The following is a 72,089-nucleotide window of genomic DNA, read 5'->3' on the forward strand; positions in this document are numbered from 1 at the left end:
GATGAAGTTTGGATACTTCAAAGTTTCGAGGAAGATTGATGAGCAAGGCTACAAGTTTGAATTACAAGATGATTTGCTCCTACACTATAAGTTGCATCCTCCAGACTGTATTCAAACTCGAGGACGAGTTTCTTTTAAGAGGGGGAGAATGATGTAGGAAGGTAAATTAGGTTATTTTAGGTAATTTGGGATTATAGAATATTTATTGTTTTAAGAATTTCTATTTTAGTTTAAGTCAATTATGGTATGTGTCCTAGTCTTTTATTTCTATAATAATTGTGATTTAGTTTCCCTTTTTAGGTTAACTTAGAGAAGTTGGTTTCTTCTATTATAAATAGAGAAACCTTGTCATTGTTTTAAAAAAGTTCAGATTTAATTATTCAATAAAACTCCCCTTTTATAATTACATTTGGGATTATCTATCAAAATCTATCTTGTAGAGTCGTTTGGATTAGAGCGTCATCTAATCTCGCTTTATGCGTTATTAAAAATCTCATTGAGTCGTCTTGATTAGAACGATATCTAATCACGCTTCAATTAAAGGGTAACTTAATCGCGTTGGTTTAGTCCAATACTAGAACGATATCTAGTGTTTTTATCCAATCAATCCTACTTCCGCTATGCCTCGCCCCTTCACCATATAAATTAAATTATTTAATGTGAAATTAAAGAATGTAGGGTGGTCCCCTCCCCCTGCTATTTTTGGTTTATTATGTAATAATGCTTATGGGATTGTACACTCCCGTTTAGTGTTGCATTAGCTCTTCGTGAGCCCTTCTTTAATAATAAAAAAAAAATGTTGGGTGGGTGTATAATAAAAGAAGCGGGAGTTATGTAATAAAAAAAAATTACTTATTTGTAGATTTGACTTGAGGATAAAGGGGCATGTGAGTGATGTCAGGGTTGAGCTTAAAAAAGGCCCATACGAGTGGTCTTCATGGCTCAAATACCTTACGTAGCCCACTTATAAAATTGGGCCTTCAAAAGAGTTTTAAGTCAACAACTGTTGAACTTGTTCATTTTCATCCTACCTTGTGACATGTTTTGGTTTTTTTTTTTTTTGGTTAATCTCTCTGATTCTTTTTAGTTTTTTATTTATTTATTTTTAAATAGAATTTTATGCTAATTAGTATATTATGAATATTCCTATTCAAATATGTACATGGGTAAAGTGGAATGCTTAACACTCGGTAACAATGAAAATAGTAATATTAGTAATCATTTGACAAGTTTCAATTTATAATCTAATATGTAGCTTGGTGCTTAGGTTCGGATGTTCAGATGAATTTAAAATACATAGTTAAAAGATAAGAAAAATATGAACTAGAATGCACTATTCTTGTCTTTAGTGTATCGAAGTTTATATCTTCTTTTTCTTTTTTAATCTTTCAACTGCATCTTGATAATTTTAAAATATGAACGTCAGCAATTAAGCATGACTCATCATATGCTATATTAATTTAAATATACATTTTGCATTAAAAAATAAACAATAATAAATTCTAGTTTGTAATCAACCCTTCTAATAAAAGACTTGTTTAATATAGTAGTAAGGATCCTGCAACACCATCATTATGAATTTTAATTTGACTTTTAAGAATGGACAAAGATCCTCTTTTAATAATTTTTTCCCCTAATATTTTCAAGTGAAATAAGTGGTTAAGATTGAATTTTAAAATTTGATATTGACAATCAAGCCAAATTTTTTTTCACTTTATTTAGAAATAAATTTATAAATATTGAAGGACTAAGAGAGATTAAAAGAGATTGAAAAAAAAAGGAGAGAATTCTAATCCTTGAAGAACAAACCCAAATTCTCTATCCTATCAAATGAAATTCTAATGCAAAATAAAGAAAAATGATGGGTAAAAATCAGTGCTCTAAAAGTGAGCGGAGAATTGATTCTTCTTCCTTTACTTTATAAAGAGATGGTGCTAATAATAATAGGAAAAAAAACTAACACACCCCCAACGTTTAGACAAAAGGACAAAAACCCCCTAACGTTTCAAAAAAGACATTTACACTCTCATTCACTAACGGAAACAGTTACTTTTAACGGAAATAGTAATTTTAATATATAATTACCGTTATTCCTTTCTAGCACATAAAAAATAAATGTTAATTGTCCAATTTATTCATATATTGTTAATAAAATTATAAATATACCCTCATTACCCAATTCCTCTATCTAAATTTTTATCAAATTCTCTCTTCAAGCCAAATAAATTTAATCCATTACCCAAGAATATAAATAAATAAAATTAGTTATTAATGCCATAAGAATAACAATTAAAATTTAAAGTAGATAATTAACAATTAAAATGTCAATAATTTAAACTTGTATAATCAACAAAATAAAAAAAGGCTGGTTACAACAATAATTACAAAACATATTATTTTAATTGTATTAAATAACATATCCAATAGACATAAAAATTGATAATGAATTAAATTTATTTGGCTTGAAAAGAGGATTTGATAAAAATTTAAATAGAGGAATTGGGCAATGAGGGTATTGTTAGAGTGCAATTTATGCACTAGTTTTGCATTGTTTACTTCCCTTAATATCGATGTTTTGCATTTAATAATAGTGATTTACTTTTGTAGGTGCAATTCTATTGATTGGTGATAAAATTGAGCTACAAGATGATGTTTAGGGATGATTGTTCCCTTGGAGAAATTATGAGCGGCAGAAGAACTTTGTTGATAAGGCGTAGGCGCGTGCTGTCAATTGCGGACCTGCAGTTTTTAGTTTAACGTGTTTTATATTTTGGCTATTTTTGTAATTACGAATTTAATATTTTAGATATTAGTATTTTATTTTAAATAGAACTCTAAAAGAGAAGAGAGAGAGAGTATTTAAGGGAGGAATCTATTGTGAAAAAGGGGGATTTTTGGATTGGAGAAAAAGAAAGAAACCCTAGATCTTAATTTTTCTCTTCTCTCTATGAAGAACTAAACCTATTTTTCTAGTTGAAGGATAATGAAGCTTTGATTCATCACTACTGTGAGATCTTTCTTGTGCTTTAATTGTTTTATTGCTTTTTGGGTATTTGTTTATTCTCTGAATTATTTTTATGATTATGTTTGTTAATTAGGTAATTGGCCACTATTTAATTATCAACTTAATCTATTGTCAATTAAAGGATTCATCGTATAAAGAATTTAATGTTTGTGACAAATAACATAGCAGAGAGTTGTGTTGTGAGAATAAACAATCTAATTTAAATGAATCATCATATGTGTTGATTATGATTTGGGTCTCTCTGGTTTTTCAGGCTGTCAATTGATTAAATCCTATGATCGTATCTAGAGTTGTCTATTGATTAGGGAAATAACCAACGGTCGTACCTTGGTTATCCACTAGTTAAGGAGAGATTGGTTATTAGAGGGTCTCAGTAGCTATAACCGGTCTATTCATGAGTAATAATAATCTATATTTGAATCAATGATCAGTAGTCGAATCAAGCTGAGTTAATTCCTTCAACCAGAGCTTTCTCCAATTTGAATTACAACTTTAATTTGCATTCTTGTTATTTTTAATTTGATTTTTATTATTGTCAACAATTCCCCCATTTTACATTTTACGTTTCAAAAGGATTTAAATAATTACCGATCTCTGTGGACACGACCCTACTCAATCACTATACACAATTTATTTAGAGTAGGAATTTATTTTTGTTGTTATTTTAATTGTATTAAATAACATATCCAATAGACATAAAAATTGATAATAGATTAAATTTATTTGGCTTGAAAAGAGAATTTGATAAAAATTTAAATAGAGGAATTGGGCAATGAGGGTATATTTGTAATTTTATTAACAATATATGGACAAATTACATAATTAACAATTAATTTTTTATGTGTTAGAAGGGTATAATGGTAATTATATATTAAAATTATTATTTCTATTAAAAGTAACTGTTTCCGTTAGTGAATGAGAGTGTAAATATTTTTTTCGAAACATTAAGGGTTTTGTCTAAACGTTGAGGGTGTGTTTGTCATTTTCCCATAATAATATACTTAAACAAAGTTGTAGTAGGTGAAATACTAACTAGGCAACCCAAGATGGGGGGGGGGTGAATTGGAATTTTAAAAATTATCCTAGGCAAGCCACACAACAATTTAATCTAATGCCTTGATAAATTCGAAAACAATAAATTTAATAAAAGCACAATAATAAATGAGTAAGGGAAGAGAAAGCAAACTCAAGGATTTTTAAGTGGTTCAGCAATCCCCGCCTACGTCCACGCCTCCAAGCACACCGGGCTTGAGGATTTCACTATCCAAGCCTTTCCAAGCCTTCAAACGTTTACAATTGACTTCAAGGTGTCAATAAACCTTTACAACAAGAGATTATCTCTCCAATCTCTTCACTCCAAGTGTTTCTCACACTTGTACTCTCACAATTTGATGAGAAATAAAAAATACAACAATCAAACTCTCTTTAAGAGTGGATATACAAATTGAAGAACAAAGATGATTTAATGAATGATGATTCACGAAATTGAAGCTCAATATATGTTGTGTGCACTTGTTTTTGCTTGCTTAGATTTCCAAAAATGAATTGGTTTTGAGTTTATATAGTTTGAGCTCAAAAACTAGCCGTTATGCACATTTTGGTCGTAACCGGATTGCCGGTTATGGACATCCAGAATTTCGCTTAATGTTACCGTTACAGCCACAATTTTGAATTTTTGAACATCCGGATTGCCGCTTTGTCAAATCCGGATTTCCGCTTATGCTCAGTAGCTTACTGCCCAACAATCGAATTTCCGTTTGTCAGGATCCGGTTAGCCGCTTTCAATTCGGATAGATTCTGCCTAAAATCCGGACTTTCGTTTGTCAGAATCCGGATAGCCGCTTGCTACAGTAACTACTATAGTGAAATTTTCCTAAATTTACAGTGAAACTTTATAAAACTTTATAAAATTGTTAGAAGGGTATAATGGTAATTATATATTAAAATTTACAATTTGACCCCAAAATTTTATAAAATTTACAGTTTGACCCTAAAACTTTATAAAACTATAGTGTGACCCAAAACGTTATGAAATTTTTTAAAAAGGTCCAATTTCAGAATTTTAGAATAATGCTTTGTCAATCCCACAACTTTATGAAATTATGACTTCACCCAAACTATGTGAAATTATAGAATTACCCAAAATATTTAAATAGTTTCAAATAGGTCCAAATCTGAAATTTCAAGCAATATTTGTTTATTTCAAAGTTTTCAAAATTCTTTCAATTAAACCATAAACTTTGAAAAACAACCAATTTCATAAAATCATTTTTCCATTAAATATGAAACATTTATAATGTGAAAATAATGATTTATTTAAAAAGAATAAAAACAATTAATTTCATAAAATCATTTTTCCATTAAATATAAAATATTTATAATGTGAAAATAATGATTTAAAAGAATATTAAATAATTTGGGCTTAAAAGATTTATCATTCTTAATCTTGTTTGTTATCATCAAAATCAACATTATGAAAACATATATGTTAACGGTAGAGAATAAACATAGCATGCTAAAGCCTAATAATAACTAATAATGGGAAGGGATGCAGCCTGCCGTAGCATGAAATTGAAATCAGTCTAATCAGGCTAATCAATATCTTGTGTGGTAGTCTTTACACCTTCATTCCATCTTTTATTTGCTTACTTTTCCTATGAAGAAAAAAAAAAAAGGAAAAAAGGCAGATTTTTAGCTACCAATCAAATTCAACACCCCCGGTACCTTTCGAGAGAAGTGGACATCTTTAACAATTTGGTGGCTTTTTTTTTAATATTTGAATACACTTAAAGTAATCTGAATTATAAATAAAGTTCAATGTCTGAATTTAAATAATATATTTTTTAAAATTGTTAAAAATAAGTATTAAAATATTTTTAATTTAAAAAATCCGAAAACTATTATTTTTACATTTGTGCCCTTATAAATGTGAAACAAATAATCACACATATTAAAGAATACAAATAAAATAATATATTATGAACACAAAAAAATCAACTCAATTGATTACAATTCTTTAATATTCTTAATTAGTACATGTTAATTGATTTTATTGTAATTTACGATGTTTTTATATTGTTCATAAAAATATATGAAGATAATAATGCTAATTTGAAGAAAAAAAAAGATAAAATAATAATAGTCTATCATTACATCAACACAAGTTATTGAGATAGATAATAATGTTAATTATTAAATTTTATTCAAGTAAGGAAGAAAATCGATTAATTAAATTGGGATATTTCGGAGAATATCTTTTAATGATTATCATTAAGACTTTTTAGATCAAGCAAAAAGCTAAAAAAATTAATTTAATAACTTAATGATTTAATGACTGAAAATTTTTGTTAAGTTGAAAAAACAAACGGACTTAATGATTTAATTGATTGAATTTACGTTAATTAAGCCATTAAGTAAAAAAAAACAAACAGGCCCCTCTTTAGCTTTGCTTTGCGAGTGGTGTTGTTTACAGCACTCAAAATCTTGATAAAACCCCTCTTTTAAATTTACAATTGTAACCTCAATGGAAAATTATAAATGACATTAAAAGACAAAGACAGGAACTCATCTGTGCTCAATTCTTCATAATCTTCTATCACAAATACATGTACATTAATATTTGGCTAAGATTTAATTAGGTTTATATTCTTATCTAATAACTATCAATTATATTTCTAAAACATTAGCAAAAAGTTCAATTCAATACTGAATTTAAATCCTATTATTACGTGTGGCCTTTGCAGTACTTTATAAGTTTTGGTTGGTCTCTTCAAGAACTATTACATAGTTTATGATTTTATCTCTTGTTTGGTTGTTGATGTTTTTTTAATTTTGATAATACATGTAACTTGCAAGTAGTTTGAGGTTTTTTTTTTTTTTTTTTTCATTTGCACAATGATCTAAAAGAATAAAAAAATGAAAAAGGTCAAGAGGAAAGTTAGGTATCCCAATATTCATGTCCTAAAGTAAGTCTCAACTAATATAATGTTCATCCATTGAATGATAGTTAAATAAATTTAGAAGTTATGAATTATATTATTTAATAAATGAGTGACACATGATATTTGGATTTAAGTTGAGATTCAAATATTGGGATATCTAATATTATTGAAAACTTAATACAGTAACACTGGCCAAGTTTGAATATTCATCACACCCAAGTAACAGACAAATTGAATACATACCTCAAGAAGATCCAACAATAATACATGTCATGCTCTTATTTTATCATAAGTGGCTAGTATAATTAATGAAAGTAGCAGTGTACCATACTTTCTGATTTCTCAATCTTGATTCTTCTTCCATACAGCCGGCTTGTCAGAAGGATAAGGGAAATTTTTCAGATTGAAGCAACGACTAACCTCTGCATAACGTAGTATAGGCATATCCTTCAGCAAAACATTCCAATCAAGAATTAAGTTTGGCATGAACTTTAAACATAGACCCTCAAGGACCCATGTGGTGCCATTGCTATCCTGATCAGATTCAGAACTGCTTTCGAAGTTGCTGATGTCTCCATCCTCAAGACAGAGATATTGCAGGCTTGAGAGGTGCTTAAGATTAATCCATTTTGGCAGAATTTCGTGGCGGTATCGCCTGAGGTAAAGCTCCTGAAGGCTCGGAGGAGGCAAAAGCCTATCCAACATCTGTGATACATGTTTTTCTTTGCAATCCTCTGCATCAATAGCTAAAATTTTGAGTTTCTCGAGCTGTGATAAGACATTCCATTCATCTTCCGAGATTTCACTCTCATTATTTATGGACATTCGTAGAACTCTTAGCTGCTTCAGTCCCAGCAGGGCGTTAAGTCGACAGCCTTGTGTGTTAGACTGACTCGCCACCCGAAATCCAGACAGCTCCTGGAGATAAATTAGCTTCTCGAGTCCACGAGGTAGATACTGGAGAGGACAAGATCCGAGGTCCAAGATGATCAACTTCTTCAAACTAGTAATTGATGGATGTAGTTTGGTGCACCTCCTCAGAACAAGTATTTGGAGATTACGAAGCTTTTGAATTGAAGATGGGAGCTCAATATTGCCTGCAACTCCGCTTAAGTTGAGACATGCAAGGCGTTTAAGTGAAGAGATCTTATCCAATAGATCCTCAACATTAATTTGATCAAGCTTACAGTATGAGAAATCCAGCACCCTCAGTGACATGAGCGATTTCACATTCCAAAGGGAAACTGGAGTGCTTGATTGCAGTATCAATGCCCTGAGCCTTGAACTTTTTTTCAGGGATTTTGGATCCATGTCACTGTTGAAACCGAACCATCGCGAGTCTTGTGTCAATTTCTGCCTGCCTTCTTCATCAAAGCTGCAAAAAGCCTCATCTTTTGCAATCTGAATGGTCATATCCCTGACCAGATCGTGCATCTTGCAACTATAGACCCTGCCATCATAGCCTCTTCGATGCACAACTTCAACCAAGCATCTGCTTACTAGCTCTGAAAGATAATCAAAGCCTAATTCCGTAGCAGTCCGATTGTCCCTGCCCCGGATGAGTCCTTCTCCCACCCACCAATGTACCATCTGTTCACCACTTATCTCAAAGTCGTCGGGATAAACAGAGAAACACAAGAGGCACTGCTTTAGATGTGTGGGGAGTTCATCATAGCTCAGTCGTAGAGAAGCCACCACTGAATTGTTCTCTCTTTCGGTTGTCAAATATACATGAAAATCATCATTGATTTTATTCCACTCACTAAGGGAATGGACTTTTGGAGCAAGCAAGCCTCCTATTGTCTTGATTGCCAGCGGTAGTCCCCCGCATTTCTTCAAGATCTCTCTACCTTTTTTTTCAAACTCCTTATTGGGGCATTTTCCCTTGCCCGTTAAAAATGCATGCTTGCAGAGTAATGACCAACTCTCCTCTTCATTTAAAATTTTTGGGCGATGAATTCTTGACTCATCAACTCCCATACTGTTGACAACGGTTTCATTTCTAGATGTGATGATAACGAAGCATCTTTTTTCAGTCGGATATAAATTCTTCCACCAATCTAGATTCATTCTCCACACATCATCCATTACAATGAGACAGGTCTTGTCACTGAGCCTCTGTTGAATTTTGTGCAGCAAATGACTTTCTTCAATTCCCGATTCATCCTCTCCCAGCTGTTTCAACATGGCCCTCATGACTCGTTCCTCGCTGAAATTCTGAGAAACTGGCACCCATATCCTCTTCTCAAGGTATGCAACCATCTCTCTATCATTGAATATCTTTTGGGCAATGGTGGTTTTGCCTAAACCACCCATACCCACAATACCGATTTGCTGAAGCTTCTCATTACTGCTAAGGATCCATCCTTTAATCTTTTCCAAGTCCTTCTCCAAACCGATTATTTCAGATGGTTCCTGGTCCTCTGGGGAATATTTAAATATTTGGTATGATGAATTATTGGGCCCCTGCTGGATGATTGGCTGTTCTGCTCTTCCATACACCCCCAAGCTAGACTCCATTTTCTCAATCCGTGAATTGATATGCTTCAAATCCTTGCCTGTTTGGTATATGAAAAACAAGTCACGAAGTGAGAACCTGTGGCAAAACCCATCTTTCCGATATTCATCTCTAATTTGGCAATCCGTCATTATGTCATCAGCTTCATAAATTATTTTTCTCAGGTTAGGCAAGATCTTCTGCATGAACTCCCCCCGAGTTTTCTGCTTATCAGTGCAGGAGATGAAGGCAGTCATTAGCTCAAGCTTTGTCTTCATTGCCTCCAGCTGATCTTTAAAATCAAGTGCGTACTGAGCTTGAGTCAGCAAAGCAGAAAACACTTTCTCTATCAATGTCCCAATCATCGCCTCTGTCGCTTTCGACGCCGCCATAGCCTCGGGCAAATGTTCCCTGTTAATTTCATGTTCATTATCATCTCAGTAAAGTATACATCTTATGAGCTCGTATGGGCTTCTGCTACAACCATACAATCATGACACTACTAGGAGGGACAAGACAAAATATATAATGGATTCATCTCACTTCCATGGGACTTGACAGAACATCTATCAGAATAGTGAAGCCACCCAACAACATTGATCAGAGTAAAATTGTGTCATATGCGTGAATCGACAGAATGATACTAGTCAGAACATAATGATGTATCGAACAAAAAACTGAGAATTGAAGCTAAGGTCTAGCTCAAAACTGAGAAGTGAAGCTAAGGTCTAGCTCACTTACTGAGAAGTGAAGCTAAGGTCTAGCTCACTTTCTTAGGACTCAGGTCTTACGTTCGAGCTTCAATAGAACAAGTACAATAATTAATTGCTAAGGTCGCTCCAGTAGTAAAAGCGACTTTCCTAAGACTCAGGTCTTAGCTTCGAGCTTCAATAGAACAAGCTACGAATTGGTTCTCTGCGTAACCAAGGATCCAATACAATAATTTATTGAAAATATATTTATCATAACTTTAAAATTAAGTGATACGACGGCAAATATTAACTTGATAAAAGATCATCATCAACCATCAAATTCTATAAACAAGTTTAGAAATTTTCATGTTTAAATTCACATCAATCAGAGATTTAGCAATGGCATGGGTGAATCATAAAAGGGTTTTAAGCAGAAGCACTTACTGGAATCCTGAAAGTGTGTGTATCTATATAGCTTGGAAGGGCTGAACAGAGAGTATGCTGGAACCTGAAACCCAAAAAACAAATTGAGTTTTAACAGTCAGAGTAGACTGTTCAGCTGAATATAACAGAGTACCATGTAAACAAATTATTTTTATTTTTACTTGTAATTCCTAGCTGGCTGTTCAACGTTTCAGTTCGCTTAATCACTCACTAGCTCCTATCTGGCTCTGCTAATTTGATTTCTATTGCCGATATTTATTATATAGGAGAAGAGATGCCAGAATTGATCAAATAACAAGCCACCTGCGCTTTGTATTTTGAGGGTACAAGAAAAGAAGGTGAAAAAAAATATTTTGACTGATTAATTAAAGTTGAATTGGTTAAAGTTGAAAGCTGTTGGAATTTGGAGATAAGAAGCATTTATATCCTCTTCTCTTCACAACAATCAAATTTTGTTTAATTAAATATCATAACAATTATATTTTTAATTTTAACATATTATAAATTTATGATTTGAATGAGACTACATAGTTGCATAAGAATTTTAAGAAAAAATATTATCTTAGTAGTTTATGGAAATCATTAATTTAGACCTTTAGCCCCAGTTGGTACTATGTAAAATTATTATATAATAGAGTTTATTAACTTATCTGAGTATTAAATTGTAGTGGATTTACTATATTAACCTAAGTGGTGATCTTATTTGCAGTACTAGAGAAGTTTTGATGGTATAGTTAATGGGACAAAGAAGAATTGCAGTAAAAAGAGTGCGTGAAAAAAAAATCAAAATAATAATGATTTTAAATTTTCTAATTTATTTCTTACCTAATTAAGGATAATTTTGGGTTCACAGTAAAATATGTAGGGATATATATGAAATTATATTGAACATAAAATTGATTCTCAAAGTTAAATTTTGAAAAACTACTATCTCCTCGCTTTTCAAAATCAACTATAATATAGTATACAATTATTTTGTCAAAAGTGATTTTTAAGAAAAGTTATCAAACAGTAAAGTTAACTTTTAATTTTAAAAATTATTTTTGAGCCTTCTAACAGAAATTTCAAACAAATCCCAAATATTTCTAAATAACCAAGTATAACATTACTTATAAATAAATTGAAGTGGTAGGTTATTCTGTCCCAACAGTCATTTCAAGGCCAGTATATCACATACAAGCAGAAGGTTCTGTATCGATTCCTCTCAATAGTTTGCTTATCAAACAAAGAAGAACTTTTTCAAAAAGCAAAAGAAAAAAAAAGAAGACTGATAAAATCCTGAGAATATAGTCTTTTTCTTTGCAGTTGAATTCGTATTCAAAGGGCCCGATAAAGCCTGAAAATATTAATTGATACTATTCTTGTTGAATTTTTAACAGGCATGAAGAACAATTATAGGCTGGCATTATTGTTGTAACCCAAAATGAAGAGAATCAAAATAAAACAAGAAAAGGGAAACTGCTTTATTCACAATAGGAAAATAAAAGTACATATATTCGTCACAAAAGTCAAAATCAATATTTGTTTTAGATATTTCTGTCAAAAAGAAGAATAAATAAAGAGGTTTAAAAGTTTAATGATTATTCTCGGTCGAAGCAAGGAGTGGGTATGTTCGAATTAAAAGTTTCAATTAGATTAAATATGAAATTGATTCTCAAAACAAAATTTTATACTGTTTCCAAATTCTTCAAACAGTTTTAGTTTACTGACCATTTGAGTTCAAGAGATTAAAAAAATTAATTTTCGTTTTGTGCACCCCCTCTATCTTTTACGGGTGGGGTAAAATTTTGAACAAAGTCTATAGAATTTGTGGCTTTGTTACACACACGGCCAGATTTTGGTCCGATTTTGCTGTTTAAGCCTTCAAATGATCTTTATTTATTTATTTAAGAAATTTTAAGAATGTTTTCATTGATTTTTTTTATCTTCCGTCTGGTTTTTGGAATTAAGGATACTTTGTTTCATTTATTTTATTTTTAATTTATGGTAGGTTAGTAGTAATCTGATATTAAAAATTCGTGTTATTGCATTCTTGAATGTTTTCATTGATGGTTTATATAAAGGTAATCTAGGTAGCTCAATTTGTGGTGGTGTTTTTTGAGATTACACGGGATCTTTTTAGGTGCTTTTGGTCTTTCTTTAGGCATTAACACTGCCTACTTTGCTGAAATTATGGCAGCTACGTTAGCTACTGAATTTGCTCATGACAAGGGTTGGTATTGTCTTTGGCTAGAAAGCGACTCTATGTTAGTCATTCATCTTTCTTCCAATCCTTCGCTCAATCCTCCATGGGGTATCCGTAACAGATGGTTGAATTGTTGTAATCTCATCAATTCTATGGCGTTTAGATTCTCTCATATCTTCTGAGAAACTAACTATGTGGCTGATCATTTAACCAACTTGGGTCTTATTTGTGATTCTCTCACTTGGTGGCAGACTCCGCCTTTAGAGAATTTGTGGTTACTTTCTCATGATGCGAATGAGTTTCTAAAATATCATTTTATATGGTTACCTCTTTTGGTTTAACTTCATACTTTTTTCTTTTTTCTACTTTAACTTCTTACAAATTTTAAGGAATAAAACTCATTATGTCCCCTCTGGACAGTTGTAATTCCTTTCTTTTATTTTTTTTATTAATTAATTCAGTTTATAAAAAAAAGAAAATTGACCAGTATTATTACTCTATGTATTAGCATTAAATCACACATTATTAACGAAGTAAAAATGATATGACAGATCCAATTTTAATAGGTTTACCAAGTTCAATTAAAGGCGGATTAAACAAATTAATGTGCAAAAATAAAACAAACAAGAGAATTTTTACATGGTTTAGGATTCAAATCCCTGCATCCATGATGCCACATTTAGATATCAAATAATTCACTAGGTTCAAGAGATTACAAACTATTGGAATCTTACACGGTCTGAGACACCCTCTAGTGATTGTGGCCACCTTGTCATAACCTAACCAAGTGACCACTTTGTGTGCACCACATGACTTTTGCTTCCTCCCCCGAGCAAGACTTCTTAGTCAATGATGTGTCACCTCTCTGTAAATTCCCTCTACTGTGAACATGTGACCCTTCTCGTGAAAAGACTAGAGACAATGTCTCCCAAATTAAAGAATGATCACAAGGTTGTAGCCTCTGAAGTAGAATCCTTTTAGTAAAATATATGAATGACTCACCTTTATATAGTGACAAACAAATCATGTGTAATGAAGAGTCTAAATTTTTTTCCTTTGATAACTCCCAAAGCCTTTAGATGTATAAGGAACTCTTCACGATAATATAACAATATTATCTCTTCAATATCTGTTTATCATCTGCTTTAAATCAAAACAATTTAATCTCAATCTTCAATGATCACGCCAATTGTAATTTCCATCTCAAGGAAAATTGCTTGCTTGATCTTGATAGATAACATCTATGTAGAGATTGATTTATCTTCAACTACTTTGACCTTGTTGTCCGCATGTGAAGTAACGCCATGTCTTCCATCTTCTCTATGGTTCACGCCAACTTCATCATATAAGTTTGCCTTATGCGTTTCCCTCATGCTAAAATATCTCTGTATAGACTAATGTGGACCTCACATACATATAATATGTAAAATCCTAATTTGCCTGTATTTGCCGTCGTTCCAAGGCACTGTTGTAATACTTGAGACAAACTAAATTACGTAGGTATTAAAATATTAATGAAGACTCAATGATGTGTACAATGTGGATGGCAACGTACAAATATTAAATGGATGTTGTTTAGAAAAACCAACATCCATACAATGAAATTCCTTTTTTTTTTCCCCCCAAAAACTGAATATTGAAACTGATTCAATTTCAATCACCCGCCCTAAAAGTTGCATGACAGCTAGAACAGATCCAAGAGCACAAAAAGTCTGCGAATTAAAGGACCAGAAAATTGGAGAATTACTTTATCGTAGCATCTTTCTTTTCCTTTAATGGAGTGAATAACGAATCGTGTAATATGGGAATTATTTAAGAATCTAAATAGAAACAATCTGTCACCACTGATACTTGCTGGATTATATTAGTGCCATTCCTGAAGTTTGAAGAGCTTTAGAGCCACGAATCTAATCTTCATGAAATTTTTTTTTTTGGGGATAAGCTGCATGGAAATTTCAAGAAATCGCTGGGTGCGAAAAACAAGTGGAAAACATTTAAGACCAATGCGTGGTTAAAACTTAACACACCACCTGAGATCCGTGTCTTCCTTCAGAAGGATGCTTCCCAATCCCTTTAAAATCGCGTTAGTTAATTCGGTGCTTAATGTTTTGTTGACTTTTATTTTTTTAATTGAGAGGCTTGGCTTTCTTTTAAAGTCTCAACTCCTTGTTTTTATTTTACTCTTTTCTTAGTTTTATTTTAAGTTTCTTCTCGACATTGTCGAGGACCATTTAAAGAAAAAAAAACTACATGTATGTCGGTTCAGTTAATCAGGTATGTGTATATCGTTTTATAAAAAGATTCCGCACTTGAACTAAAATTTTATAAATTTGAAACTATAATTTTTATTTAAAAAAATCTAAAATTTTATTAATGACATAAGAAATTAGTTTTTTTAAACCTTATTTATCATAAGACTCCAATAATAACTTGAACTTAATATCGGGTTACTATTACATGATAATCTACCGTGCATAAATTAAAGATAAAATAAATGAAGCAAAGGACCCTTAATCCAACAATCAGAACATATAAATCAATGAAAACGTTCTAAAAATTTCTGAAATAAAGAAATAAAGATAATTTGAAGGCTTAAACAGCAAAATTCGACAAAAATCTGGCCACATTTAAACAAAGCCACAAATTCTTTACATTTCGTTCAAAACTTGAAACAAAATATCATGGAGGGTCTGGTTAACATATTACCCGGCCACATATCCTCGATCAAATGGAAATAGATGCCAACACATCCACACTTTGCTTTGACTGACCTACAATTAATTATTATAATTTTACACTCCTTTTCTTTTTTTATTTTTGAAGGATATGTATATATATATAGGGGATCCTGAGCTTTGCTAAAGTATTAGAAATCCATTAAGGCACATAGTTTAATAATATAATGGCACTATACCGTTAAATCATATGACTTAATAATTTTTTCTAATTTTAACAAAATTTAAGATCTTGGACCAGATCAGTACATATCTAGTATCCTGAATTAAAAAACACACACATACAGAGACACGGTATATATATATATCCATGGAAAGAGAAGGCTTTATAAGCAAAAAACACCTAATTAAGGAGACGTAATGAATCTTAACCCTACAGAGAAGGTTAAGTACAAGGCAACGAAAAATAAATTCGAAAACAAAAGTCATGCATGTGAAGTACAAGAAAGTAAAAAGCAATGCAAACATATATCTAGGGAACCGCCATTAGCATCTTTGTTGTGAAGAAGAAAGAGAAAGAGAGGAAGACAAGTAAACGTGCTTCTTATCCCCAATAGCTTTCGACTTTAATCAATCACAAATATCTTTAAACTTTAATCATCCCTTTAACAAATACTTTTCAATTACCCAAATAGATTCGATTTTATTTAATCCATCACAACGTTTTTCACCCTGTTTTCTTTTTTTCCTTTTTCCTTTTCTGAATTCGATAATTACTCTTGCACCCTCAAAATACAAAGCACGGGTGGCGTGTTATTTAATCAAGACTGGCATCTCTTCTCCTGTATAAAAATATCGGCGATAGAAATGATCAAATTAGCGCAGCCAGACAGGAGCTAGCTAGTGAGTGAGTGAGCGAACTGAAAGTTTAGAACAGCCAGCTAGGAATTAAAAGTTAAAAATAAATAAAATAAAATGGATGAACGTTCTGCTGGGCATCGGGTGGTTCTAATTTCTAAGACTGTTTTCTTACTAATTTTGTTTCTTCTTTGTCAACTTGGCTCCGAGTTCAAATTTCAGAGTACTGCTGAAAATGATACTAAAGTAGGGGATCTACCTGCTCATGAAGGTAATATATGCTAATAATTCTTTATATCTCGAGTAAATTTCATAATTTTAAAGGGTTTTTGGTTCTCTAGCATGCGGTTTGCATTATTATATACATATAAGTACATAAGAATTAATTAATTCTTTGAATCAGATGTCTGAATTTTTAATATACATATATAGTCGTATATACGCATGATCAGTTTACAACATATATATATATATATAGATGTAATTTACAAAAAAAGAATCTCTTACTTGAGTAGATATAAGTTAAAAGATTAAAAAAAAACTCTATTATAGTGTATTTTGTCTTATAGTAGATTGAAAATATGTGTTTCTTCGTCTTTTAACTTATCTCTTATATTATGAATTCCCATATTATATATATATATATATATTTATATATGATCACTAATTATCAGGTGCGCATAAATTCTCTGTATTGAGAATTGCTAAAAGTTAAAACAAACGAAATTATAATTAGATAGCAAATTCGATAATGCATGCAACTTTTATAAATTAATTAAGAGTTGAACGAATGTTTTTGTCTTGTAGCTATATAGCTGGCATAGATCCATTTGCTCATGATCAGTTTAACAACATCTCTTGTCGGAAATATTATTGGCAGTGGCCGGTCTCCCGGACATGCTGTCCAGTTTGCAGTGGAGGCTACAACTACCTAAATTGAGTTCATATTGCCGTGAGAAGCCAGATCTTAGTCTCAATATTATCATCACTTACCCCGTCGATAAAGGGACCCCGCACATCTCCGAAATGTATATGTTCCAACTCTAATCTAATTACTTGCCTAGACAGTCATAACAAAAGCAAGGTTGATTTCCATTATTAACTGCATGTTAATCATTTTGTATACAGAACCATGGACAGTTTAGCCTTAACTGGAATAATCTCAGAACATGTGGCTGCTCTGACACACCTGCAGAAACTGTATGTACAATTAATTAATTAATTAATTCAATGATCAATCATTTTGCATAAGCTTTTATAACTAAATTTAATAAATTAAACAACTATATATATATATATATCGTCGTAAGCTTGGCTCTTGCCTTAATTAATACATGCATATATATTTGATATGGTTTGATGCATGTCAAAACTCAACAGTGATCTATCCGTCAACACAATTCATGGTTCCATTCCTGACCAGATTGGGCAATTAGATCAGCTTATCACTCTGTAAGTCCTCACTTGTCGCAAGTAATTCAATTATAGCTCCTTTTTTCTTTTTCTTTTTCTTTTTCTCTTTCCTTTTCTTCTAATACACTGGATTTGTGTGATGAGTAGAGATTTATCATACAATCAATTAACTGGGACCATACCAACAAGCTTGGGGAATTTGAGGAACCTAGAAGTACTGTGAGTCTTTTTATTAGTTACTACGATCATTGAGTTAATGGTGCATTTACTTGTTAGTAATTGGAATGAATTGGAATGGGAATCGGTTGGAATGTGAATGAGATGGAATGAGAATGAAGAATGAGAATCAGAATAAGTTGTTACTTGAGCTGTAGGAATTGAATTCGGAATGGACTGAAATACCATTAATGTGTTTATTTTATCTTGGAATTGGAATCGGAATAAGCTGAATTATTTTAATTTATTAAAATACCCTTTATTATTATTATTTATGATTTTTATTCTTATAAAAATGATTGTTAATAATAATAATAATAGTAAAAATAATATCATTAATAATTTATTAAAATAACTTTTGTTATTTATTGTCATTTGATGATGATGATGATGATGATGATAATAATAATAGTAATTGTTGATGCCGAAATCTGCTCGTCCTTAGACCGACCAGATTCTTTCACCAACGTTTAAGTTATCGACTGCTGCACGAACCGCTAAGGCTGGAATCACCCTCCTTTCTCTCACTAGACCTGCGTTCACCGAAAACGGATAAGAGACGCCGGTGGTTTTGCCGGCGTAAACCCTCCGATGCCTAAGTTAGCACAAGGTGTTTACGGGAAAACAATGTAATTTGGATTTAAGATGTTTGTTAGAAATTTGTAAGGAAATGGCCTGGTTGCAATTTGGCAGCGTTTTCCCTCTTTCCAGTTTTTCTGTCCCCTTCTTCGTCGATTTCTTCTTCTTTTATAGCCGCTGTCCCCACGTTCTCGTTTGCCCTTCATCCCACCTTTTTCGGGTAGTGGCAGCCCCTCATGGGACTCTAACTGCTGCATCATGGGCAAACGTGGGATCTCGCATCTCCCGCAACGGTTCTGGGAAAGCGCAACTGCCGCGATTCTGTGAGATCGTGTTTCCGCTTTTTGGGGTATGGGTACCGGCTCGGTATATACCTCTGGTCAGCATTCGTCTCGGCTCGGCTCATGTTGCCCCTGCTCTGCTCGTACCATTTGGCTGAGGTGATTCATGCCGGGGTGGAAATAGTAGCATGACCGACCTGGTGCTTTTATTTACTTAACACCAGTCCCCCGGTTTCTGGTCTTGTGAGTGAAATGAGTCAAGAGTAGAAACTGATTGTCAAATCTTGCCAATCCGGGGGCTTCTCCTCTGGTTTTCTATCTACAGGGACGGACCTGAGGATTTCTTTTCTTCAAGGGAGGTTTTGACCTGAGCATGGGCCTAAATGAGCATGTCCATTGCGTATCTGGGCTTGCATCTAGCCTGGTCTCTTGTAACAGTTGGTGACGTGGCATCTGCAGACTCTTCATATTTTGAAATTTGAAATGACGGGCTATCTGTCCTCGATGTACGGTGCGTCTCCATCACTTTAATGCTTTCATTTCCCCCTTTTCGTTTCAAATCCCTAGACTGGAGTCATCATCATCTTGTTACTCGTTCCTCCGCCGTTAACCAAATTTTCTCTGAACTTTGCTCATACTCCCAGCGTCCGGAGTATCCATTTGCTGGGTGTTTTCTCTGTCACGGCAGCGCTATCTGTGTCCGTCTGTTCCAGGTATAGCCTTTAACCTTTTCTTTGGTTGTTGTTGATTGGGTTTTGTGTTGCCCCTTTTTGTATTCGTGTACTTGGGTTTGTTTTGGTTTTTCTTTTGAGATTCCGATATGTCAAACCGAAAAAGAAAGTTAATTGTTGATGAGGGTGATGAAGAATCAGGGGATTCAGGCCTCAACGTGCCAATACCCACCAATTTCTTGGGTCCCTCCAGTAGTGTAGGTCCTTCCCATGGCAGGGATACCCTTGAGTACCCACGCCCTCTGGTTGTCTCTTCCTCCCCCGAACTACCGCTTGTAAAAAATAGAGGTGGACCTGCGTCGGGCTCTGGTGAGAACCACAGCTTTGGTGGGGTTGGGATCTCCGAAGGAGTTGGCGATGGTGAGGGGAGCAGTTCCGGACCGAGCCGATCTGCTCAGAGAAGGAACTTAGGCCATAGGGTGGAGGCTGATTCCTACCCTATTGATTTCATGGCTTGTGCCACCACCCCCACTGACCTATTTAAACTTAGGAACCTCTACAACATCCCCAGCGAGGTTCTTCTTGTAGTTCCTGGAAAAGGCGATGTCCCTAGTCGGCCTCCGAAAGGGTATGTGACGATGCACTTGGAGAGTTTCAGACTAGGAGCTCGGCTGCCCCTTCAACCTTACTTTGCCAAGATACTGGGTGGTATGCACCTGGCCCCAGGTCAGCTACACCCAAATGGGTGGAGGGTTCTCTCGGCGATGTTTGTGTTGTGGGAGAGGTGTGGGTCGGAGGAGCCTTCTCTTGTCGAAGTGAAACATCTGTATCAGCTGCGGAGTAGCCCAAAAGAGGCAGGCTGGTATTATTTTATGTCCAGTTCTGCCAAGAGGAAACCGATCACTGGGTTTCCATCTTCATGTAAAAATTGGAAGAACAAATTCTTCTTTGCTGGAGGGAACTGGTGTCCAGCAGTTCGGTCGCTTGGTGGGGACATTTATCTTCCCACCCATTTTGTTACCCCAGATCGTTCATTTTTGCCTATATTCTTAATTAGACTGCTACTTATTGGGTTCTTTAACCTTTTATGCTATTTCAGAGTCGTGGGGTCTGATCGGGGGGCTTGAAGACCGGCCTTTGCTTCAGGTGGAAACGGCTCTATTGAATGCGTCTACCTACCAAGACCTCCTGTCACCAACAAGTCTGGTCGGCTCGGGCTTAGTGGATATAGCCGCCGGGATGGATAGCAAGATTCTCAGTGCTATGACCAGAAAGCGTGGTCGGGCTTCGAGCAGCTCCAGCAACCTTCCTCCTCCCCCGAAGAAACCTAGCGTTGGTCCTTCCAAGACGCCTGTTCCTGCTCTGCCCCCACCTCCACCTCGTAAGAGTGTTGGGGAGAAAACCTCCGACAAGAGTCCTGAGGTCAGCTTGCAGTCTGGGGACCGCTCTTCTCCTCTACTATCTCGGGATCAAGTGGACTACCTGAGCCCGTATAAGAAGGATTACAAAAAAGCGGTGGGGCCCAAGATGGTGAAGGACATCGAGAGTATGAACCTCTCCGAATTAGCTGCTTCCGTTCAGAGAGTGTCCTTCAGGTTGGCCACCATGGTTTCGTGCTACAAGATTGGGTCCGCGCGCCATGAGAAGAAACTCCAAGCTGACAATCAGGAATTGAAGAAGAAAGCTGAATCTGCTGATCGCTCCAAGGAGAAGCTGGCTGAGCTGAACAAGCAGATTATGGAGCTAGAGGAGAGAGTTGCGGTTGCTGAATCCATTTCCTCCAAACTCAAAGGTGAGCTGGGTGACCTGAGGTCTGATCTCCATGCTACTCAAATTGAAAGGGATACTCTGAGGGCCGCCCTTGAGGGGAAAATCAAATCCTTGGGTGAGCAGCTGGCTGAGGAGAAAGGCAAATCTGCTGACGTGGACGATCGGTTGGATGCCGAGTATGACTCTGGGGTTGCCTTCTCTTATAAGTGCATAATGTCTGTGCTTAAGGAAGAATATCCCGAGCTGGACATGAGCAAGCTGGAGGCTGGAGTGGAGAGGTACATGGCTGAGGTCGGCCAGGGTGATAAGGAGCAGGGCGGGCAGGATCAGGTGGAGGCTCATTCGGATGGTGTGCAAGAGGGGGAAGCTGGGGGACGCACTCTCGAAGTGGGTCAAGGGTTCATGCCTCCTCCTCTCGGCATTGCTGATCTTCCACCTCCTGATGTTGCTGATCCCTCACTTCCCGAGCTCGCTGATCCTTCAGCTGCTGGAGCCGTTGATTCTCCTAACCTTTAGGCCTATTTTTTGTATAAGCTCTAGATTTGCGTTTGTTTTGTAAACAATTTAAACATTTATAAAAAAAAATTTTTTGAATGCTCTCTATTGGTTTTCCTGTTTGGTTTTTTAGTGCATCGAACAGGAATAGGCATTTGTTTACCTTAGTAAAATTTTCGCAAAATTGCCTGCTGGTCTTCGGTGACCGAGTAGGAGTAAGCATTTACTCGCCTTTGTATAATATTCGAAGCTTTAGCTGCTGGTCTTTCGTTGACCGAGCAGAAACAGGCACTCTGTTGCCTTAGTAGAATTTTCGAAGCTTTAGCTGTTGGTTTTTCGTTGACCGAGCAGAAACAGGCACTTTGTTGCCTTAGTAGAATTTTCGAAGCTTTAGCTGCTGGTCTTTCGTTGACCGAGCAGAAACAGGCACTTTGTTGCCTTAGTAGAATTTTCGAAGCTTTAGCTGCTGGTCTTTCGTTGACCGAGCAGAAACAGGCACTTTGTTGCCTTAGTAGAATTTTCGAAGCTTTAGCTGCTGGTCTTTCGTTGACCGAGCAGAAACAGGCACTTTGTTGCCTTAGTAGAATTTTTGAAGCTTTAGCTGCTGGTCTTTCGTTGACCGAGCAGAAACAGGCACTCTGTTGCCTTAGTAGAATTTTCGAAGCTTTAGCTGTTGGTTTTTCGTTGACCGAGCAGAGACAGACACTTTGTTGCCTTAGTAGAATTTTCGAAGCTTTAGCTGTTGGTCTTTCGTTGACCGAGCAGAAACAGGCACTTTGTTGCCTTAGTAGAATTTTCGAAGACCGAGCAGAAACAGGCACTTTGTTGCCTTAGTAGAATTTTCGAAGCTTTAGCTGCTGGTCTTTCATTGACCGAGCAGAAATAGGCAAGCTGTTGCCTTAGTAGAATTTTCGAAGCTTTAGCTGCTGGTCTTTCGTTGACCGAGCAGAAACAGACACTTTGTTGCCTTAGTAGAATTTTCGAAGCTTTAGCTGCTGGTCTTTCATTGACCGAGCAGAAATAGGCAAGCTGTTGCCTTAGTAGAATTTTCGAAGCTTTAGCTGCTGGTCTTTCGTTGACCGAGCAGAAATAGGCAAGCTGTTGCCTTAGTAGAATTTTCGAAGCTTTAGCTGCTGGTCTTTCGTTGACCGAGCAGAAACAGGCACTCTGTTGCCTTAGTAAGCATTTAATGGGCTTGCTAGCAGAAAGGTTCCATACTGAATTCATCTTTATTGAATTTTGAATACATTACAGAAATGTGGGACATATGTGTGTGTCACAAATCACTGTGTTCATAACAGAAATAACTTATCAGAATGAAAACTAGTAGGGCACTTTGCTTACTGGAAGTACTTTTTCAGGTGCTCGGCGTTCCATGACCTCTTCACCTCTCGTCCGTCTGGATACGCCAGCTTGTAGGCTCCCGGACCAGTTGCTCGTATCACCCTGTACGAGCCTTCCCATTTCGGACCAAGAGCTCCATGGTTAGGATCCTTGGTATTTTGGTTCACCTTCCTGAGCACCCAATCTCCTGTTCGGAACTGCCTCACACGTACGTTCTTGTTGTAATAACGCGTGACCCTTTGCTGATACTGAGCCACTTTCTGCGAAGCCCCTTCCCTTTTCTCCTCCAGCAGGTCTAGGTTCAAGCAGATCTGCTCGTCATTTTGCTCCTCATTGAAGTATTCCGTCCGATGTGTTCCCATTCCAATTTCTGCTGGGACTACCGCCTCGTGACCAAAAGCTAAGGCAAACGGGGTCTCCCCTGTGGCGGTTTTGTGAGTTGTCCGGTAGGCCCACAGTACCCCTGGTAGCTCGTCAACCCAAGCTCCTTTCTTCTCTCCCAATCTAGTCTTTAGGAGTTTCTTTACCACTTTGTTGGCTGCTTCCACTTGTCCGTTTGCCTGGGGGTGTGCGGGGGTGCAGAATTTCAGGTCCACCCCTAAGTTTCGGCAAAACTCACTAAAGTTGTTGTTGTCAAATTGCCTCCCATTATCGGTGATGATGGTATACGGGATTCCGTATCTACAAATGATGTTCTTCCAGATAAAATCCGTTGTCCTTCTCTCCGTGATTTGGCTAAGGACCCCCACTTCTATCCACTTGGTGAAGTAGTCTATTGCTACGATTGCATGGGTTGCCGCTCCTCGGCCTTTCGGTAACGGACCAATCATGTCGATTCCCCACTGAGCAAAAGGCCATGGGGATGTCATAGTGGTCAGCTTTTCTGGGGGTTGTGCGGGAACCTCTGAGAAGCTTTGGCAGGTTTTGCAATTCTTTGCCATCTTTTTCGCATCCTGGTGCATGGTTGGCCAGAAGTACCCTTGCCGGAGTGCCTTGAAGGCTAAGGTTCTTGCTCCCGAATGATTGCCGCAAATTCCTTCATGAATCTCCCTTAGTACATAATCTGCCTCCTCATCATCCACACATCGCAAGAGGGGCAAAGTGAATCCTTGGCGGTAGAGTACCTCATCGAGTAGAGTATACCTCGCTGCTCGGCATTTCAGCTTTCTTGCTTGCCTTTTGTCCTCTGGTAAAACGCCATCACGGATATATGCAAGAATTGGGTCCATCAAGGACTCTTCAGTACTTATTCTCATCACCTCTGCCTCCTCCCCTATACTTGGCGAGGTCCTTACCTCCAGTGGAACCGATTTAGGTAATTTCGGATTTGCAATTGCAGCCATCTTAGCCAACATGTCCGCTCGGTAATTCTCATTTCGAGATATCTGCTTTACCTCCACCTCCTGGAAAAGCCCAACCATTTGCTTCGCCTTCTTCAAATAAAGTCCCAACTTCTCTTCCCTTACTTGGAATTAGTCGTTGAGCTGGTTACATACCAGCTGGGAATCTGCTCGGATTTCAACCCTTTCTGCTCGTAATGCATGTGCCAAACCGAGTCCAGAAATGAAGGCCTCATATTCAGCTTGGTTATTCGTAAGCTGGAACTCGAACTTTACTGCATAAGACACCTCGACACTTTTTGGGCTTCGTATTATAACTCCTGCTCCGGATCCCTGTTCACTACGTGACCCATCAACCATCACCAGCCATACCCTCTTTGGATCCTCCTGTCCTGCTGGTTGCTCTTCTTGGACCTCTTCCCCTGGTCCAGCACGATCAACCATGAAATCAGCCAGGGCTTGGGCCTTGATTGCTCCTCGGGGCCTGTATGATAAGTCGAATTCGCTCAGCTCCACGGACTATTTTACTAACCGACCAGACGCGTCTGGTTTTTGAAGCACCTGCCGAAGGGGCTGGTCAGTCATCACAATGATCTGGTGGGCTTGGAAATATGGTCGGAGTTTGCGTGCTGCGGTTATCAGAGCCAGCGCCCACTTCTCCATTAATGGATATCTGGTTTCTGCGTTTACCAGGGCCTTGCTTGTGTAGTATACCGGGTGTTGCTTCCCTTTTTCTTCCCTGACTAAGACCGAGCTGGTAGCCCACTTAGAGATTGCTAAGTATAAAAGCAGTTGGTCACCCTCTCTCGGAGTTGATAGTAACGGGGCGCGGGCTAGGTATTCCTTCAGTTGTCCAAATGCCTCCTCACATTCCAATGTCCATTCCATCTTCCTCCCTTTCTTTATGATTTGGAAGAAAGGGTGGCACTTATCAGTGGCTCGCGAAATGAATCGGTTCAATGCTGCCAATTTCCCCGTAAGGCTCTGCACCTCCTTAATTGTTCGTGGGGACCTCATCTCTATCACCGCCCGTATCTTTTCTGGGTTGGCCTCAATCCCTCGATGGCTCACCAGGTATCCCAAAAATTTGCCCGAGCTGACCCCAAATGCACATTTCTCCAGGTTCAGCTTCATTTCATACCTCCTCAGCAATTCGAAGGTCTCTTCCAAGTGCTTCACATGATCTGTCGGTTCTCTTGACTTGGTGATCATATCGTCCACGTATACTTCCATAGTGTGGCCGATCAATGGCTTGAAGACCTTGTTCACTAGCCTTTGATAGGTAGCTTCTGCATTCTTTAGGCCAAAGGGCATCACCCTGTAACAGAACAAACCCATGTTAGTTATAAAGGTGGTGCTTTCCTCATCCTGCTCGTCCATGGGTATCTGGTTGTATCCGGAAAAGGCATCCATGAAACTGAGCAGACTATGACCCGCGGTTGAGTCTACCAACTGATCTATTTTTGGTAGGGGAAAGCTGTCCTTTGGGCATGCCTTATTGAGGTCCGTGAAATCTACACACATTCTCCACTTCCCATTGGCCTTCTTTACCAGTACTACATTGGAAATCCATTCCGGGTACTTGGCTTCCCTTATAAATCCTGCTTTTAGCAGCTTTTCCACCTCCGCATTAATGGCCTCGTACCTTTCCTGGTTGAAGCACCTCCTTTTCTGCCTCACCGGCCTTGCCCCTTTCTTGACTGCCAGCTTGTGACAAGCTACCCCTCGATCAATACCTGGCATATCCTCATGAGACCAGGCAAATATGTCTGCATGGGACTGTAGACACTTCACCAGCTCGCATTTTATTTCTTCACCCAATTCTGATCCGACTCTGACCACTCTGCTCGGGTCACTCCTGCTCACAACAACCCCCTCCAAGTTCTCAACAGGTTCCTGGCAACCATTTTTTGAATCCCCTCGGTTATCTAGAGAGGTAACCTGCAGTGTTTCCTTGGCCGCTGTAGCATAGCAGCTCCTGGCCATTCTCTGGTCGCCCTTTACTACACCCACGACTCCACTTATTCTGTATTTCAGCGCCAGATAATGCGTGGACATCACACATTGGCTTATCCTCATGAATGGTCTCCCCAATATCATCTGGTAAGGACTTCTTTCCTCTACCACTACAAAGTCCAGCATCATCGTTCTTTCAAATGGCTTTGTCCCCACAGTAATCGGGAGTTCAATGATCCCCATGGGAGTTAGCCGTCCCCCTCCAAATCCCTTCAAGGACGTATTTGTCCGTTCCAGTTTCAAGTCTGCAATCCCCATATCATCTAGAGCCGACTTAAACAGGATGTCAACCGAGCTGCCTGTGTCTACTAATATTCGTCGTAATTCTGTACCGGCCACCATTGCCTTAATCACCAATGCATCTTCATGAGGATATAAGATACCCTCTTCATCATCATCTGTCCACATAATGGGAACTTGTCGCACTTTTGCCTTCTTGGTTGCTGGCAAATTGAAAAGCACTTCTTTGCTAGTCATGGCGTACCTCCCATAGTTCTTCCGTGCTCTGTTCGAATCCCCGGCCAATGTTGGCCCTCCTGCTATCACACGGATGGTCGGCTGTTCACGTTCCAAATCCCTCTCAACTCCGTCATCCCGCGTGTACTGCGACTCCGTGACAGGGGACATTCCATCTACGTACTCGTCCAAGTATCGGTTCCTTACTAAGTCCTCCACCTGAATCTTCAGGTCACGACATTGGCTGATAGTGTGACCGTGAGTGTCGTGGAACTTGCAGAATCTGCTCTTATCCCGTCGGTGAGTCGGTTTTATTATTGGGGTTGGAGGGTACAGCAGGCCTCGTCCTTCAATCCTCTCATAAAATTCCTCCATGGAGATCTTTAAGGGAGTGTACTGTCTATATGCCAAGCTCTGGTCTACCAGCTGAACTGCTCGGCTATCATGAATGTCACCTCGGTCTGGCTCGGTCGCTAACTAATCTGGTCGTCTAGCCCTGGAATTTATCGCATGTAATGCTCTGGGAGTGTTGTGATAGGGGTGGGCAGCCATCTGCCGGAGTACTCGCTGCCGCTCTGGGATCGAGGGGCGAGGAGGTTGAGCTCGGCTGTGTTGAAACTGTTGTGCTCTCAGAGCTATGGGGTAAGGGCGGGACCGAGCTGATATTCCGCCCATCATTGAAGATTCTCCGATTCGCTTTTCCGACCCGCTCCCTTTCGGGGCTCGCCGGTCCTTTCGCCTCAGCTCTTCCAGCTGTTCACTTTTAATTCTTGCCGATTTCTCCTCTTCGATTTCTATATCTCGCCTCGCCTGCTCATACCCCGCCGAGTAATTCTGTACGAGGGGGCTTCTTAAGTTATACCACAGTCGGCCGATCCTTACACCTTCTTTTAATCCCCTCAACGCCTGCGGGTGATTAAAAGCTCCCAGATCCAGCACGGCTCGGTGATATCGTTTTACAAAGTCTCAAAGGGATTCATGCTCCTCTTGTCTCATCCCCATCAGTTCCATCATGTCGTCCTTTGGGGCTACTGCCCCTCGGAACTGCTCGGCCAACTCCTGGCACATCTGCTCATACCCCTTTATACTTCCTCGGGGCAGCTTGCGGTACCATTCTCGAGCTCGTCCCTCTAGCGTCAACGGGAACGCCCTGCACCTCTGAGCTGGTGTCAGCCCCTGTACACCCGTCATGTCGTTGAAACACTCAATGTGCACCAGCGGGTCACTTCGCCCGGAGTATTTGAGGTCGGGGAAGCGGAAGTCTCTTGGGATTATGGTACCCATGATCTCAATTGATAACGGAGATTCTTCATCTAGCATTATCCTCCAGCTCGGGGGCTTTCTCTTGCCCTGTATCTCCTCTATCACCTACGCCAATCTGCACACCTCCCCCTCCAATTCTATAGCACGGTCAGGATCCCGTGCAGCTATCTGATCTCGCTCCTGCTCGGCGCTCTGCGACCTCTGTCTGAGCTCTCCTTCATCAACATTTGCTCCTCGGCCATTAGTTTCCCGTATGCGTCCGGGGCGAGGTTGGTCTCCCCCTTCATCCACGTGTTCCCCTGGGATCCGACCAGTACTTCTGTGGGGATGCACCTCATTAAGTTGGCCTGCGGGCGGAGGGATTTCCTCAACTCGACACCTCCGGAGGCTGGGTTCTGCTCCGACTTCATCTCTTCCCACGGGGGTTTCACAATCCCTTCTCCGTTCATCCCTCAACTCAAACAATATGGACGCGAGAGTCTCCATTTGTTTCTCCATCCGCTTCAGTCTGTCTTGCATCATCCTCTCTCGGGCTTCATTCGCAATTTCCCAGAGAGTGATTGTCTCCACCGTTTCATTGTCCTCCTTCAAAGTATCCTTTCTTGACACATCCATATCTGATCGTTCGTTGCTTCTCCGGTAACTGCTAATTTGGTGGTAGCTTTTTATTCAGCTCCCCACAAACGGCGCCAAAATGTTGATGCCGAAATCTGCTCGTCCTTAGACCGACCAGATTCTTTCACCAACTTTTAAGTTATCGACTGCTGCACGAACCGCTAAGGCTGGAATCACCCTCCTTTCTCTCACTAGACCTGCGTTCACCGAAAACGGATCAGAGACGCCGGTGGTTTTGCCGGCGTAAACCCTCCGATGCCTAAGTTAGCACAAGGTGTTTACGGGAAAACAGTGTAATTTGGATTTAAGATGTTTGTTAGAAATTTGTAAGGAAATGGCCTGGTTGCAATTTGGTAGCGTTTTCCCTCTTTCCAGTTTTTCTGTCCCCTTCTTCGTCGATTTCTTCTTCTTTTATAGCCGCTGTCCCCACGTTCCCGTTTGCCCTTCATCCCACCTTTTTCGGGTAGTGGCAGCCCCTCATGGGACTCTAACTGCTGCATCATGGGCAAACGTGGGATCTCGCATCTCCCGCAACGGTTCTGGGAAAGCGCAACTGCCGCGATTCTGTGAGATCGTGTTTCCGCTTTTTGGGGTATGGGTACCGGCTCGGTATATACCTCTGGTCAGCATTCGTCTCGGCTCGGCTCATGTTGCCCCTGCTCTGCTTGTACCATTTGGCTGAGGTGATTCATGCCGGGGTGGAAATAGTAGCATGACCGACCTGGTGCTTTTATTTACTTAACAATAATTAAAATAGTAATTATTAGAATCATTATTAAAATTGAATTCCATAACAATAATAAATAACAATTATTAAAAAATGGGAGTAGCAAAATTCTAAAAAATTATTGTTAATAATAATAAAAAAAAAATTTCCTCTTTTATTTTTTATATTATTTTATCTCTCTTCTGTTTTTTTCTTTCTTTCTCTTCTGCAATTTCTTCGTTACTTCTCTCCATCATCAATTTCATCTTCTTCATCAACAACATCATCATCACAATTATCTTCTTCTTCCTCCTGTCAATTTTGTTTCTTCTTCTTCATCAACATCAAAATTTAATTTCATCTTCTATCTTATATAATTATAAATTTAATAACATAATGGCCAGGTAATACAAACACCAAACAATACAATCACTGTTGTTGATTTTTTTTTTGGTTTAAAAGCCAAGCACCCCTTTGACTTGGAATAAAAAAAATCGAAGTCAATCCAGGTGCTGTTCTTCATTTTTTTTGGGTTTTTCAGAACAAAAAAAATAGGGGAAACACACTCGGAACGATGGAGAGATTCGGACGTAAGTGACGAACCGAACTGGTTTAATTTGGCTGTTGGTGACGAGCTGAAGAGAGAGAGGTGGCTATCGGTGACGATGCCGTTGACGAGAGAGAGTGCCGATGATACCGATGAAATTGAGGGGAGGGAGAAGATACGGGAGTTTCTGGTGCTGGAGAGATGAATCCTCCTTTTCTTTTTTTTAATTCATATTTTTCATTTGTGAGAGGGGTATTTTCGAAAAATAAAGAAATTAATGAGGATATTTTCATCATGGGAGGGAATGGAGTTATGATTCCGACCCTCCTCCACTGGAATGCCAATCCGGGTAATCAATCCTTATTTTGAGTGAGACCCACGCGTCTCATTCCCGTTCCCATTCCCAATTTTTTTTTCTTTTCCATTCCCATTCCCAATTTTAATTTAACAAATAAATAGACTTTTGATTCCGATTTCACCATTTCGATTCCCATTTCAAAAATGTGAATACACCATAAAATTATTCCTTCGTATTTTGTCTCTAAGTGAAGTGTCAATTGAGATTCTCTCCTTGACTCTCCTGAATTTTTAAAGCTCTATTAACATGTGTCACCTAACCAGTTGGTCAGGCCCTTGGGGCCAACTGCCAATAACACACGTCATTGAATTTGAAGAGGATCCAAATCGGTGAAGTGTCATGCCTTCCCAGTGAATTTTAGTCGACATTTCAAATTTTTTAAGATTCAAATTGTAGGATGTTTTATCATTACTACTCGTTAATTTTGTCTATTATGCATGCTTGTTTACAGAGAGAGAGAGAGAGAGAGAGAGAGATATGAAATCTCAATAGATAGAAGATTTTGTACATTATGCATGCTTGTTTTTACACACACACACACACACACAGAGATATGAAATTTCAATAGATAGAAGATTTTTGGTTCCCTTCATTTTCTTACCATCATACGTCTATGATTTCCTGCCGTAGCAATCTGGGTCAGAACTTACTCACGGGGAAGATACCACCATCATTGGGGCGCTTGTCATCTCTTAAAACACTGTAAGAATCTTCACATGCAATTTATTTATTTTATTTATTTTTTTAAAGCAAATCTAAAGGGTACAAGAAAAATTTTACTACTAAGGGCAAAAAAAAAAAAAAAAAAAAAGATGACACTTAAATGAGGGTGGCAATGAATCTTATCCTTAAAAAATTAAGAAAACAAAACATATGACCAATATAAAAAAAGAAGAGCAACATAAGCAATAATTACTAGGAAACAAAATGCATGTGACTATGCACATACAACCACAAATGAAAGGCAAAATAGCAACAGGACAATCCGGCTACCAATCTGACTCGGATTCCACAACTCCCATATTAGCCAATTTATCTGAAAATATGAGTAAATCGCACTTACAGTTGCTCCACAAAATCCGACAGTTCTTCCAACGAAAAATTCAGAAGTAAAATATTGAAATATTCAATTAATTAATTACTCCAAAAATTGCATTTTGCATTTATCTTACTATGTACTTCTGGACATTTTAGGGAACTATGGAGCAACCAGCTAGCTGCTTAAATCAATACTTAGCTTATTTCTTTGAAAATACAATACAGTTTTTAATTTCATATATATTTTCTAATATATAGATCTCTGCTGGAGAATGGACTCAATGGTACACTCCCACCAGAACTTGGAAAATTAAGCAATCTTCAAAAATTGTAAGTGTGTGTGTTAAGTATTTATTTATAGAATTTATAAAATGGTTAATTAGGATGTTGATGTCGTCGTGTATATATATGCTTGTGACTAATTATGTACTACATTTCACTTGTACTTAAAAAGTCATTTATACATAGACACGCGTGCGTGTACATGCACAAACACATATTTGGCTGGTATGCAATTATTATTTGTCAATCATTCATCTACGTTCATACCAATACCACATTAAAATTTACAACACTTCAATCTTAAACATAACCTAAAAGTAACTTTCATGTGGTTGCAGGCGGTTGCAATCCAACAATTTAAGGGGGGATTTACCAAAAGATTATGAGAATCTAAAGAATCTGACGATTTTGTAAGTGTCCTGTTTGTTCGTTTTCTAATTGTTATTGTTGTTGTTATTTTTAAGGATCGTAATTAATTTGGTCTAGATTTTTCTTGCTTATTGTTTGAAGTCTGCAAATATCAGTAGCGGAAATTTTATTTGTCAATGCAGTGGAATAGCTGGGAATTATTTGTCTGGTCGGATCCCCACATTCATTGCAAAATGGGTCAACCTCTATGCTCTGTAAGCCTATTCATTTTGTCCTTTTATGTGACAACTGAAACTTGGGTACTCTCTGTGTAAACAATCTGCTTTTGTTGGAGTTTAATTGTTTCTACATAAAACTGTTAACCAAACTCTGACATGTACTCCGTGGCAAACCATGCTAAGTAAAGGTAGGAATATGGGCTGGGTAGAATGGATATCCCTCCGTAATTAAAGGTAGAAATGTAGGTTGTCGCAGTATATAAATTTCTTATTGCAATATATGTATATCGCACCATATAAAAGTAAATCAATTTGCATGATGCTCGAAAACATACAAAAACAATGAATTCTCCCACACGCGCGAGCTAATTATCAATAATATTACTTTTCTTTCCTTTAATCTCACAGAAATCTGATGGGAAATAACTTCGAAGGGGAGCTGCCACCAGAAATTTTTAACATGTCAAGCCTTCAATCTTTGTAAGAACAATTAATAATAATCCAAACTCTGCTCTATATATGTATGTATGTGTATGTGTATGTGTATATATAATCATTTTTTAGTGCGGGCGCCCTCATTTGTTTTTTATTGTGAACACGATTTTAAGCAGTGTAATTTAACTTAATTAGATCTTAGTGTTATTAAACCGCACGGTTTAAAAGTGTGTCCGTAATAAAAATATAAAAAAATGAGAGCGCCTGCACACACTCACACACACAGAAAAATTTCAGACACACACACATATATAGAAAATTTTCAATGACATTATACTATATGGTGTAATATAGACTATTAACATTCCCGTACTTTAATAAAGTACAATATTAAAAACTATCTTTTTCATGGTTTACAATGTTTTGTCATAGACATTGTAAAGTCCATAACTCCCGGATGGGAAATTTTCTTTTTTAATTTCGCAATTAACTTAATTTCTAACTTGGCTTCGTTGTTTATTCCAGCTATGTCTCCGACCTACAAACGATGGGCTTTTCTTTCCCGAAGTCAGCTAATTTGAGTAGTATATCAAGCCTGTAAGCGGTGTATTCCAATTCCATGCACGTATAATTATTTTATGCGTTAATTATATATTTATCTGTTTTTGTTAATTATTAATACCTGATCTGCATTTTAAATTTATAAATTGTTTACTATTCCTTATAATTAATTAATTAATTAAATCTTTTTTAGAAATTAAATTAATCATAATAATTCTACAGGATATTGAGAAATTGCAGCATTACTGGTTCAATCCCACCATACATTGCCGATTGGAGTCAGTTAGGCTACCTGTAAGTCTATTTTCTTATTAGTTTAGTAATATGAGGTCAGAGATCATTTAAACTTGTATCATTGATCCATCTGCAACATCTATTAACCTTGTCATAATGTCGTAAAGTAAATTACTAAACTAGTGTATATATTTGATTTTTGCATATATTACCTCAATTTTTAAGATATATTAAAAAAGGGTTATTTTCAAGAATACTTTTGGAAATATACATCTGTCTTCGGAAATAGTCATTTCTGAAAGAAAATTAATAAAATATTAATGATTATTTTTTCCCCATCTAATCTGATATTTCCTAAGCTTTATATGTAAAATAAGTTGCAGTTATATTATTTTGCAGATAACAAAAACGATTGTCTTCAATAATATTGTCTTTTTTTTCTTCTCTAAATATTGTCTAAAATTTTCTTTAATCGCCGACCTTTTTTTTCTCTTTAAAATTGCTTATCAATCCCGGAAACAGGGAATTATCATTTTTTTTGTTAATCTTTCATCAAATAATTTCCATTTTTTTACTGAAATTTTTGTTATTTTTTGAAAGTATTATTTATAAGTACTATGATTATGCATTCAATTCTAGTCCATTTCCATGATATAAGTCTTTTTTAAAGAATTAATTGTCAGTATTTCTTCATTGCTCAAGTTTATACCAAGGTTTAAAGTTTCTGATAAAAAAAAAAAAAAAACTAGAGAAAGAAGGAGCAGTTTGGTTAAAAAGCGGCACGGCTTGTTAGCGCCCGTTAAGAAACAATGTGTCTTGATATTTAATAAGAAAATTTTTAAATAAAATAAAACCTAGTCTTAGAAAGGTTTAATTGAAATATGTCGTAATTTTATAGTAAATTTAGGAAATATTAGATAAGGAGAGGATCCAAATCCTTATTGTAAATGATCATTTTTATTTTATTTTCCTCTAATCATTGATTATTAATTTGTACTGCAGTGACCTGAGCTTCAACAACTTAACTGGTGGAATTCCAAATACATTCAAGAAACTGTTTTTATATGAGCTGTAGGTGATAACTTTCTTGAATCCCATTAATTTTATCTTTTCTTAATATAAAAGGGAGAATAACATTTAGACTCCTAATATTTCTCCCCAATTTTACCAATTCGATCCATGATTTTTTTATATCAAACAATTACGTCCCTAACTTTAATTATTCAAACTTTTATTTTTAAAGGGTAAATGATATTTTTTTACCATACAAATCATATGCTCCTTTTGACATATATGTCTTATCTGAATTATGTATTCTCACTTTTTTCCTTTTGACTGACAGTAGTAGTGTAATAAAAAAGAATCCAAATAATTTGTTTTTTGTGTTACTATTTTTACTTTCCAGGTATCTTACAGGAAATATGCTCAATGGAACATTGCCAGATTGGATTTACAGCAATGTTACAAAAAAGGGGTATGCTTTCTAACTATACATAAATGTGATAAAATGTTTTCAAACTTGTTCTAGTGTAAACATTATTTCCTTTCCCCATCAAATTAAACGCATTTTAAATCAAAGACGCGGGTTAGGCAAATGAAAATTTATGTAAAAATTTTCAATTTAGAATAGTGTAATGTGCAAATGTTTTGAAGCTTCTTATTCAAATGCTAGTTGCATATATTTAATTAAATATATTATCGTCCCAAGTCATGAACAAACTATAGCCTGCCAGTATTTTGCATGCATCTAGTTAAATATACAAATGTGTTGATGCTGAAATCTGCTCGCCCTTTACCCGATCAGATCTTTCCACCAACGTTTATGTGATCAGTAAAAAAGATGTCACTTTCTCCTTGTTTCAACGATTGCTTACGTCATCAGGTTAGAATCACCCTTTCTTCTCTTATTAAGCCTGCGTTCACAAAAATGGATCAGAGACGCCGGTGGTTTTACCGGTGTAAACCCTCTGATGCCTAAGTTAGCGCAAGGTGTTTACGGGAAAACGGTTCAATTTAGATTCTGTAACGGCTTACGATTCGCTCAGAGTTTATGTAGAAAATAGTCTGGTTTCAATTTGGCAGAGTTTTCCCTTCTCTCTCAATCTTTTGGTCCCCTTCTTCATTGGTTTCTCCCTCTTTTATAGCCGTTGTCCCACGTTTCCGCTCACTCTTCATGATCCCCCTTTCTCGGGTAATGGCAGCCCCTCATGGGACTCCAACCACTGCATTGTGGGTAAACGTGGGATACCATGTCTCTCTCAACGGTTCAGGGCATAGCGCAACTGTCACGATTTCATGAGATCGTGTGCCCGCTCTTTTGGGCGATGGGTATCTGCTCGGTATATGTCTCTGGTTGGTATATTCCTCTGGCCGGTACTCGTCTCTGGTTGGCCCATGCTTGTAGAATGCTCTTTATCAGTGTTCCGCTCGTACCATTTAGTTGAGGTGATTCACCCCGGGGTGGGAGATGATGGCATGGCTGAGCTGATGCTCTTAATTACTTAACACTAGTCCCCCAGTTTCTGGTCTTGCGAGTGAAACGAGTTGAGAGTAGAAACTGATAATCGAATCTTACCGATCCTAGGAACTACCCATCTGGTCTTCGCGTTATCGTGATGGATCTGAGGTTCCATCTTTTGTCTAGGGAGATTTTGACCTGAGTATGGGCCTTCATGAGTATGTCCAGTATATATACCTGGGCTTACGTCTTGTCAGGCCTCTTATAACAGTTAGTGACGTGGCCCTTCCTGACTCTTCGTGTTTGAAATTTGGAACGACGGGCTATCCATCCTCGATATACGGTGAATGAGCTGGCATTCCCATCACTTAAACGCTTCCATTTCCCCCTTTTCGTTTTAAATCCCTAGACTAAAACCATCATCGTTTTGTTATTCGTCTCTCCGCCGTAAGCCAACTCCTTCTTTGAACTTTACTCACACTTTCGGCGTCAGGAACCTCCACTCGCTGGATCCTTTCTCCGTCACGGCAGCGCTATCAGTGCCAGTCTATTCCAGGTACAGCCTTTAACCTCTTCTTTGATTGTTGTTGATTGGATTTTGTATTGTGGATCCTGTATTTGTCCCTTTTTGTACCCATACACTTGGATATTTTGTGCTTTCCCTTTTTAAACTTCAATATGTCAAACCGAAAGGGAAAAATAATTGTAGATGAGAGTGATGAAGAGATAGAAGATTCATATCCCCATCTGTTTGGACCCAATGATCTTCTATACTCTTCTCGCAGTGTAGGTCCCTCCTATCATAGGGATACCCCTAAATACCCTCGTCCTATGACCACTTCGCCTTCCCCAGAATTAGAGCTTGTAGGAAACTGAGGTGGACCCGCGTCGGGCTCTGATGAGAATCATAGTTCTGGTGGGGCTGGGGTCCCTGAAGAAGTGGGTGATGGTGAGGGGAGCAGTTCCGAGCCAAGCAGACCCCTTAAGAAGAGAAACCTTGGCTATAGAATGGAGGCAGATTCTTACCCTATTGATTATATAGCTTGTACCACCACCCCAACTAACCTGCTTAAGCTTAGAAATCTTTATAATATTCCTGAGGAGGTTCTCCTTGTAATTCCCGGGAAAGATGACGTCCTTAGTCGGCCTCCGAGGGGGTATGTGATGATGCACCTGGAGAGTTTTAAGTTAGGAGCTCGGTTGCCCCTTCAGCGTTATTTTCCAAGATATTGGGTGGTATGCATCTGGCTCCAAGTCAGTTTTACCCAAATGGGTGGAGGGTTCTCTCAGCTATGTATGTGTTATGGGAGATGTGTGGATCGGAGAAACCCTCCCTTGTTGAAGTAAAGCAGTTGTACCAGTTGAGGAGTAGCCCAAAGGAAGCAGGCTGGTACTACTTCATGTCGAGCTCTGCGAAGAGGAAGCCAATCACCGGCTTTTCTTCCTCATGTAAAAATTAGAAGAACAAATTCTTCTTTCCTGGAGGAAATTGGTGTCTAACAGCTCGTTCGTTTGGTGGTGATATTCACATTCCAAAGCGTTTTGTCACCCCAGGTCGTTTATTTTTGTCTATTTTCTTTCTCCAATCATCACTTATTTAGTTCTTTAACCTTGTTTTCTCTTTTAGAGTTGTGGGGTTTGATCAAGAAGCTTGAAGACAGACCATTGCTCCAAGTGGAAACTGCTCTGGTGAATGCATCTACCTGCCAAGACCTCCTGTCACCAATAAACCTGGTCGGGTCGCGTTTAGTGGACGTAGCTGCCGGAATGGATAACAAGATCCTCAGCGTTATGACCAGAAAGCGTGGTCGGGCTCCAAGCAGCTTTAGCAACCCCCCTCCTCCTTCGAAAAAAACCAATGCTGGTCCGTCCAAGGCCTCTGTTCCTCCTCTGCCCCCTCCTCCACCTCGGAAAAATGGTGGAGAGAAAGTGAGTGACAAGAGTCCTAAATTCAGCGTTCAATCTGGCGACCGATCCTCTTCTCTTCCATCTCAGGATCATGGTGACTATCTGAGTCCGTACCAGAGGGACTATCGCAAATCGGTGGGACCTAAGATGGTGAAGGATATTGAGAACATAAACCTCACCGAGTTAGCTGGTTCTGTTCAAAGGGTTTCCTTTAAGCTGGCTACTCTGGTTTCGTGCTACAAGAACAAGTCCATGCGCCATGAAAACAAGTTCAAGCTGACAACCAGGATTTGAAGAAAAAGGCAGAGTCTGCTGACCGCTCGAAGGAGAAACTGCTTGATCTGCACAAGCAGATCATGGTCCTGGAGGAGAAAGTGGCCATGGCTAAGTCCACTTCCACCAAGCTCGAGGGTGAATTGGGTGATCTGAAGTCTGATCTTCAGGCCACTCAAAGTGAGCGAGATACTTTGAAGATGACCCTCGAGGGTGAAATTAAGTCTCTAAATGAGCAGTTGGCCGAGCTGAAGGGTAAATCTGCTGATACGGACGAACGGCTGGATGCAGAGTATAACTCTGGACTTGCTTTTTGCTACAAGTGCATCATGTTTGTGCTTAAGGAAGAATATCCAGAGCTTGACATGAGCAAGTTGGAGGCTGGAGTGTAGAAGTATATGGCCGAGTCCGACCAGGGGGATAAAGAGCAGCAGGATCAGGATCAGGTGGAGCCTCCTTCAGGTGAGGTGCATGAGGAGGGAACATGGGATCGTGCTCTTGAGGCAGGCCAGGGGTCAACGCCTATTCTCCTAGAAGTTGCTGGTCCTCCTCTTCCTGAGATTGCTGATCCTTCTCCTACCGAGACTGCCGAGCCTCATGATCCTTAGGCTTATTTTTTATGTAAATTTTAGATTCTCGTTTGTTTACAAACATTCGGATGTTTATAAACTTTGGATGCTTTTGGTTTGCTTTCTTGTCTCGGTTTTGCTTATGGATTTTTTTTTCTGTTGTTCTTTCAAACGTCTGAGCAGGCACTGACACTTGTTTGCCTTAATAAAATTTTGTAAGATTATCTGCTGGTCCTTTGATCGAACAGGAATAGGCATTTGCTTGCCTTAATAAAATTTCGTAAAATTGCCTGCTGGTCCTTTAGGCGACCGAGCAGGAATAGGCACTTGCTTGCCTTAATAAAATTTGTTTAGCGAGGGAATTTGCGCTGAATTCATCTTTATTGAACTTTGTATGGATTATAAAAGCAAAATACACATGTGCCTCAATTCAACATGCATTAATCAGAAATAACTTATCAAAATAAAAAGTTGGTAAAGCACTTTGCTAACTGGAAGTATTTCTTCAAATGCTCGGCGTTCCACGACCTTTTCACATCTCACCCGTCTGGGTAAGTCAACCTATACGCTCCTGGGCCAGTTGTTTGTACCACTCTGTACGGGCCCTCCCACTTCAGGCCAAGAACGCCGTGATTAGGATCTCTTGTGTTTTGGTTCACTTTTCTAAGTACCCAGTCCCCTACTCGGAACTATCTCATGCGTACGTTGTTGTTGTAGTAGTGCATGATCCTTTGCTGACATTTGGCTACTCTCTGCGAGGCCCCTTCCATTTTTTCCTCCAGCAGGTCCAAGTTCATGCAGATCTGCTCATCATTTTGTTCCTCGTTGAAATATTCTGTCCGATGTGTTGTCACCCCGATTTCTGCTGGGATTACTGCCTCATGGCCGAAGGCCAAAGCGAATGGGGTTTCTCCCGTGGCCGTTTTTTCGGTTGTTTGGTAGGCCCATAACACTCCTGGTAGCTCGTCGACCCAAGCTCCCTTCTTCTCTCCCAGCCTGGTTTTCAGGAGTTTCTTTATTACTTTGTTGGCTGCTTCTACTTGTCTATTTGCTTGGGGGTGTGCTGGGGTACAAAACTTTAGGTCTACCCCGAGGTTTTGACAAAATTCTCTGAAGTTGCGATTATCAAACTGCCTCTTATTGTCTGTAATGATGGCATAGAGGATCTCGTATCTGCAGATGATATTCTTCCAAACAAAATCAGTTGTTTTTCTCTCCGTGATTGGACTGATGACTTCCACTTCCACCCATTTGGTGAAGTAATCTATAGCCACAATTGCATGCGTTGCAGTTCCTTGGGCCTTAGGTAATGGGCCAATCAGGTCAATTCCTCATTGGGCAAAAGGCCATGGGGATGACATAGTGGTTAGCTTTTCTGGGGGCTGAGCAGGAACCTCAGAGAAGCTCTGGCAGACTTTACAATTCTTTGCCAACCTCTTTGCATCATGGTGTATGGTCGGCCAGAAGTACTCTTGCCGAAATGCCTTAAAAGCCAAAGTTCTCGCCCCTAAGTGGTTGCCGCATATTCCTTCGTGAATCTTCCTCAATACATAATCTGCTTCCTCATCATCCAAACATCTCAAAAGGGGCAAGGTGAATCCCCGGTGGTACAGTACCCCATCGAGTAGCGTATATCTTGCTGCCCGACATTTCAATTTCCTTGCTTGTTTCCTGTCTTCTGTTAAAATGCCATTGCGGATGTATGAGAGAATCGGGTCCATTCAGGATTCTTCGGTGCTCACTCTCATCACTTCTGCTTCCTCCCCTATACTTGGCGAGGTCTTCACTTTCAGTGGAACTGACTTAGGTAATTTTGGATCCGCAATTACGGCTATTCTAGCCAACATATCTGCTCGGTAATTTTCACTCCGGGATATCTGCTTTATTTTTATCTCTTGGAAGAGGTCAACCATCTGTTTTGCTTTCTTCAAATAAAGCTCCATCTTCTCTTTTTTTACTTGGAACTGATTATTGAGCTGATTACAGACTAATTGGGAATCTGTTTAGATTTCTACCCTCTCTGCTCGTAGTGTGTGTGCAAGCCCGAGCCCGGCGACGAAGGTTTCATATTCAGCTTGGTTATTCGTGAGCTGGAATTCGAATTTTACTGCATAGGATACCTCAGTTCCTTCTGGGCTTCGTATTACAATTCTTGCTCCGGATCCCTGTTCACTACGTGACCCATCAACCATTACTAGCCACACCCCCTTTCGATCCTCCTGAACTTCCTTTCCTGTTTCAACACGATTAACCATAAAATCGGCCAGGGCTTGGGCTTTGATTGCTCCTCGGGGTCTGTAGGATAGGTCGAATTCGCTCAGCTCCACAGACCATTTTACTAACCGACCAGATGCATCTGATTTTTGGAGCACTTGCCGAAGAGGTTGGTCAGTCATCACAACTATCGGGTGGGCCTGAAAATATGGTCTGAGCTTGTGTGCTGCCATTACTAAAGCTAGCGCCTAATTCTCCATCAGTGGATATCTGGTTTCTGCGTCTACCAAGGCCTTGCTAGTGTAGTTTACGGGGTGTTGCTTTCCTTCCTCTTCTCTGACTAACACTGAACTGGTAGCCCATTTAGAGATTGCCAAGTGCAAATACATTTGATCACCTTCTCTCGGGGTTGATAGTAACGGGGCACGGGCCGAATACTCCTTCAGCTGCCCAAACGCCTCCTCACATTATGATGTCCACTCCATTTTTCTCCATTTCTTTGTGGTTTGGAAGAAAGGGTGGCACTTATCTGTGGCTTGCGAAATGAACTGGTTCAATGCTGCCAACTTCCCTACAAGGCTTTGCACCTCCTTAACTGTTCGGGGGGGACTTCATTTCTATTACTGCCCATATTTTTTTCGGGTTGGCCTCAATTCCTCGGTGGCTCACCAGGAATCTCAAAAGCTTGCCCGAGCTGACTTCAAATGCACATTTCTCTGGGTTCAACTTCATTTCATACTTCCTCAATAATTCAAAGGTTTCTTCCAAGGACTTTACATGATCCCTCGGTTCTTTAGACTTTGTGATCATATCGTCCACGTATACCTCCATAGTGTGACCGATCAATGGCTTGAAGATTTTATTCACCAACCTTTGATAGGTCGCTCCTACATTTTTTAGGCCAAAGGGCATTATCCTGTAACAAAACAAACCCATGTTAGTTATAAAAATAGTATTCTCCTCATCCTGCTCATTAATGGGTATCTGGTTATATCCCGAAAAGGCATCCATGAAACTGAGCAGATTGTGACCCGCTGTTGAGTCCACCAACTGATCTATTTTTGGTAGGGGGAAGCTGTCCTTCAAGCATGTCTTATTAAGGTCTGTGAAGTCCACACACATTCTCCATTTCCCATTGGCCTTTTTTACCAGCACTATATTGGAAATCCACTCCGGGTATTTAGCCTCCCTTATGAATCCTGCTTTCAATAGCTTCTTTACTTCGGCGTTTATGGCCTCGTATATCTCCTGATTAAAACATCTCATTTTCTGCCTCACCGGCCTTGCCCCTTTCTTGATTGCCAACTTATGGCAAGCTACCTCGCGATCAATTCCTGGCATGTCCTCATGCGACCAGGCAAATATATCTGCATGGGATTGTAGGCATTTCACCAGTTCATCTTTCATTGACCCGCCCAATCCTGACCCGATCCTAACCACTCTGCTCGGGTTATTATTGCTCACCAAAACCTCCTCCAGTTTCTCAACTGGCTCCTGGCGACCCTTTTTTAAATCTTCTCGGTTGTCCAGAGTGGCAACTTGTAGTGTCTCCTTGGCCGGTGTAGCATAACAGCTCCTCGCCATTCTCTAGTCACCTTTTACTACGCTTACAACTCCATTTACTCTGTATTTTAATGCTAGATAATGCGTGGATATAACGCATTGGCTTGTCCTCATGAAAGGTCGCCCCAGTATCATCTTGTAGGGGCTTTTCTCTTTTACTACTACAAAGTCTAGCATCGTTGTCTTTTCAGAGGGTTTTACTCCTATGGTAATCGGTAGCTCGACGATTCCCATAGGGGTCAGCCGACCTCCTCCAAAACCCTTTAAAGATGTGTTCGTCCGCTCCAATTTTAAATCCGCAATTGTCATCTAGGGCTGATTTGAACAGTATGTCAACTGAGCTGCCTGTATCCACCAGTATTCGCCAGAACTCCTTACTCGCCACCATTGCTTTAATCACCAATGCATCCTTATGGGGGTATAAAACACCCTCTTCATCATCATCTGTCCACATAATGGGGACTTGCCTTACTTTCGCCCTCTTGGCTGTTGGCAAGTTAAAAAGTACCCCCTGGCTAGTCAGAGCATATCTCCCATAATTCTTCCATGCTCTGTTTGAATCTCCAGCCAATGTTGGACCTCCTGCTATCACCTGAACGGTTGGCTGTTCCAGCCCTAGGCTCCTTTCAGCTCCATCATCCCGTGTATATTGTGATTCATCCACGGGGAACACTCTATCTACATATTCGTCCAAGTACCAGTTTCTCACCAAATCTTCCAATTGAGTCTTCAAATCACGACATTGGTTGATAGTGTGACCATGAGTGTCGTGGAATTTGGAGAATCTGTTCTTATCACATCTGTGAGCGGGTTTTGTTATAGGGGCAGGAGGGTACAGCAGGCCTCGTCCCTCGATTCCCTCGTACAACTCCTCCATAGAAACTTTCAATGGGGTGTACTGTTTGTATGCCAAGCTCTGATTAATTAGTTGGATTGCTCGATTATCGTGGATATCGTCTCGAGATGGTATTGTAGGTAGCTGATTTGGTCGACCAGCCCTGGAATTAACTGTATGCAGTACCCTGGGAGCGTTGTGATAAGGATAAGCAGTCGCCTGCCGAAATTCTCTTTGCCGCTCAGGGAATGGGGGGCGTTGTGGTTGAGTTCGGTTGTGTTGGAACTGGGGCGACTTCTGAGTCATGGGATAAGGGCGAGACCGAGCTGATATTCTACCCATTGCTGATGATTCCCCAGCTCGCCTTCCTGACCCACCCCCACCCAGGGTTCTTTTTTCCTTTCGCCTTAACTTCTCTAGCTACTCACTCTTTATCTTTGCCATTTTTTCTTCTTCAATTTCTATGTCTCTCTTCGCCTGCTCATACCCCGATGAATAGTTCTGAACGATGGGACTTCTCAAGTTGTACCACAATCGACCTATCTTCACACCTTATTTTAGTCCTCTCAATGCCTGCGGGTGATTGAAAGCTCCCAGATCAAGCACGGCCTGGTGGTATCATTTCACAAAATCCCGAAGAGATTCGTGCTCCTCTTGCTTCATCCCCATCAATTCCATCATATCATCTTCTAGGGCTACCGTTCCTTGGAACTGTTCGGCCAACTCTTGGCACATCTGCTCGTATCCCTTTATACTTCCTCGTGGCAGCTTACGATACCATTCACGGGCTCGTCCCTCAAGTGTCAAGGGGAACGCCCTGCACCTCTGAGCTGGTGTTAGCCCCTGTACGCCCGTCATATCGTTGAAGCACTCAATGTGCACGAGCGGATCGCTTCTCCCGGAGTACTTGAGGTTGGGAAAGCGAAAATCTCTTGGGATAACGATACCCATGATCTCAGCTAATAGCGGAGATTCTTTATCTAGCATTATCCTCCAACTCGGAGGCTTTCTCTTGCTCTGGATCTCATCAATCACTTGCGCCAGCCTGCGTACCTCGCCTTCTAACTCTAAAGCATGATCGGGGTCACGCCAGCTATTTGATCTCTCTCCTGCTCGGCATTATGCAGCCGCTGTCTGAGTTCACCTTCATCAACATTCGCTCTTCGGCCATCAATTTCTAGGATTTGCCCCGAGTGAGATTGATCTCTCTCTTAATCCAAATGCTCTCCAAGGTTCCGTCCCGCATTTCTGTGGGGGTACGCCCCATAGGGTTGGTCTACCAGCGGAGGGATCTCCTCGATTCTACGCCTCCGTAGGCTGGGTTCCGCTACGGTTTCGTCTCTTAACGCAGTGGTCTCGTTCTCCCTTCTCCGTTCATCTCTCAGTTCGTGCAAAATGGCTGTGAGGGTCTCCATTTGCTTCTCCATCTGTTCCATTCGATCTTGCATCATCCGCTCTCTGGCTTCATTCGCGATCTCTCGGAGAGTGATCGTTTCTCCGGTTTCATTGTCACCCCCTAAGGCGTCCTTCCTTGTCACATCCATTATCAATCGTTCGCTGATTCTCTGACGACTACTAATTTGGTGGTAGCTTTTTATTCAACTTCCCACAGACGGTGCCAAAATATTGATGCTGAAATCTGCTCGCCTTTTACCCGACCAGATCTTTCCACCAACGTTTATATGATCAGTAGAAAAGATGTCACTTTCTCCTTGTTTTAACGATTGCTTACGTCACCGGGTTGGAATCACCCTTGCTTCTCTTATTAAGCCTGCGTTCAAAAAATTGATCAGAGACGCCGATGGTTTTACTGCCGTAAACCCTCCGATGCCTAAGTCAGTACAAGGTGTTTACGGGAAAACGGTTCAATTTAGATTCTATATTGGCTTACGATTTGCTCAGAGTTTATGTAGAAAATAGTCTAGTTTCAATTTGGCAGAGTTTTCCCTTCTCTCTCAATTTTCTGGTCCCCTTCTTCATTAGTTTCTCCCTCTTTTATAGCCGTTGTCCCACATTTCCATTCACTCTTAATGCTCCCCCTTTCTCGGGTAATGGCAGCCCCTCATGGGACTCCAACCACTGCATTGTGGATAAACGTGGGATACCATTTCTCTCTCAACGGTTCAGGGCATAGCACAACTGTCGTGATTTCATGAGATCGTGTGCCCGCTCTTTGGGCGATGGGTATTTGCTTGGTATATGTCTCTGGTCAGTATATTCTTGTGGCCGGTACTCGTCTCTAGTTGGCCCATGCTTGTAGAAGGCTCTTTATCAGTGTTCTGCTCGTACCATTTAGCTGAGGTGATTCACCCCGGGGTGGGAGATGATGGCATGGCTGAGCTGATGCTCTTAATTACTTAACACGAATGTCCAAAGTCGTGCACAAACTCTAGCCTGTCATTGTGTTTAGGAATTCCTGTGCCATTTTGCATGCAAATACAAATTAATAATTAATGACAACACTACTTGTCTGAATTTTCATCTTGCAGGGATCTTGCGTACAATGAATTTATATTTCCAGAACCAGAGGCACACAAGTAAGAAAATAGCGTTAATTAATTAATTGGTTCCTTTCTTTATTAATTTTTTTCTTTGCAGTTGCATGCATGCTTTTCCACATGCATAGTTGTATATATATAAATGAATTTCATAATAATTTTAAATTTTTATCTTGTAGGAATCTTCCCAACAACAATTCTCGGATAAATCTGTAAGAAAATTATACTACACCGTATTATATAATATCCTCCTACGTTTTTACTCATTTTCGCGCTTCAAATTTCAATTCCAACAGTTTCTGTCTATCTCGTTTTCTGATTTTGATTTTAACTTTCAATGGACATGTGATATCTGCACGCATACTATTAACAATATTGCTGCTGTAACCAGTGAACCTAAGAATCGGTATGTTCATATTCATTTATCTAATAATTATATTATAGGTGATTTATCGATCGATCAGCAAGCAATTATTACGTGAATTAACGCCCTTACAAAATTAATTGATCTTATTATTGTAATTATTTATGAAGGACATTTCCGGCAGAGATTGTGAGGAAGTATTGCCCCGATGGCCAGAAGAAATCTCAGTGTATGTATACATATCCATCTGTACAGAAATGTTCCTATTAAGGATTTGTTAAGTTCCGGAAAAACTGTTGTTTAAATTATATATATATATATATATATATTTTATTATTAACTCATGCATACACTGAAACTTGAACTCAAGACTTGAGCTCCAGGAAGGCTGTCCTTTGCCACCAGAGCTGGACCTTGGTTTCATATACATTTTAAAATTAATCTACCGGAGCTACATCTTGGTTTCACATACATGTTTAAATTAATCAATGTGTATATATGTTGCAGACAATTATAATTTGCATATAAATACTGGTGGCGATGAACATAACATCGAAGGAATTCGGTATGAGGCAGATAACTCGACATCAAATTTTTATGTTAACAAACCGGCGTACAACTGGGCATATAGCTGTAACGGATATTTCTTTTCGGATTCAACGGCTGATTCACGTGAATTTATACAGAAAGTAACATGTGGAGCTGCAGTGACTGATGCACCTTTATATGACGAAGCTCGCCTTTGCCCCAATTCTCTCAAATACTATGGTTTTTGCTTGCGAGACGGCAATTACACTGTCAGTCTTTACTTCTCTGAGATTGTTTTTACAAACAACGATGATTACAGCAGTTCAGGAAAACGTGTATTTGATATATATATACAGGTAGGTACGCTAGCCACAAAATTTTTTAATAATTTTAATTAGCAATTTATCCCTCCCTCGCCTCCTTTAATTAATTTTAATTTTGCATGCATGCAGAGGGAGCTAAGGCTAAAGGATTTCAACATAAAAGAAATGGCCAGGCATTCAAATAATGTAACGATTCAAAGTTTCGAGGCTTCTGTACGAGAGCATCTACTGGAAATTGAGTTATTCTGGGCTGGCAAAGGATCTTTATACGACCCACCTTATTTTCATGGACCTCTCATATCAGCTATTTCTGTAACTCCAAGTACGGTTCAAAGTTGCAATCATTGCTCTGTTCAATTTTGTTAATTATCATCTCCCAATATGCCTTTTGTTGCATGCTATCAATCGCTGTTTAATTTTCAGATTTCGAAGTCAACCGACCAGGAGGACTATCAAAAAAAGTGATAGTAGGAATTGTACTTGGGGCTGTGCTAGCTTTGATTCTTTTCATGGCTCTCGTGTGGAGATTAGGATGGATAGGAGACAGAGAATTGCGTGGTACGTACGGGAGATTATTTATATATATTGGAAAAATTTTCAATTCGAAGTTAAATCCCAGGATGGATTTATGATTTCGTAAATCGATTTTTACAATGTTCTAAACTGATTTACAATATAATAAATCTATCTCGAACTTTAATACTAGATTTTAAGCCTGGTTATCATAAGCACTATATATATATATGTGCCATATAGAAATTATCAGGTGAGGGATTTGGTACTGTAATAAATGCGAGATGAATTTTTACAATATTGTAAGTTTAGTAGAGTGCAGGACGGATTTTTGAAGTCTGTTTGCAGCGTTTTGAAAATTTGTCTCGTATTTTAATTGAGTGCATAATCCCACATTAGAAGCCCACTTTATGCTATCTATGCTATAGTACTTTATGCTATATTGCTATAGTATAAGGCTTACAAAAGATATCAAGAAAAAATATATGTATAATTGATCCGTTTCCTTTCTCATTTCTTCATGAAATACACAGTGACAACGGTCAACCTACGAGGGAAGTCTTACACCGTTAAACAAGTGAAAGTCGCTACTCGAAATTTCAGCCCCAGGAATGTAATTGGCACGGGGCGTTTTGGGACAGTATACAAGGTTAAACATTAATTGCCGTATCTCTCTTTATGTGCATGTGTACGTGTGTGTGTGTTTTGTGTGTCCGTGTGTGCTTGCGTGCGCATCGTTATGAAAGATTTTTTAATCTGGGATTAAAATTCAGGATAAATTAACAATGGTGTGAACATGTTTTTACAATGTTATAAATATATTTTCACAATATTGTCAATTTGTCTCAAACTTTAAGAAAGTTTGAGATCCTAAACTAGATTGCTACTTATATATAATAAGGGATCCTTAGCTTTTTAAAACAAGAGATCATCTAAAAGGTCTTAGTAATTTATCCATTACTTTAACAAAGTAAGGGATTCCTTATTTGAAAATTTTCTCTCTCTATATATATATACATATATATACTCACTAAGATCCTACTTTTATTGGAGTCCAGGAAAGCTATTAGAATATATGGTTTAATAGTATAATGTCACTATTAAATCATATCGCTCAATAGTTTTCTCGAACTTTAACAAATTCAATATCATTGATTGGAACATAATACTATGAAATTGTATGGCTTAATGGCTTTTTCAGGCTTTAACAAAGTTGAGGATCCTGAATCAGATTAATACTCTATATGTATGTATGCATTTATGTATATGAATTGATTTTCCTTGTTAGAAATATGGTATATTAATCTGCTTGCATGGTGCAAGCATGCATTACAGGCTGAATTGCCAGATCAGACTGTAGCTGTGAAGATGCTTTCTTCTCAATCAAAGCACGTGATTGATCAAATAGGAACTGAAGTTTATGCCCTTACAACACTGAAACATGAAAATATTGTCGAATTTTTGGATGGCTACTCTAAAAAAGACCTCAACTTACTCATCTACGAATACATGGAAAAAGGATCGCTTGAACGAGCCTTGTTTGGTAAACCAATTTATATATATTTTCATCATCATTTTATTTCTATTAATTATTCAGTTTAGTGTCATCTTCTAATCGGGAATCCTGAACTTTATTAAAGTCGGGGATGAATTTACATTTTTTTAAGCTAACTTTTTCACTAATTGTTTTTAAAAAATTGTTTTCACTCAATTCCCGATTGGAAAATTAAGTATTAGCTTATGTAATAGGTTAAAATTACTTTCTTTTTTAAAATTAAAGTTAATAGTTAAATATTTGCAGATGCCAATTCTTCCACGCGACTTGATTGGCCAACCAGAGTCCGTATCTGCCATGGAATAGCAAAGGGTCTAAAGTATCTACACGAAGATAATCCGAGTCGTAAAATCGTTCACAGAAATATTAAACCTAGCAATATTCTGCTTGATGGGAATCTGAACGCTAAGGTGTCTGACTTGGGATTGGCAAAGCTTTATGACGAAGAAAATCCATACAAGTTTATCCAAGAAAAAGGGACAGTGTAAGTAGCAAATTAAATTGAGCAAGCACAAAATGCATGCCATCTTGCACAAGCAATATCATTAATTAATTAATTATGGTTGCATGCAGAGTTTACATGGCACCAGAGTACGCAATGCGGAAAGCAATAACAGAAAAAGTTGATGTTTTCAGTTTTGGAATTGTTCTGCTTGAAATAATTAGTGGGCAGACAAATGCCAAGTATGAAGCAAACCAAGAGACTGAATTTCTTTTGGATACGGTAAGAAGACAACAACTAGTGTCAGCTTTCAGTTCGGGAATCTCAAATTTTATAAAGTTCTACACAATACCTTTTTCATGGTTTACGACATTGTAAACAGAATCCTGCACTCCAAAAATTCCAGGATTCCCAGATTGAAAATATCTCCTCTATAGACATAAAATAAGGTCTTAATTTAATTTGCTAATGATGTCGCATGGCATGGGATATATGGATTAATTAATAAACAAATAATGTACACTGTGCAGGCCATTGTGTTGCATTCAAAGGGAAGGCTTTCTGAATTGGTCGACAAGCAAATGCCAAATGAGCATGTAGTGATGAAGCAAGCCAAAATAATCTTGGAGTTGGCAATGAGATGCGTGGATCAGTCCCCTACTCTCAGGCCAACTATGTCTGAAGTTGTGAGCGAGCTTGAGCGTATCTCTAATTAGATGAAGCAACTGCTCAGGATTCTATGGACTGGATCCTTATTGAACTCTGGACTGGAATGTCTTGGTGAAGGTTAAGCCTATATACTACGATTATGCAAAGGTATGTGCACCGGGCATCATCTTATGTTGACGGTGCACTGCTGCTTTCAAATATATATGGGTCGCTATAATGCTGTAAACTTTTAACAGCATTAATAATGTAATAAATGTATGCCATTAGATTTAATTACTCTAATGCAATATTTGTGTTAAAGTAAAAGATAGCTTAATTAATAATTATTATAACTACTCTTATAGTTTGAAACAATTGTACTTGAATAATACTTTTATTTAAATAAACCTTTAAATGAATATGGTGTAACTCTAATAAACAACACAACTAAATATGTACATTTAAATGAATATCATAAATTGTATAAATAAACCTTTAAGTGAGATTTTTTGTATTTTATATATATTAGGACCTTTGTAACCCATTTCTCATATATGCCAAGATCAACCTAGGACACGTAGGCTCGGCTTGGGTTGGGTTTTCCTACTATCCCTATTGCCAAGTGATGGACCATATGGAAAATCCACACATGAAATGCTTTTTGATGTACCACCAAAACTATCTTGCTTAAGAGTTTTTGCTTGCTTGTGTCTTGATAAGAATTTTTAGATTAAGAATAAATTTGACCAACATGTATGATATCCCTTACAACCCATTTATTATATGCAAATTCTATTCAATTCTAAGTACGAATTTGATTTTATTTTTTTTACTTTAATGAATATAAATTAGGGTTGGGCTATTTAAACCCACCATAGTACTTTATGCACCCACTTTTTCATAAAAAATTTAATAACTAAATGTCCATGAGTTAAATTACTATTATATCTAAATGAAATTAGCCTATCCTCTCCACCATCTATGAATCCAATTAACTTAATTGATTTTCCTACAAAATGAGTAGAAAAGAGCAATGTTTTAATTTCGTTTCATTTTCTTTTCACCTATACTCTTCCGAGTACACTTTTATAGATATATTTTCTTTTAATGTGTGACATTGTTGGTTAGCAAACTTCTACCTCTTGGATTCAATCCCCTTTCAACTCAAATATGTTTCTCAACTAGATACATATTTATTTTTAGAATCAATTAAGGAGCAAAGAGAAAATAAAATCTGAATTGTTTTTGGCTTTTCTTACATTTATGATGCAATCATGCAATGAGTTCCACAAGGATTAGACAATAAATTAAAAATAAAAGTCATATAATCAATCATAAAGAAAACAAACCATGCGAGATGGCTAAACCATTGATATTTTAATTTATTGTTGGGTATGATTCAAATATACTTTCATAGTCTTAACGTACTTTCCCAACAAGTGATTCTGTATTTCTAGGGATAAAACATTTGAAATTAATTTAGTAAAGGTATATTGGCAATGAGGTGGGTTTATAAAGTAAAACTTTCATATGTAAGAGAGGTTTATTGAGAGAATGTGTTTAAAGAGTATTTTAATGGGTTCTAATAGCCTTACCTTATATATTAATATCACTAAGGGATTTTACCAATGACCCATCAAAGATGTATTAGTGGAATTAATTAGCAGGTGCTTCCTTTTATATTCATAAGACCTATGACTTGTGTGTTATTACTACATTGTATGTTGAAAACAGAAGGGGACTAAACTGCTCAATATTAAAACTATTTAGGCAATAGAAGAATTTGCTAAATTGGAGCACTTTATTGATAGTTTACAAGAAAAACACTACAACACTCATGGCTCACTCATCTTTCTCTATACTAATTCTTCACTCTTTACTTGATGCCTATAACAAAGAGCTTTAAGGATATTTGTAGTAACTTAAAACTAATATAAACCACACAAATATCAAATTATAAAAATTTAATAACCTCATTTTACAAATATCACCAAATATTCACGAACATTCTAGATTTAGTTATTTTTACTTCTATTAGATATTTTTTAAATTATAGTCATCTCTCATTTTCTACACAATTCTTGAAACTTCCATGGATTAAACTTTAAAATTGGGCTTGGCTAAGTATAATTGTATTAGATCATGACCCAACGCCAACTTTCATCCTTTGATTCATATTTAGTTGTTGCTGGAACTCTTGAAACTTTTCGATACTAAGACTTTTTGTAAACAAATCTGCAACTTGATCATCCATCTTGATGTACAACATTTCAACTTTATCCTGCAAGAACTTTTCCCTGATGAAGTGTTAGTGCACCCCCACATGCTTAGTTCTCCGTTAAGCTAATAGCCGATTGGTTATCACAATATAATGATACTGCGTAATCTACTAGTTGGTGTAGCTTCTTCATCAACTGCGTTAGCCAAGTGCTTTCTTGAACGGTCATAGCGCTGCTACTCTATACTCCACTTTTGTGGTGATAATGATATAGTTGGTTGTCTTTTACTACACCAAGAAATTGTTCCAGACCCAATTCTAAAAACATATTCAGTACTTGATCTTCTTGTATCATGATCTCCGACGTAGTCAGCATCATAATAGCAAGTCAGCTTGTAACTTTCACTTTTTGTAACTTTCACTTTCTTTTACAATATACCAAAGTTGATTGTATGTTTCACATATTTTAGTATTTTTCAAACCATTTCCAAATGAAGCTTCTTTGGATTTTGCATATATCAGCTTATTACACCTATTGCATATGAAATGTCTGATCGAGTTAACGTTAAGTAGAACTTTTTATGAATTTTCGATATATCGCTTCATCTTGTAAATCTTTGCTTTCATGTGTGCAAAATTTTGCATTGACTTCCATTGTAGTTGAGATTGGCTTGCATTTTAACATTCAAAACTTCTTCAACAAGTTTTTGGCATATTTCTGTTGGCAAAAGAATATCCCTTCTTCTATTTGATCAACCTCTATACTAGGAAAGTGCTTCAGCTAACCAAGTTCTTTCATCTAGAAATGAACTGATTAGTTCTCCCTTTGCTCGCCGAATCTCTTCTCCATCGTCACCATAAATAATCAAATCATCCTCATACCCCAATATAGTTGTTAACTTTCCTTTATCAGATTTGACGAACAAGCTAGAGTCTACATGTGCTACTGCCACTCTAAGTTAGAAATTCAACAATCTTACCATACTATGCCCTTGGTGCAACCGTATAATGCCTTTCTTAGCTTGCATACATATTTCGGATGAGCTTGATTCTCAAACCCTCTTAGTTAGTTCATGTAGATCTCTCAATCCAATTCTGTGTAGGAAGACATTTTTTACATCTATCTATCATAATTTCCTTTCTTTGTTGGCTGCGAGTACATGTAGAGCTCTTGATGTTGTGAGCTTTACCATCAAAGTAAATGTTTTATCATAGTTTAGCCCGTATTGTTGTGAGAATCCTCGAGCTACTAACCGAGCTTTGTGTCTTTCAATTGAACCATCTGGGCAATTTTTAATCTTGTACACCCATTTGCAAGATATTTTATATCCTTTAGTTTTGGAACCAGATCCCAAGTTTGATTATGCTTCAATAAGGTGATTTTTTCCTTTATCGCTTTCATCCAATGAGAATTCTCTGCTAGTTATTCAAATGTCTCAGGTTCTTTTACTTTTTTCTTATTCTACATCTACTACATTAATGTACATGAGATTTACCTTTCTCATTCTTTTTGGATCTTTTAAGTTGAAATTTAGAAGTTCTTGGTTCTACTTTATTTGGTTCTTCGTCTACAATAGAGTTCTTGTGAACACTTGTCTTTCAAGGACTTTGCGCCTTATCATGCTCGATATCATCATCCCTTAGATCATCAGAATCTTTAAATTCTTCTTGGCTCCGGTGAATTTCAATAATTTGTTCCTTTATTTGGTCTTCAATTTCTTTTGAATCTAATAGCTCTTCTTTTTCTGAAGACTATCATGAAGATGCTTCGTCAAACACCATATTTTGTGTTGTGTAGCACCGTCCACTAATAGGATCACAACACCTCCATTCTTTCCTCCGACATTCATACTCGACAAAGATACGATGATCGCCTTCTTGTCAAATTTGCTTCGTAAGTGGCTTGGTACTAAGACATAGCACACAAAGCTAAAGGCTTTACATTCTACAGCTTCTTGTAAGGTGATGTGAACCCTAGTTTTGGTTAAGGAAGCCTGTTGATCACATGAGCTATCGTCTTTATAACTTTGGCCCAAAAACTTCTTGGTACATTTTTTGCATGCATCATATTCTGATAGATAGATCTCTCTTAGATGCTGCTTTTTTCATTCTGCTACTCTGTTCTGTTGTGGTATATTGGCACAAGTGAACTAATGACATATCTTATAGTCTCAAAGATACTAGGAGAACTCATGTGATGTATACTCTTATCCACTGTCTATTCATAAGTAGTAAAGTTTCTTTCTTACTTCTGCTTCGACTATGTTTTTGAATTCATTAAACTTTGAACAAGTATCGGATTTTTTTTTTATAAAGAGGATCCAAACATATCTGGAGAAGTCATCGATAAATGTGATCATGTATCGCATGCCGCTTATAAAAGATTGCTTGACATGCCAAAACACGTCAGAATGTACCAACTGTAATAGTTTTTTTACTCTGAACTTTGACTCTTCATATGGAAGTTGGTGAGCCTTGCCGTATTGGCGCCTTGCACACGCCATGTTTATTCTCACATCAAGTTGAGGCAGACCTCTGAGCATTGACTTCGGACATTATCTAGCATGAATTTATTATAATAAAGTGTTTGAATAAAACCATTTTTTCCTACATATTTGTCACATGATCAACAAATATGTAGGAGACATAGATCAATGTTTTTTTGTTAGGCAGGAAGCCAACAACCAAAACTAGGAATGTTACTGATAATAACTAAGAATCATAAGGTGATCAAGGAGGAAACGATCTTCAAAATCACAATCAAATAGGAAAAATGAATAAACAGCCCACACTAGGACAATAACACTTCTTTTACAAGAAAGATGATGTGTTTTACAGAGCTAAAGCCTGATAAGCAGCAGCGATGAAATGAGCTCAAACTACATTTAAGCAATCTATTAGAAAGCTCAACCTATTCCCAAAAAATTAGACTCAGATCTCGGTCTCATATGTCTATATTATGCAAATCAGTATAGAGGAAAATCTGAAATGAAAAACAAATTATCTGATGCTCATGTTTTATTTAACTTTCTTTTGATCTTTAATCAAATGGCATATATACAATGCAGCAAATGGGTATTTAGTTTCATTCCCCCAATAGCAGTGAACCGAAAAATACCACACATTTGATTTAATAGATGAAGTTCTCTTCATATCAACATATCTAAAAATTAAAAATCACCTTTTCATAATTTTCTTGACGTGCAGCCAAAAGCTCATTTTATTTCAATTGCAAATATGACATTTCAGCTTGTAGCTTCTCATATTCAGAGACATTGGAGCTCATAATTTCTGTTGAAAAAACCTGCCCACCAAAATAAATAAACAAAATAGAAAAACCCAATTTTTCAGCTAATTAAATGATCCCATTTGAAAGAAGAAAAAAATTACATGAACTTACTCAAGAGCAGAAGAAGGCTTGTCATTTTACTCATACAATGCAACAAGCGTCAAAGTCATGGGCGGTGCCAAACCATTATCAATTTGGCCACCCAAATTGAAGTCTAAGGAGGTGCCGCCCAAATGAAGAAAAAAAGGAAAAAAGTTTGACAAAGAAGAAAGAAAAAATAGAGATGGTGGTTGGTATACCAAATGAAAAAAAAATGAAAAAAAAATTATTTTAATAGCCAATTTTGGCTATAAAAGGGGAGAGCTCCATTTCGATTTTAGCATCCAATTTTTTGAGAGGTATTTTTGAGAGAGAGTTTAGAGAGCTTGAAAATTATAAGCTCTTGTAATAGTGATTTGCGAGTTTTGGTGTATTGGAGTTTTAGGAAGTGAGCTAAAATACTACAATACTTATAACTTCTTTTCACTAGTAAAATATTTCCTTCTGTTTTCACACGTGGACGTAGGCTAAAAGCCGAACTACGTAATTTCTAGTGTCCTCTATTGTGCTTATTCTTTATTTTTCTTCCAATTTTATTTTAGTTGCGGTCCTGCTTCACCCATCAATTTCCTAACAGTGGTATAAGAGCTATTGGTTGTATTTTTTGGAGTCGGCTACTGTTCACATAAGGGGTACTATTCACATATACGGCACTGTTCACGTATACGATACTATTCACGTGAAACGGTGGGAGTGATCCAAGAATTTTGCGGTGCAAAGCAGGGAATAGTGGTGTGAGCAAAGCAACTGTGTGGTTTTGTACATGTCTAGGAAAGTTCTGTCACAAATGCGATAAGAGCTTAAGGTGTCTGGGTTTTAAGTGGGATAATTGCGAACCCTCCAGTCTTTCCTGGGAACTTTTCTGGTGTGCATTCTTACACATACTCATAATTATTCAAGGTGGTACACTAGCTTGTGTGCAGTATTTATCAACAAAATGGCGGCAACGTATGAAATTGATAAGTTTAATGGAGCTGTATTGAGGAAAAATAATTGCCTGGCAGCAATTGGAGAAAGGCCCATAGAGATAACTGATGACAGGTGGAACGAGATAGATGGCAATGCCATTTCTGATATACACTTAACACTTGCAGATGGAGTATTATCCAGTGTGGCAGAGAAAAATACAGCGAAAGAAATATGGGATACTCTCACAAAATTGTACGAGGCCAAGTCATTACACAACAAAATCTTCTTGAAGAGGAAACTTTATACTCTTCGAATGGCTGAATCTACAATGGTGACCGACCACATCAACACCTTGAGGACTCTATTTTCATAACTCACAACGTTGGGTCATAATATAGAGAAAAATGAACGTTCAGAGCTTCTACTTCAAAGTCTACCAGATTCGTATAATCAACTCATCATCAACCTGACAAACAACAATCCAGTGGAGAGTCTAGTTTTCGACGATGTTGCAGCTTCCGTATTAAATGAGGAGAGCAGGCAGAAAAATAAGGAAAACAGACAAGCAAGTTCGCAGCAAGCGGAGCACTATCGGTGACGAGAGGGAGATCAACGGAACGTGGCTCTAGTGGGAGTCAAAATCATGGTAGATCAAAATCCAGAAGTAAGAAGAATGTTAAATGCTACAACTGTGGTAAGAAAGGGCACGTCAAGAAAGAGTGTTGGAGTAACTAGAAGAGAAAAGATGGCAAAGAACCTGAGTCATCAAATGCTCATGTGTGTGTAGCAAGTACCTCGGATGATGGCGAAATTCTCTACAGCGAGGCAACAACTATTTCAGAAGGTAGAAAATAACTGTTTGGTGTCTGGCTTATAGACTCAGGAGCTACCTAACACATGACCTCTCGGAGAGAATGGTTCCACACATATGAACCTATCTCAGGAAGATCTGTATATATGGGAGATGATCATGCCTTGGAGATCGCTGGTATTGGTACTATCAAAATAAAAATGTTTGATGGTACAATTCGCACAATTGAGGAGGTACGACTTATCAATGGCCTGAAGAAAAATCTATTGTCTTTGGGACAAATGGATAGTCATGGGTACAAAACTCATGTAGAAAATGGAATTATGAAGATCGTTAAAGGCGCGCTTGTATTGATAAAGACAGAAAAGATCGGTGCTAATCTATTCATGCTTAAAGGAGAAACACTATAGAAGGCTGATGCGTGTGTCGCGTCTAATGGAGAAAAGTCAACGATGATGTGGCATCTTAAACTTGGCCACATGTCAGAACAAGGTTTGAAGATTCTCTCACTTCCGGGGCTCAAATCGGTAAGTTTACCATTTTGCGAGCATTGTGTTACAAGTAAGCAGCATAGATTAAAATTTAGTAGATCTATTGTTAGAAGTAAATGCATTTTAGACTGGATTCATTATGATGTTTGGGAATCACCGGATATATCCATGGGATGTACAAAGTATATGGTGACTTTCATTGATGATTATTCCAGAAGATGTTGGGTGTATCTAATTAATAAAAAGTCAGATGTATTTTCAGTGTTTAAAGAATACAAAACGCGGGTGGAACTTGAATTTGGTAAAAAAAATCAAGTGCTTGAGGACGGATAATGGTGGAGAGTATACAGACGGCGAGTTTCTTGCCTTCTGTAAGCAAGAAGGTATTCAGAGGCAGTTCACGGTAGCATACACTCCTCAACAAAATGGAGTGGCAGAGCGGATGAACAGAACTCTTACAGAAAGAATAAGAGCTATGTTGAGGACTGCTGGTCTATCCAATTCATTCTGGGCAGAAGCAGCCAAAACTGCTTGTTATATAGTAGATCGGTCATCATTTACAACTATTGGCCTGAAAATAGCGATGAAGATGTGGACTGGAAAGCCAGCTGATTATTCCTACCTACATGCATTTGGATGTCCTGTGTCCGTGATGTACAATGCCCAAAAAAGAACAAAGCTGGATCCAAAATCTAGAAAATGTATCTTCTTAGGGTATGCTGATGGAGTAAAGGGGTATCGTCTGTAAGACCCCACTGCCCACAAGATCATCATCAGCAGAGATGTTATCTTTATAGAAAATCAACTGCAAATGAGAGATGAGGATTATGGTACTGCAAAAGAAAAATCAGAGACTGTGCCAGTATATGTGAAACATAATCCAGAAGATTCAGATTCTTCTGAAGCAGCACCAGAGCACGAGGAACAAGAACCAGTCGAATTTGAGGCTCTAGAAGTTCGTTGGTCAACTCGTGAGAGACGACCGCCAACGTGGCATTCAGAGTATGTCACAGAGATTAACGTTGCATACTGTCTACTAACAGAGGATGGAGAGCCTTCAACTTTTCATGAAGCTTTAAACAACTCAAATGTTACTTTGTGGATGACAGCAATGCAGGAAAAAATTAAAGCTCTACATAAGAACAAGACATGGGAACTTGTAATACTACCACACGGAAGAAAAGCCATTGGAAACAAATGGGTCTACAAGATCAAGCGTGATGGTAATGACTAAGTGGAGCAGTATCGTGTAAGATTGGTGGTGAAAGGATATGCTCAGAAAGAAGGTATTGACTTCAACGAGATATTTTCTCCGGTGGTTCGACTCACAACAGTCAGAATAATCTTAGCGATGTGTGCTACATTTGACTTACATCTAGAGCAGTTAGATGTAAAAATTGCATTTCTTCATGGAGAACTTGAAGAAGAAATATATATGCTCCAACCAGAAGGTTTTGCAGAAACAGGAAAGAAGAACTTGGTTTGCAGGTTGAACAAATCTCTATACTGCCTCAAATAGGCGCCGAGGTGTTGGTATAAGAGATTTGATTCTTTAATCATGAGCCTTAGATACAACAGACTCAGTTCAGACCATTGTGCATATTACAAGAGGTTTGAAGAAAATGATTTCATCATTTTGCTGTTGTATGTGGATGACATGTTGGTAGCAGGTCCCAACAAAGATCGAATCCAAGAATTGAAGGCACAGATGGCTAGGGAGTTTAAAATGAAGGATTTGGGATCAGCAAACAAGATTCTAGGGATGCAAATTCATCGAGACAGAAATAACAGGAAGATTTGACTTTCATAGAAGAATTACTTGAAGAAAATCTTGCGGCGCTTCAACATGCAAGATTGTAAGTCAATTCTACCCCACTTCCTGATAATTTCAAATTATCCTCAAGTATGTGTCCTAGCAATGAAGTAGAGAGGAAGGAGATGTCTCGAGTACTGTATGCATCAACAGTGGAAAGTTTGATGTTCGTTATGATATGTACTAGACCGGACATTGCACAAGCAGTGAGAGCAGTTAGTCGATACATGGCGAATCCTGGTGAAGAGCATTGGATAGCTGTGAAGAGGATTTTGAGATACATCAGAGGAACCTCAGATGTTGCATTATGTTATGGAGGATCAGAGTTTACTGTCAGGAGCTATGTGGATTCATATTTTGTACGAGACCTTGATAAAAGGAAATCCACTACTGTTTATGTGTTTGCACTTGCGGGAGCAGCTATAAGTTGGGTTTCGAAACTGCAGACCGTTGTGGTTTTATCTACAATAGAAGCAGAATACATGGCAGCTACACAAGCTTTCAAGGAAGCTATTTGGATACAAAGGTTATTGAAGGAGCTCGGGCACAAACAACAGAAAATTCCTGTGTTTTATGATAGTCAGAGTGCCTTGCACATTGCAAGGAATCCAGCCTTTCATTCTAGGACAAAGCACATAGGAGTTTAGTATCACTTCATCGAGAAGTAGTGGAAGACGGAAGTGTGGATTTACAGAAAATCCAAACGAAGGAGAACCTAGCAGATGTTTTGACCAAGCCAATCAATACTGACAAGTTTATCTGATGTAGATCCTCTTGTGGCCTAACAGAAACATAGGCAACATGACAATGGCGAAGCAGAAAGGATGGTGCGGAGATTAATTGATTCTCAATCTAATCTCCAAGTGGGAGAATGTCAAAGTCATGGGCGGTGCCAAGCCATTATCAATTTGGCCACCCAAATTGAAGTCTAAGAAGGTGCCGCCCAAATGAAGAAAAAAAGGAAAAAAGTTTGACAAAGAAGAAAGAAAAAATGGAGATGGTGGTTGGTATACCAAATGAAAGAAAAATGAAAAAAAAATATTATTTTAATAACCAATTTTGGCTATAAAAGGGGAGAGCTCCATTTCAATTTTAGCATCCAATTTTTTTAGAGGCATTTTTGAGAGAGTTTAGAGAGCTTGAAAATTATAAGCTCTTGTTATAGTGATTTGAGAGCTTGGGTGTATTGGGGTTTTGGGAAGTGAGCTAAAATACAACAATACTTGTAACTCCTTTTCACTAGTAAAATATTTTCTTCTATCTTCGCCCGTGGACGTAGGCTAAAAGCTGAACCACGTAATTTCTGGTGTCCTCTGTTGTGCTTATTCTTTATTTTTCTTCCAATTTTATTTTAACTGCGGTCCTGCTTCACCCACCAATTTCCTAACAACAAGAACTGAAAGCAACAACAACAACAAAATGAAACAGAAATTAATATTAAGTTGAAATAAAAATAAAAATAAAAAAGAAAACGAAAAAAGAGAAGATGAAAGAGAGGAACGGAAACCTTTGGTGAGAGCATCAAGAACGCCACTAGAATATAAGTACTTCCTGAAAACTTCCTTTTTGGCTTCTTTTTCTGGCAAAAAGATTAAGTGGGGGGTTGAAGATTTCAGCAGATATGGTGATTATCATCAAGTGGATCAGCTGCATTATGCATACATTAGTGTTACCTCTTTGTATCGCATCATCATCTGCTCTCTAATCTTCTTCTTGTTGCTAATGGTATCACTGATTCTGTTCAGACAATGAAAAATCAAAAAAAAAAAAAGAGGAAAAATCACAGAAAAATAGAAGGGTTAATTTCATTGCACCCCTTAATTGTTGATTTAATTTTAATTAACCCCAAATGAAACTCTGAACAATGGACAGACACCCTCTATTCTAGCCTAAAGTTTTAAACCCAACCCAACCCACTAAACTAACATGTGACTTTAAGAGAAAGCAATCAATAAAAATAATAAAAAGGGTTAATTCCACCCTGCCCCCAAATGTTTCAACATATTCTACCGTGCACCCAAATGTTTCAACAATACCCAACTTACACCCAAATCCGTTAATTTGACCGTTTATTCTAACGGTCAAAGGGTAAATTTGAAAGTTCATGCCCTAAATATTATTTAATGATGATAAATTAAATTTATTTGATAAGTTAATTGATGAGATTATTATTAATTACCTTTAATTAAGAATTTTTAATGTAAATATTTATTATTGGATTAGTATTTTATCCCATTTAATTCTTTTCTAATTCAAGATAAGAGGTATTTCAGTCATTTCATTAAATTTCAAATAACTCCGTTAAAAATAACGGTCAAATTAACAAAATGGGGTGCGTGATGGAAAATGTCGAAAAGTTTAGGTGCGCGATGGAAAATATCGAAACATTTAGGGGTTGGGTGGAAATAACCCGAATAAAAATAAGGTTCTTTAGCAGACATGGATAACCAATTGCAAAAATGCCACACATTGAGCAGTGAATCTCAGACATGGATAACCATTCAACTCTAAAGGAATGCAAAGCTCAGTAAAGAAAATAAAAATGTACACATCAACAGCTAACCAAGATACCGAGTGCCAAATATAGTCATGGCAGTCAAACAAATTTTCAGTCAAAATTACTGGGAGAATATAACAGGGAAAGTTCCGCACACAAGTGATCATGACTAAGCTGAGGCATCATCCTGAATGCAGATACATCATACATGTACAGGTTAACATGGAAGAAATCAGAGTGAGAAATTTGCTTCAACTTTTACAGCGATAACCATGTGGAAATCAACAATAAAGGAAACATTATTATCAAGCCATAGTTCACCAAGGAATCAATACGTTCAATTTTTTCCAACTTGTCCTGAAAAGCATTCCACCTACGTGTAAAAGGGCACTGTTTATCCTGCAATTGTGTTCCTCTTGTTAATACAATTGTACATGACAAAGGTTAATAATTGGCTTTTAAAGGGAACATGCAAAGTCACCTCAATTTTTGTGTCACTGGTTTGATCCTGGACATTTGAATTTATCAATTGTCTTCTCTCATCATGCTCGACTGATTGTTGCAAAGGCATTTTTGTTTCAGAGGTTTTCCTTGAACGAGTGGTTCTGTAGGCCAAGTCAGTATGTATTGTTTCCATGACTGAGCCAAAGAAGTTTGTCACAGGTACCTATACAGAGAAAGAGAGAAACAATGGCAAACTCTTAGTCAAAACTCAGAAGTTATTTCAACCCTAACAAAAATTTTGAATAAAAAGGTAGCATCAGCTTCAATACTAATCAATTATTGTAAAGCATAGAGGTGATTCACCTCAAAAAGTGATCATAGTTTGCTTCAAAATTAGTAATATTTATCAGGGCAGTGGTAAACCATCCTCAATTATCCATAATTAAGTTTAACATAGACCAAAGGCCCCTTCACATCATTCAGCCAAGCAACCACTAAGCTGAAGAGGTTTAACAAAACAACATCTATGTATAATTAAAAATAAGCATAAGATGTACGCAGCTTGTGCACGTGAAAAATGAGCACAAACTTCACCTAAACAACCGTAAAGAATAAAAAAAAAAAAAAAAGATCAGAGCGAACCAGTTAGAATGGAAATGTAGAATAGAAATATTAAAAGGATCGGAGAAAAGCCCAGAACTTCCATACCTCCTCCAATTTTCTTTGGTATAGATCTGTTCGGTAATATGCAGTTGACATTAACAGAGTTGGATTGTAAGAAGTGAAAAGACTGCAAAACAACTGTCACAGATGTGCTATAGACGGGGATGGGCAAAATCCCGGGCCAGCTCAGGGTCTTGGGCTCCATTCGGTACTGCTGTATTGTGGCTGTGCTTCCAAAGCAAAGCTGCCAAAGTTTTTAGTAAAACACTTTCAGCTTCATTTTGGAAGCTAACCTAATTTTACCCATAGTTGTTCTATGAAAAATTATTACCCTCACTAACTTACCTTTAACAAACTTCAAAGCTTTGATTACCAAACACTCATTTAGTTTCACTAAATAGCTAGTGCTTCCATTTCACAGAAGTTGCGGCTTCAAAGCCTCAACACCACAATCCCATAAGAAGCCTTACTGGTGGGTTATGACTAAAGAGCACCCAAGCCAGGAAAATACCTAGTTTCTGGGAAGCCCCAGCTGGATCTGGTGATGTTTGGCTGGGATCAGGTTATAAAACTTATATTGGCATTCAAGCTTATGTGTCAGAGACTCTAAGATACTACTCTTATAACGAGCATAAAGTCCTACTTTCGTGTACCTGCTCAATGACGCATTGTCATACATATTCAGCTTTTCAAAGAAAGCAAGGGTATAAAATGTGAAACGATCCACGACAGATACTCCAACCTGAAGTTAATAAGAGATGTTCATATGTAATAACTGCAATTGTAGAAGCAAAATAAAAGATTGAAACTTCAAAAACAGGGTATACTAGGTCCTATATGTTTAAAGGATTGGTAAACAAGAAAATTCTATCTTCTTAGCACTTACATCAGAGTCCAAGTGATGAGAATATGAGTTCTCCCCTTTCATGCTACTTCCAATAGCCAAAACACCTGGAGAATGAAGCTGCACAATTTAAAAAGGCGTTTCCTTCAGCATCAAAACCACTGGTTAGGTAAATCAACTTTTTAAATGTATGCTAAGTTAAAAGACTCAGAAAGTCACGTCAATGGATCCAAATTTGATTCAGAAGCTTGTTACTAAACTCAAAACTTAGATGATAGCGACCAGATATGTAAACAAAGAGGCATCTCACAAAAGCCAAGGTGCACAACAATTGTAAACATTGCTTTCATGAACAAACATTTGCGGATCTCATGCGGCGGAGCAGGGGTGTAGGCCCACAAATGAAACAGATAACTGCTTGAGTATAATGACATTTGATTCTTAAATAATTATGAGTAGTCACCAATGAAAGAGCAGCTATGAAGTGATTCGTAGTTTAACCATTCAAACTGAGCAACGTAGGTTAAAGATTTTTCTTCACACTACCACGCGCATGTTTCGCTAGTTTAAAAATAATACTGCAGAAAAGTAAAATCTAATAATCGCTAGAAGTAACTAGTCTAATATTTATGAAAAGTGAAACCCATTTAAACACACCATACTAACCTGAGAAAAGAGTGTGGCAGCTTGGCAAGTGTCCACCATTATCAACAACTCCTTGAATCTAGTTTTGTGGTAAGACACACAAGCTCATTATTAAGCAGGATCATTAACGCATAAATGTCAACGGCCACCAAAATCTACCATAAACAATTAGCATTTCACGTCGGCATTTTCCATTGAGAAATAAATATGTTTCATACATACACCATCCAAAATGGCAGAACTACAAGTCTATAAACCCTTTTACTTTCATTCTTATGGTTGAATGTTATTGTTAAAGGCAACAGGCATGAAAGCAGAATACAATCTTATCTGCGCTTTTCTTTCATTTGCTTCACTGCATCTGCTAGATCATGACTTTGGAGCTCTTCTGAGTCCTGAAATTTTAAAAATTCATCTCACCCATGCCCAGTCATGTATAGAAGAATATGGCTTCCTTCGTCACTTAAAAGACGCTTTGATCTAGGAACAGCAGCCTCGTGATGCCCGGTCAAAACTCTTAAAAAGTTTTCAGCATTCACTTCATAACCATGATAGTCTACCTGGGTGATTGAAGTTTAGTAAAATGAGGATCTGCTAAACTTTAATTTCCTAGAAGCAAGGCATGTTCAGTAATTATACAACCTTAAATTTAAATTCTTGATTGACTGTCTCCATAAGGTGTTCAGTGAAAGCCTTATGGAGACTTATAAGGAGACAGCACCCCTTTCAAAACCTAAAGACCTAGGCAGAGTATCTGGAGAACACAGTACCAACCTCGACATTATCTCCATACAAATTAAGTTTATGGTTCTCGTTATTGAAAACTTGTGCTGGATACTTGTTTCTAGAATTACAAGCCATGTCATCTACCAGCATAAGTATTATCCTCTCATCGGGTATTCCTAGCCGCTTAACTGTTCTGAAAAATCAAGTTAAAGTGCACAGTCGACAAATGAAAACAGGAGGGAAGAGGAATGCAAATTACTTCACAAGATGATGTGAAAACAACAAGCTAATTGCTTACCTATATAAGGATAATGTGTTAGCCATATGCCGATAATTGAACCTGAAAAAACCAATTCAGCAATTAATTCAATTGGCAAAGGACATGGAATCGGTTTTTAGTTCATCAAAACAATGCCATTTGACATGGCTCAAGTATCTAGTAACTTTATGAATCCAAGCAATAAAAAACTTAAAGAATCAAGCTTATCAACAAGAATGCAGTAATATTAGCTGAAACTCAGAAATTACAATCACAAGAAAGAGAAATTGTAACATGGGTATTGTTTATCATCAACATTGTTACATGGGTATAATTTATAATGTAATGGCAAAGCGTTAATTCTTCCCAAATCAAATCAAAATCGGGAAAAAAAATTATAAAAACTGCAAAAAATAAAATAAAATAAAAATGAAGGTGATTTAGTTACCAGAAGCGAGAAGTGCAAACCAAGACAGCCCAATTGTTAGTGTGCATGGTTGTCTCAGCTGACGCTCTGTACGAAATCGAAATAGAGAGAATAAAAAACAACAGCATCGCCGCCAAACTTTTGAAACCAAATGAATTGTACATCTTGAACCGGACCATCATTTTCTCGCGAATTTTAATTTCTGGGTCAAAAACTCAAGACTGTGATTTAAATTTTATTCGTTTTTTTTTCCTTTCCCTCTTTTGCTGAGGATGAAATCTATTGTTGCAGTTTCAGTGACGCAAACAGTGCTCCGGCCGGATCCACGTCCCGGAGCTGCAAATAGGATACAAATTTGGTCCGCTCCCGTCTCGTAATCCGACGCATAATTGATCTTTAAGCCACCAAAACTTTTTGAAAATTCCTGGGCAATGGGAAATGCTATTTCCACAAAATTAAATTACAAGCTCATTTTAATTTAGATTCCTATAAGTTAATTCTGAGTTTACTAAACTAGAATAAGAATGAGTTGAAATTGGAATGCACGTGAATGAGAATGAGCTGGAATAGAAATAGGAAATGATGAGAATTAGAATAAATTATTTACTTGAACAGTAGGAAATGAGCTAAATTGTCATAAATATGTTTACTTTGTCTTGTAATCAGAATCAGAATGAGTTAGATTGTAACAAATTATTAAAAAATACTTAATAAATTATTGTCATAATTATTATTTTATATATTAATTATAGTGATTATTTATTCAAAAATTATTATTATTATTAATTATTGTCAATAATATATTGATATATTAATTTATTATAATAATTATATTAATAATTATTATAAAATATATCAATTAATAATATTAATATTACTTATTTAATTATAATAATATATTAATTATTGGGATTATTTATTCAAAAACTATAATTATTAATATATTTTTGTTAATAATGTATTAATATATTAATTAATAGTAATAATTATATTAATGAATTAATTATAATAATATATGAATTAATTATAATAACTATATTAATGATTATTATGATAGTATAATTATTAATTAATTATAATAATAATATATTAATTATTGTAATTATTTATTCAAAAACTATAATTATTAATATATTATTGTTAATAATGTATTAATATATTAATTAATCGTAATAATTATATATATTAATTACTAATAATAATAATATATGAATCAATTCTAATAATTATATTAATTATTAATAATAATAATTATAGTTTTTATATTAATTAATAGTAATAATTATTTCAATTAATTAATGATAGTATATGAATTAATTATAATAACTATATTAATAATTATTATAATAGTATAGTAGTAAATTAATTATAATAATAATATATTAATTATTGTGATTATTTATTCAAATATTACAATTATTAATAATTCTTATTAATAATGTATCAATATACTAATTAACTATAATATACTAATTAATTAATTATAATAATATATTAATTAATTATATATTTGGCTTTTTTATTTTTTATATTTATATTTTTGATTTAAAGGAGTGGCATTTTAAGAAAATTTGAATGTCAATGGCAGCAAAATGGGAACTCTAGGGAATGGGAGATTGATTCTCACCTTCGCCCATCATAATCAATCTCTCATTCCCCATTCCCAAATAGTGGTGGGCCCCACGATTTCGATTCTAGTTCTTACTCCATTTTTGCGAAGTAAATGCCGTCAATCATTCCGATTCCGGATTCCGATTCCCCAATCCGAGAAGTAAATGCACCATAAGTAAACAATTTATTCTTATTCTCATTCTTCATTCCAATTCCAACTCATTCAAATTCTAGCGTAATTCGATTTCATTTTTTTTTTGTTTTTTAAAGTTAAATTCATTTTGTATTTTGTGATTTTTTTCAGCTTTTAATATATATATATGTTACTAATCCTTAATTGAAATGGATGGAATTAGAATGTTAAATGGGAATCAAAATAATTTTTTTACTTTACTCATAGGAATTGGAATACAAATGAGTTGTATTACTATTAATGTGTTTATTTTATCTTGCAATCAAAATAGATTATTACAAGTTATTAAAATAACCTAAGTTGATTATTGTCATTATTTATTATAATAATTGTGATTATGATTATTATCATTCAATATAATTATTATTAATAACAATAATAATAATCTTAATAAAAATAAAAACAACAACAACAACAATGATCAAAATAATAAATAAATTTTAATAATAATAATGACATTAATAAACAATAATAATGATGATGATGACATATTATTATTATTATTATTATTACTACTACTACTACTACTACTATTATCTTACTAATAATAAATAATTTAGGACCTATTTGCAAATGACAAAAATTAGTTAAGGATACTCTGAAAATTAAAAAAATTTAATAGAGGTCAAATAAAAAATTTAAGAAATAGAGACTTGATTTCCAAAATTTTCTTAATTTAAAAAACATATAGACCTCTTATATTTCATTCTCATTCCCATTTTTACTTTAACAAATAAACACTAATAATCATTCCCTTTTCAAATTCCGATTCCCTAATCCTACAAATAAACACACTTCTAATATGAACCAATCGATTTTTATTAACTTTTTGCACCAAACCGAATCGTTGGTTCGGTTTGGTCTCTTCGAAGGACTTTATACTCTATATTTTTACACCTGAAAATGAATATAATAAAAGGAAAAACATCATGGTTGAATGAGATGAATATCTCTATATTTTGTGTTTTTATTTCTATTTATGTGTCCTTTGTTATTTATTGAACCGCAATTAGTAACAAATTACCCATAGATAATTTCTTTTATTACATCCATTTTCATCTCTTTATTTTATATTTATTTATTCTTTAAGTACTAGATGATAATCCAACATCTTTTACAGTAATACGAAGGAGATTGGAACCTTATACTTCAGTACATACTCTCATAAAAAATTTACAAATCGAACAACTAAGCACTCACAAGTTTTTGTTTCACTTACCTTGAATAATATCTCAAGTAAATGAAATATATTTTTAAAAGCCCTAAACTATATATTGTCATTTTGTGAAAAGAATGGATCAAAGCACAATGAGGATGCCATTGCTGATGCAAATGAGAGGAGAGATTCACACCAGACACCTCTATTTTGATGATAAGTGTTAAAAATGAGAATGTTCCATCTCTTGTGCATCAATCATTAGCATTCGTCATCACTAGTCGTTCATGTTCGAATTCTTTAGTGGCCTCATTTAATCTAATATACGATATGGAGACCATATAAATTAAATTATTTAATATGAAATTAAAGAATGTAGGGTGGGTGTATAATAAAGAAGTGGGAGTTATGTAATAAAAAAAAATACTTATTTGTAGAATTGACTTGAGGATAAAGGGGCGTGTGAATGATGTCAGGGCTGAGCTTAAAAAAAGCTCATAGGAGTAGTCTTCATCGCTCAAATACCTTACGTAACCCACTTATAAAATTGGACCTTTAAAAGAGTTTCAAGTTAACCACTGTTGAACTTATTCATCTTCATCTGGCCTTGCGACATGTTTTGGCTTTTTTTAAAATTATTTTTTGGTTAATCTCTTTGATTCTTTTTAGTTTATTTATTTTATTTTTAAATAGAATTTTATGCTAACTAGTATTCATAATATCCCTATTCAAATACGTACATGGGTAAAGTGGAATGCTTAACACTCGGTAACAATGAAAATAGTAATATTAGTAATCATTTGACAAGTGTCTGTTTATAATATAATATGTAACCTGGTGCTTAGGTTCGGATGTTCAGATGAATTAAAAATACAAAGTTAAAAGATAAGAGAAATACGAACTAGAATGTACTGTTCCTGTCTTTACTGTATCGAAGTTTATATCTTCTTTTTCTTTTTTAATCTTTCAACTCCATCTTGATAATTTTAAAATACGAACATCAGCAATTAAGCATGACTCATCGTATGCTATATTAATTTAAATATACATTTTGCATTAAAAAATAAACAATACTAAATTCTAGTTCGTAATCAATCCTTCTAATAGAAAAATTTGTTTAATATAATAGTAAGTAGCATGCAACACCATCATTATGAGTTTTAATTTGACTTTTAAGAACGGACAAGGATCTTCTTTTAGGCTCCGTTTGGTACAGCTTATTAAATAGAGCTTATAACAGTAGAGCTTATAGCAGTAGAGCTTATACCAATAGAGCTTTTGGACAAAAAGTCATTAGGTGTTTGGTTGTCAATAAAAAAAGCGCTTTTGAACCATTAAACTGTGTGATATTTTTTATATTATATATTTTTTGGAAAAGCTTTCTACCTCTACTCCCAAAAGCTCAAATTTTGGGCTTTTGCTAGTAGAGGTAAATTAACTTATTTAAGCTAAAAAAACTCTACTAAAAAAAATAACCAAACACTATAAAAAATTTTAAAAAGTACTTATGCGATTAAATAAGCACTTATGCCTCTTAAATAAGCCATACCAAACATGCACTTAATATTTTTCCCCCTAATCTCTTCAAGTGAAATAAGTGGTTATAATTGAATTTTAAAATTTCATATTGTCAATCAAGCTAATTTTTTTCACTTTATTTAGAAATAAATTTATAAATATTGAAGGACTAAGAGAGATTAAAAGAGATTGAAAAAAAAAAGAAGAAGAGAGAATCCTAATCCTTGAAGAACAAACCCAAATTCTCTATCCTGTCAAATGAAATTCTAATGCAAAATAAAGAAAAATGATGGGTAAAAATCAGTGGTCTAAAAGTGAGCGGAGAATTGATTCTTCTTCCCTTACTTTATAAAGAGATGATGCTAATAATAATATACTTAATCAAAGTTGTAGTAGGGAATAAACATAGCATGCTAATAATAACTAATAATGGAAAGGGATGCAGCCTGCTGTAGCATGAAATTGAAATCAGCCTAATCAGGCTGGTCAATATTTTGTGTGGCAGTCTTTAGCACCTTCATTCCATCTTTATTTGCTTACTTTTCCGATGAAGAAAAAAAAAAGAGAGGAAAAAAAGGCAGATTTTTAGCCACCAATCAAATTCACACCCCCAATACCTTTCGAGAGAAGTGGACATCTTTAACAATTCGGTGGCTTTTTTTTTAAATAATATTTGAATACACTTGAAGTTGTACAAATTGTAAATAAAGTTGAATGTCTGAATTTAAATAATTTATTTTAAAAATTGTTAAAAATAAGTATTAAAATATTTTTAACTGAAAAATCCGAAAACTGTTATTTTTTACATTTGTATCCTTATAAATTAGAAATGTGAAACAAATAATCAACATATTAAATAATAAAAATAAAATAATATATTATGAACACAAAAAAAATCATGCTCAATTGAATACAATTCTTTAATATTTTTAGTTAGTACAGGTTAATTGATTTTATTGTAATTTACAATGTTTTTATATTGTTCATAAACAATTATGAAGATAATGCTAATTTGAATAAAATAAAAAGATAAAATAATAAGAGTAATGATACAGCCACAAACTCTTGTACAAACTTATTTTGTACAAACTGACGTGGCATTAACTCATTGGTTGAATGAAAATATAAATTAATAAAAACAAATCATGTTGGCCAAGTGATATTTAATTCAACCAATCTTACCATGCCACATCAGTTTGTACAAAATATATTTGTACAAGAGTTTGTGGCTGTATCATTACTCAAATAATAATATTCTATC

General features: G+C 36.9%; 1 protein-coding gene and 2 pseudogenes across 1 annotated transcript; 1 reads left to right on the top strand and 2 right to left on the bottom strand.

Annotated features, from left to right (window-relative positions):
• Positions 1–7,308: 7,308 nt before the first annotated feature.
• LOC18046938 (disease resistance RPP13-like protein 4) lies at positions 7,309–9,855 on the bottom strand. The gene has a single exon (XM_006442667.1). The coding sequence runs from the start codon at positions 9,853–9,855 to the stop codon at positions 7,309–7,311; it is 2,547 nt and encodes an 848-aa protein (XP_006442730.1).
• Positions 9,856–16,368: 6,513 nt separating this feature from the next.
• On the top strand, positions 16,369–50,283 carry LOC18046939 (annotated as a pseudogene).
• Positions 50,284–62,373: 12,090 nt separating this feature from the next.
• On the bottom strand, positions 62,374–66,841 carry LOC18046940 (annotated as a pseudogene).
• Between the last annotated feature and the right edge of the window lie 5,248 nt (positions 66,842–72,089).

This window comes from Citrus clementina, unplaced genomic scaffold, assembly GCF_000493195.1.
Source record: "Citrus clementina cultivar Clemenules unplaced genomic scaffold, Citrus_clementina_v1.0 scaffold_3, whole genome shotgun sequence".
Lineage (NCBI taxonomy): Eukaryota > Viridiplantae > Streptophyta > Magnoliopsida > Sapindales > Rutaceae > Citrus > Citrus x clementina.

What these genes read in the sequence shown, in the direction of transcription:
- LOC18046938 (XM_006442667.1), bottom strand. Translation starts at nt 9,855, where the DNA reads ATGGCGGCGTCGAAAGCGACAGAGGCGATGATTGGGACATTGATAGAG.